At 49.0% G+C, this 70,997-nt stretch overlaps 1 protein-coding gene across 2 annotated transcripts; it reads right to left on the bottom strand.

Moving 5' to 3' along the window:
- Positions 1-1,284: 1,284 nt before the first annotated feature.
- PTP4A3 (protein tyrosine phosphatase 4A3) lies at positions 1,285-43,858 on the bottom strand. Of its 2 annotated transcripts, none has more exons than XM_038127657.1 (6): positions 43,715-43,858; positions 11,595-12,405; positions 10,224-10,316; positions 6,804-6,934; positions 6,387-6,461; positions 1,285-5,967 (listed from the first exon to the last, which is right to left on the bottom strand). In XM_038127657.1, the coding sequence occupies exons 2-6, from the start codon at positions 11,697-11,699 to the stop codon at positions 5,850-5,852; spliced, it is 522 nt and encodes a 173-aa protein (XP_037983585.1). In that variant the 5' UTR covers positions 11,700-12,405; positions 43,715-43,858; the 3' UTR covers positions 1,285-5,849. The 2 variants fall into 2 exon arrangements, with proteins under 2 accessions (XP_037983585.1, XP_037983586.1); XM_038127658.1 differs by lacking the exon at positions 43,715-43,858 and adding an exon at positions 18,181-18,467.
- Between the last annotated feature and the right edge of the window lie 27,139 nt (positions 43,859-70,997).

Raw genomic sequence — 70,997 nt, forward strand, 5'->3', positions numbered from 1 at the left:
ACACTTGCAGGCATGGGGCAGCCACGGCTTCTCTGAGCCAATCCCTGTGAGTGGCCAACTTAGCCTTTCCCAGAACTCCCCAATTTAATGAACTTTCATAGTACTCCTCTTAGGGAGGGCAGGAACTTGTGCATGGAGTGGCAGCAGCCTGACACGGAGAGCTGGGATCTGGCCTGCAAAGGGGTGCACGTTTTTGGGTGACATAGAGCAAGGAGGAATGCAGCAGGTAGGAGCCAGCATGTACAGGCAGGAGCGCGGGTGGGTGTTTCTCCAGCGCACACGTTGTGTTCAGCAGTCCCCCGGCCCTCCTGCTTGAGAAGAGAGGCAGCAATTAGGCTGATTGAAGGCCCAGTTGCTTCTTGCACAAGGAGGAGGCAGTGCCCCTTGCAGCTGCGGTTCAAAGCCTGCAGGAGATAAGGATCTGCCGTGCCAAGCACTTGGGAAGTGCTGGGGGAATCCAAGGACAGCTCTGGCCATGCCACCCAGCTTCACCTCTACCTCCTTCCCAGCTGACATCTGGCTTAAAAGCCTTCCTGAGCCTAGAGCAGCACAAGGGGAGTTTCCTCCCCACTCTTCCATGCACCCCCCATGTAATTACTTGGGAGCTCACACAACTTTGTGTCAGCTTTGCTTGCTTACCGGCCTGTTTATGCAAGCTCCAACTCCTCAGCCTCCACGGAGACTCTGGTCCTTGCCTTTCTTGGTCATGGGGAGCAGAGTTAAAACCCAACTGATTTAATCAGATCAGGTGAGGTGTGTGTAGTGTGTCCTCTGGGTGTATTCCAGGGTGTCCAATCAAGGTTAGGCCGTGCTCTACTGGATATAAAATCACAGAATGGTTTGGGTTTGGAAGGGGCCTTCCAGATCATAGAGTTCCAATTGCCCCACCATGGCCAGGGAAACTTTCCCCTAGATCAGGCTCTTCCAAGCCCCATCCAAGCTGGCCTTAAACACTTCCAGGGACGGGGCAGCCACAGCTTCTCTGGGCAACCTGTGCCAGGGCCTCACCACCCTCACAGGCAAGAATTTCTTCTTTGTACCTAATCTAAACCCACTTTCTGTCAGTTTGAAGCCGTTCCCTGTAGTCCTGTCACTCCAAGCCCTTGCAAATTCCCTCTCCAGTTCTCTTGTAGCACTGGAAGGTGCTCTAAGGCCTTCCTGAAGCCCCCTCTTCTCCAGCCAGAACAAACTCCCCCATACACTTCCACCCTTGGCCAGAGTTCAGCTCTGCCTTTGCCTCCCACATCCTGATAATTCCCATTAGCAGCACCAGGCACACAGGGATGTACAAAACAGTGAACGCTTTTTATTTCGCTGCTGGAGTGTAACCACTGTAATTTCATAAAACTCAAAAAACAAACAAAAAAAAAGTGATTACCGAAGGCATACATTTTTTTTTTCCTTTTTACACAAGACGTTAAGTAAACAGACAAGTTTTCTTTTTAAAAAGGTTATAAAGTGTCAAGATCCTATACCTCATCTGCATATTCAAAGTGATGCCATCTGATACAAAAAGCATTAGGTACAATAATTTAGCTATGGCTCAGACCAAAAAAAAAAAAACCAACAAAAAAACAAAACCAAAAAAACCCAACAAAAAAAAAAAAAAAAAAGTCATCTGGGCTTAATCTACACACTACTATGGTTGCCCAGGGGGTTAAAAAGGAAAATATGCAGTTCTTTGTTGCACAGAAAGGAACAGCAGGGAAGTGGAGAGTTCATTGGGAGATCATAGTCTGAAAGGAAGCAGCGGAACGCCCCCTCCCCGGGAATGTCTGCAAGAGCCCGGCCCAGGACTCCCCCTCTGCGCCAAGAAACCAGCCACATTTGTCTCCCACCAGACAGAATCCCATCCAAACCCACTCGCCAAGCTGCACCTACCCAGCGTGCTGGCAGCAAATAAGATACAAGACCTTGGAAACTGCATGGAAGTCACGAATCTCCCTGTGTGCTTTCCCACTGGGACTAATAAAAACCAAACAAACCCAATGAAAAAAATAAAAAAGGAAACGACTCGTTCTATTGTGGGTAGAGCCAGACTCTGCTTTCTCGGGAAATCTGTTCCACATAAACCTCTGAAGCTCCCAGCCCAAGCACCACAGTGTCAGCCTTACTGCAAGACTCATAACATGAATTTACACATGCGAAGTCTTTACATGTGTGTCACCAGAACTCTCTGAAATTAAGAGCTGGACATTTGTGATGGCCAAATTTCCTGCCTTCCCACCATCCCACCCCCTCCACATGCTCCATCTGACTAGAAACCTAACAACAGAAGGGATATTTGAGGGCATATGTGTGCTGTGTGCCACCACTGAGAGGACACAGCTACAAGTTCCTGCTCAGATTTATTCCCTCACACGAGGCTCAGGCATGACTGACTCCTGGGTAAAGGCTGCAGGCTCTTGGTTTGATGGCTGGGGCACCTCTGCTTTGCCATCCCTTGGGTCTCCAAGGTTCTTGCACCAATTTGGAGCCTTGTCCCTGCAAATTGTGGTGGCTTTCCATGGAGGGTGAGAGGGTGGATAGGGGTGAGAAATTATTAAAACCCAGTTTGAGCCTTTGCTTCTGGAGAAAAGGGCGAGATGAGGTGGCTGGTTTGTAGCCAAAGCCATGGGGGTGTCTGCTCCCTGTGACATCTGCCAGGACTCGATGGAAATCACCAGAGCAGTGACAGCATTGGCAAATACATCAGATTTTTAAGGCTCTCCTTTCAGCATCTTGGCATTTGAGGTGAAATGAAGATTAGTGTACAAGGAGAGAACCCAAGACCAGCCCAAACCATGAGCCCTTGGCTGCTTAGGCCTCGCTCTGCTGTGGTCTACTGAGCTTCAACCTTCCCCCTTACCTAACTGTCCCAAGACTTTTGAGCTCTTTGAGATTTCTAACCCAAATCCCCCTTGGAAGACCCCTCAATTTCCCCAGCCTGTTGCTTCTGTAACCTTCTCTAGGCTGAAACATTGAGGAGCTGGTACCTCAGAGGAAGGAGCCCAAGTCCATATAAAAAAAAAATCCCAAATATTTGGCAGTCCAACCCAGAGAAACTTTTGAATTCAGCCCTTCATGCGAAACAGCAGCTCCTGGGCTGCCAAGGTATCCTTTCCATGGAAGCAGCACATTTTAGGGTTAAGGGGGAGATATCCATGAAAACAAAAAAAACCCATAAAAAATAAGGAAAAATATCTAGGACAATGAAATCAGCATGATTTGGTTTGTCTTTTTTTTCAGTGACTCATAAACTGAGGAGGATCAAGATGCCACTCTGCCAGCCAGATCCCTCAGGATTTGGCCACACAGCCAGATCAAGGACAGAAGCTCCCTAATTTTAAGGTGATTGGGTTGATGCTACATAAAGCAAAGCCTGTCCCCCTCACGTTCTCCCCAAGCCAGCCCTCCAAGCTGAGGCCTAAGTGAAGGCTTGCTCGAGAGTGGCCAAAGGAGGCTGAATTCAAATCCCTCGACCCCCAGCCTGAGTCCAACTCAAAGGCATCGTGGCTGAATCCCAGGACCTCTTGCCCTGGGCAACGTTCCAGGTGATGCTGCCCTGAGCATGGGTGAGGAAAACTCATCTTGCCAGGACAGAAATGTCTCCAGGCCCATAAAGCAACAGTTCCCACAAGGAAGGGCATGGGATTGGGAGGTTTCCTGGCTAGCAGGGATTGGGGCTGTCACCACCACAATGCCAAGCCACCTCCTGTGTCCCTGGGGAAGGAGCAGCACCTATTTTAGCAGCAGGAGGACAGACCCAAGCAGGAAGGGGATGGTGACCCACCCAGCAGGGTGCTCTAATACAGGGTCAGGCCTTTTTATCAGCCCAATCCACACTATTACAAATCAACACAGACCCTTTAGCCTTCTCCACGAGTCATGGGAACCAACAGCCTGGGATAGAGCAGGAGAAACTCAAGGGACTGGGGGCTGACCCACAATGTTGGACAGGCTAAAGGTGTGTGGCGTGACAACTCCAGAACCACATGTGAAGGGTCCCTTGCTCACTCAGCACCACAGCTTATCCCAAAGGATGACCTTCCCTGCCTTGCATTGGGGTTGGCCCCTATCAGGACAGGTGAAGTGGTGCTGGAAACAGCTCCAAACACCTCAGCTGCTCACCCATGTGGTGGTACAAAGCAGGCCTCAGCCTTCTGCAGGTACTGAAGGTGTCTACCCAGCCTTCCTCACCACCTGTCCAAGAGATGAACGCCCAGAAGCGAATTTCTCTGGATATCTATGTTTTGGAAGGCACACAAACCTTTGGAGAGACCCAGCTCAGGGTCAACAGGACACTGAGGGCATCTCAAGCTGCTCAGCCTAAAACTCCAAGGGGTGGAAGATCAGCCCTCCTTGTCCCAACAACTGTGATCCTCTGCAGCTGAGGTGTGAGCAGCAGTGAGCCCAAAGGACACCTGGAGCATCCCCTGGGCCTCATGTATGTCCTGGTGGTAGTGGATGGCAGCCAGCTGTGACAGAGTGCTGGGGATCAGTCTTGGGGACCATGGGTCACCTCCTGGGCTCTACTGGGCAGTGACAGGACAAAGAATGGCCAGAGGATGTGCGGAAGACAAACAGGGTATTTTTTAAAGTTTTTTTTTTTTCTCCTTTAATTAGCAAATTTCTTGTTATCCTCATTAAAAGAAAAAAACACGCCCACACCCCCTACGTGCCCACTGCTCCAGCTGCTGCAAGCGTTCAAAGGCAGAAAGTTGAGAGATGTTTCATGTCCCAGCTCAGGGGCAGCTCTGAGCCCACCCCACCTGGGTGTGTGCCGGGGGTGCCAGGCGCCTCGGTACAGATATGGTAAAGGCAGGTGCAAAATTAGGTGATGTGCTCTTGCCAGGAACACCCAAAATCCCCTAGGAGAGCTGCAGCCCAGCCCCTTGGCCAGCAAATGCAGTGGTGGTGGAGGACATGGATGTGCCTTGAGAGGCACGCTGTGTCCCCAGGGCACTGCAGCCAGAATTGGGGTTTGTGCCACAGCTCAGGGGTGGGGACAGGACAGCAGAGAACCCACCACTCTGGGCACTGAATTTGGAAGCTATAAATAGGGAGCACCCCACACTTTGGGGGACCCAGTGCTAATCCAGCACCCCAGCAAAGCTGAGTGCCTCAAAGCCCTGCTGTGGTCCCCGAGGTTCCCAGCAGCTCTGCCTTCACTGGAGCAGGTCCCCAGCCAGCCCCATCTGCAGCATCCTGGCTGGCACTGAGGCAACAGGGAGGTGGTGAGCTGACAGAGGGGCCAAGAGAAAGGGAATGGTGCTGGGGGTCTTAGCTCAGCCCTTCTCCTGGTCACAAGGGTCACTGAGCTTAGAGCTCGTGCCACCTCTCCCTGCTATCACCACCTTCCCCCCCAAGGCCACTGTGCCATCCCCACCTCCATCCCTGCTGCTGCAGCCCTTATTTATGGGGAAGAGGTGGGGAAAGGTTTTTCTGGGGGTGCTCTGGCCCTTCTGCACCCCATCCCTTCTCAGCTGGCAGAGCCCCGCCTGCATCACCCCAAACCAAGCACCCTTTGCCCACCCCTCTCAGTGCAACGGGGCGGGGGGGAAGGGGGGAGGAGGATGGTGATGAAGAACGGTCACACGAGCTCATTGCCTGCTAACACCAGGAGTCTAAGGGCAGCGCTGCCTTCCCTCCTTGGGGCTGCAGCTGGAGAGAGCAGCCTTTTTTGGGGATCCAGCAAGATGAGTGTGCTGTGAGTGCTGGAACACAGTGGAGATGCTCCATGTCCCCAGCCCAGCCCTGGCAGAGGGGCAGCACATGGGGAGTGCAGGGCTGGGCCAGGAGGTGAGGGGGTGGGATGCGTGTGAGTGCCCGGGGGTCTGTGCACGGATTTTGGCAAGAGGTCATTGAGGTTACATGATGCAGCATTTGTTCTTGTGGTTATGAGGGTCCTTAAATCGGAGTCTCTGCTTTGGTCGGTATTTTTCCAAGTACGTCAGCTGCTTGCTGTTGATGGCTCCTCTGCGCTTCCTGGGGGGACAGAGAAATGTCAGAATGTCAGAGCTGTGGCACGAGATCCCCTCCACCCCAAACCATTCCTGTCAGGGTGTTGAGCCGCCCTGCCTGGAACAGGATGGGGTTTTGGAGGCTGAAGCCAGGTGCACCCTGCAGGGATGGAGACAGGCACTGACCCCAGCAGCTTCCCTTGCTCATCCACCCTTTGAGTCCCAGGACATGGAGAGCTGGGGAGGAAACATTCAGGCAGAGGTGGGGTGACTGCCAAAAGCCCCTCAGGGATGCTCCAGGCCAATGCCTTGTTTTCCCACTCGCAAAGGAGAGAAAAGCAACCCCAGTGTCACCAAAAAAACCAAACCCTGGGAGATGCCAGATGTCTCCATTCCCTCAGAGAAGGACTTTCTATCCTGATACCACAACACTGCTCCACTTACTGTCGGATGAACTGGATGGCATCTTCATACTTCATCCCACTCTCGATCAAGGCCAGCGCGACAAGGACGGGAGCGCTGAAAGGCAGAAGCAGTGGCTGTCACTCCCCAGTCACACAGCCCAGAGGCTGATATCCATCATTTAAAGTTCAAGGAGAAGCTCAGGTAGCAAATCCCCCCATCAACACCTACTCCCACTAAGGTTTCACAAAACCCTGCTCAAAGAGGGACTGGGAAAAGGAAGGAAGAGTACAGGAGTATTGGCATGGTTGTCCCTCCCCTGCCTTCGTGGGGAGGTGGCAGCTGGGACAAAACCCTGCTCAGAGGGGAGCTGGGGAAGGGAAAGAGGAGAGCTGGCATAGTTTTCCCTCTCCTGCATTCATGAGGGGGGGGCAGCTGAGGGGCTGGGCTCGGACTCACCGCCCCAGGCCGGCCACACAGTGCACGGCCACACAGCAACCGGGATCCTCGCAGAACTTGGTCTTCAACAAGTTGAGCCAATCTTCCACAATCTTGCTGGGAGGAGGTGCTCCATCATCAAATGGCCAATCCTGGAAGGTTGGGAAGAGAGAAACGTTGTCAAGTCTCTGGAGAAAACCTTTCAGGGGTTGTTTTTTACTCAGAGTGATGATGTTTGGGGCCTCAGCTCCAGGGAGGTAGAAGAGTGACAGAACTGAGCTCACAGCAGAGCTCTGTGGGGATACAGGTGGTTTTGTGGCATCATCTGGCATACAGGAATTCCCTGGCTGCTTTGGCTCAGATTTTGAAGCCACACAAATCTAGGTCTGGAGTCCTCTGGCCTCCTATGGACAGGTACAGCCTACAGGAGCACCTGTAGGATCTGCAACATGGTCCCCATGACCTCCTGCTTCTGCAGACCAGGATGGCCACCCCATGCTCCATCCCCATCCAAATGAGCTCACTGAGCTTTGGGGTGATGCAGTTCCCATCCTCCCCCCTGCCAGCTCCTAATTCTAAAATTTGGGAGCACACTGTAGGGTATTTGAGTAAAGGTGGATTGAAGATGGTTAGAATCTCAGCTTGATGTGGTGCTGAAATTCAGCTTCCTGCAACACATGGAGGGGAACACCAAAAGAATGGCCTGGGGACCCACTAACACAGCCCTAGAGAGAGAATCCAAGGGAGGGAGATCACTCCAAATGGGGCCATTTAAAAATGGGGCCACTTAAAAATAGGGCCATCTTGCAGGAAAGGCTACTAAGGGACAAAGAAAAATATCCCATCTTCTTCTGAGCTTCATCCTCAAGTTGCAGGGGGTCAAAATTGGAGCATGGTGAGGAAGTTGGTCAAATGGATTCTGTATTTGATACCCCTCAGCCCTGGGCGCAGTTATGAGAGGTAAGTGTCCCAAAATGGGGATTTCTTTCCCAAAATAGATTCGTCAGGAGGAGCATGGCCACTGGCTGTGCAGCACTGGAAGAGAGAGACAGGAAGGGCAGCATCCCTTGGAGAGGATGTGGCTTGGTGAGCCCCAAAGGGTGGGGGGCACTGGGCCCTAATCCTAGATTTTGAGGAGTGAGTCACTAAGCTGCTGTGCTGGAGTCACCCTTGGTGTGAGAAGGCAAAATAAGCTGCTTCACTTCAGTGTTTGAACAGGTGGTGAGATTTCTGTTGGGATTTGATAGCAAAGGAGCACGCTGGGCTTCAGAGTATTTGCGGTGTTTGAGCCAGCCCCCCTGGCTGGCCTGTGCCTGTCCTGCAAGGCCATCTCCTCCTGCAAGGCCATCTCCTCCTGCAAGGCCATGTCCTCCCTGCAGCCATGAGTGCAGGTCAGGGGCTCACACTAGGGATGACACAGCACATATAGAATCATTCCATGATGGAATGGTTTGGGATGGAAGGCACCTTCAAGTATCATCTAGTCCAACCCTCTGCCATGGCAGGGATACCTTCCACTATCCCAGGTTACTGCAACCTGGCCATGAACACTTCCAGAGATGGGGCAGCCTCAACTTCTCTGGGCTACCTGTGCCAGTGTCTCACCACCCTCATAATAAAAACCTTTTTCCATATGTCTCATCTAAATCTGCCCTCTGTCAGTTTAAAGACATTCCCCTTGGTCTACCACTACATGCCTGTGTAAATAGTCCAGCTCTCTTGCAGCTCCTTTAGGGACTGCAAGGGGGTACACAGTCTCCCCAGAGCCTTCACTTCTCCATATATGGACCTATATGTGGTCTATATGTAACAATCTTGTAAAAGCCCTCTACGATTGTCAAGTCCACCTGATAACCCTGATAACTGGCAAGGCCACCACTAAACCATGTCTTCAAGTGCCACATCTACAGCTCTTCTAAACCCCTCCAGGGATGGTGACTCCACCACTTCCCTGGGCAGGCTGTTTCAATGCTGGACAACATTTTCAGTGAAGAAATTTTTCCTAATATCCAATCTAATTCTCCCCTGGAGCAACTGAAGGTCATTCCCTCCTGTCCTGTTGCTTGTTACCTGTGGCTACAACCTCCTTTCAGGGAGTTGTAGAGAGGACAGGATCTTCCCCAAGACTCCTTTTCTCCATGCTTAACACCCTCAGCTGCTCCTCATCAGACTTGTGCACCAAGATATATTAATATGCCAGACATATATATGAGGATACAGATAAATATATGAGGATACAGATAAAAATATACTAAACTCTGTATATCAAATAAAAATATATACCATGATATCTCAAAAATATACAGAGATTTGATATATTATAGAGATGTTTCTGTATCTGCTGAGATACATCTATCTACGGAAAACCAGGTTATAGATATCTCTTGATTTGCCTTATATAGTTTCTATATGGTTATAGAAACATTGATATAGAAGCTATTTAATTTCTATACAGTGTCTTGTATAGTTTCTCTAACTCTCTACATAAAACATATCCTAGATATGTATCTCTCCACATAAGAGGGATATAAGAGATGTAAAGAGGTATGTATATCCTAGATATAGAAACTCAGACTGAAGGCTCCAGTTAGAAATGGGGTAAAATGCAGAATTTGGTGTGTAAGTGAGCCGATATGATCTCAAACATACAGATTCTATATATGTAGGATACAGTGATCTTTCCGAGATATATCAAGTAGAGACACAGATTGCATCTATATCTACAGACATCTGCATGATCTGTTTCTAGAGAGCCATGGGATTATCCACCCATATCCCTGAGGATCTAAGATAGGGCCTCGTCTCTCTGTAGAATATACATTATACAGACAGAGCTATAAAAAGATGTCCTACACACAGAGGACCACCCCAGGAGACACAAGGCATTTCCAAACCCTTCCCTAAATAATAAGCAGAGCCTCACTTCCCGCTGGAGCTGAACTCCCTGCCAGGGCTATCACATCTGACATCATCTCCAATTACCTATCAGCCAAGATACAGCCCAGGCAGCTGCATGCTCTGCCTTTCCCAGCTTGCTGCCTGCTCCCTTTCATCCCCCGCAGCTGCACCAGCCAGCTGCTGGAAGAGCAAAAAACCCTCACACCACCCCCCAGGATAAGATAACGCCGGGGGTAATGGGAACCACGCGCATCTTCCCCGTGGGATCAGGCGCTCTCATCCCTGGATGCTTCAGAGCCTGAGCAACAGGCAGGGAAGGGAAGGGAAGGCAGCTGCCGACTCAGCCGGGTGAGTCACAGTTTCGGCTGCGTGGGCAGCATGTCTCTTTTAAAAGCACCAGCCTCAGCTCAGCTCAGCTGGGCTTCCAGCTCTGCTCCTGCCTCAGTGTGATGCTGTGCTAGGGTGTTTAACAGCCCCAAGGGATGAGATTTTTAAGGGTGGGGTTAGGGCAGCCCCCCGGTGCCCATCCTGCTGCCCACCTACCATGACAGTGATGCCGTCCTTCTCCAGGGGGGTCTTGTCATAGGTTACTTCACACACTCGCACGACCGTGGTGGCACCGTATTTCTTCAGGTCCTGGGGAGGGAAGGAGAAGGAAGGGGGTCTGAACATACCCTGCCAGATGCACCCCAGTTAACCCTGACACATCCAAGCCCTGCTATGACCATGTGGAGCAGTATGGACCCTTAAACAGTGCTGTGCCCCTTCTCTGAACCCTTGACCCATGGTCCATCCAGCCTGGCAGGCACATGGAGACATGAAATCCCAGGACACCAAAGCCACGTGGCCTCATAGGATTTTTAACCAGCATCTCCATGACTTTTCAGAGTCACGAGTACCAATGGGGCCATTTATTTTTAAGCCCTGACAGCCTCATCAGCAGAGATTTTATACCTCAGGCAAAGAAACATCCCTGACATGGGTGCCAGTCCTCTGAAGGAGAAATTGTGCCTGCTGAGGTCACACTCCTGATGCAGAAATGCATGGAGGAAGCTGTGGGGGAGTCGTAGCATGCCCCACCAGCCGAGCTCAGCATCTCACAGATGGCTCAGGGGCTTCTTCTCCACCTCGCTGCCGTATCCCATCATCACTCCAACACGCTGCAGGCTCAGGCGTGGGACTTGGGATGCTTCCAGCATGGCTCATTGCCTGGCACAAGGATTGCCCCCGGATTATGTGCCCGGTGCGCCGGCCTCGCCAGGAACCATGAGATCATCCCCAGTGATCCACCTCCTTTGTTCCCCATGGGTGCTCACCAGACCGTGGTGAGCCCCACATGCTCAGCAGCCTGGCCGAAAGTCTAAGAGACTGGAGGAAAGGGGAATTTTTCTCCCTTCCTACTGGTGTGGTCCCCATCGCCCTCTGCAGCGAGTATGGGGTGGCTGTCCCCAAATCAGACACCTTCCCATCACCCTGAGGCAGTGGTACTCACACAGCTGCTACCAGTGCTGGCTCTTCAACACCAAGCTCTCCAGCACCACCCAACACACTCTAGGTACTGGAAATACACTGGGATATTTGGGATCAAAAGCCATTATTGAGGTGCTGGGAGGGACAGGCAGGTTGTGTGCACCCATGTGCATCGCTCCAAAACCCTGTGACATGATGTGCTAGTGAATCTGGCAGGGGATGCAACAGGAATGAGGAAACTCTGCTCCATCTCTACTGTGCCCAAACATCACACTTGGGGTCCTGAAAAACATCCCATCCCAAAAAGCTGGCAATGATTGGACCCACTGCCCACCAGATGCTATGATACCAAAGGGGATGTGCTGCCCTCTCATCGACATCATCTTTTAGCCCCAAAAGATGCAACTGGACCCTGGTCCCCACCTTCCAATCTCTTCTCCTTACCTCCAAAAAGGTGCTGAGCGTGGCATTGGTGGGGTTGTGGGTGATGAGGAACCTCATGTTTTTGTAGCAGACCTCCACAGGTGCAGGGCGGTTCATCCGGGCCATGGTGGGGACAGTGGGAAGGTGAGGTGGTGCTGACAGTGGCAGGGGAAAAATCCAAGAAAAGTGTGGTGTGGAGGGGCAAAAAAAAAAACAAAAACAAACAAAAACCCAACAACCCCTCTGTGCTTCAAAAATAAAAATAAAACAGGATCGAGAACTCAATATACAGACGTTGTGCAAATAATCCCAACTCCTGGGAGCGCACCGGCTTCCTTGACACACCACAAGCCTCCCAGGGGGAAAAAAAAAGCCAGATGGGGGAAAAAATAATATTAATGAAATAATAATAATAATAATAATTAAAAAAATCCCTTTGCTGTAGTGTTGGCGTCCTCTGCGTGTGTGCGACGGCGAGCGGCCACTGCCTCCGGTGCCGCGCGCTCCCGGGCGCTCTAGAAAGGCCTCTGCATATGGGGGGTGGTGGTGGCGGGAGGGTGGCCCCCGTCACGTTACCCCATCGGGGTATGTGGAGTACTTGGGGGTGGCACGGGGGGCCGGGAGCCTACGGGGCGGCGTCGGCGGCGTCCGGCAGCGGTGCCTCGCTGGGGCGATCCATGCACGGGAGCCTTGAATGGTTGAGTCGGAGGGTCGGGGTGCTGGGCAGGACGAGGAGAGGCGGCCGGGGGCTGCTTCACAGGGCGGGCTGCCGGGGGCTGTGGGGCTCACAGCTGCTCCTCAGCACCTCCATAAATCCCAGTGCAGAGCGAGGCTGCAGGGGAGAGAAAGGGAAATGCGGTGGTGAGAGTGTCCTCCTCCCCAAGGAAGCCCCTGCCTGGTGTGGGTGCCTCTGAAGGCACCATCACTTTCTGCATCCCCTGCGAGCATCCCTGATCATTCTCATCTTAACAGAAGACCACAAATTAGAAAGCGAGGTGGTATTTAAAGCTAAAGCTAAAATATTATCTGGAGAGCTGGAATGGCACTGGAAAGCCAGAGGGGATAACTCACACTTTACCTGTAGAATGGAAAGCACATGGCAAGGAAGGCCTGCTCCAACATACCACCCAACATCTGCACCTGCTGGTGGATTTAGGCACCCAATTCATGCCAGCTGACCCCCCTGACACCCATCCAGACCCTCCAGACCTCACCTTTGTGTCCCCAAAAAGCACGTTGAATATCTCCACCCCAAAGCACGCTGTGCCCGAAACCAGCTGCCACTGCCGCTAATCGGCCACATGCTCCTGGCGCTGGGCTCATGTCCACAAAATGCACCTCTAATGCTCTTAGGAGAATTAAGCTGCCTTCAAATGAGCTATCTTGGGGAGGGGGGGGGGTGAGGAGGGGGTTGCGTGTGTATGGTTTTGCCAGGGTTAGTGATGGATGTGTCTCCCTGCCTGCTCATCCACATTCCCACGCCGCCGGCACATTGCTCCCAGGAACGGAGCCTGGCCCCTCCACCTGTGGCATCTTTGCTTTCAAGGATGGCAGTGGGAAGAATTAAAAAAGAAAATCAACTCCCACTGTGGAAATACCCAAATCCATGAGATGATGGGCCCAGCGGGGAGGCAAGGGCTCTGCCAGCCCCACTCAGAGCTGAGGGAAACCCAGCCAGAGCCTCCCCAGGTTGTTCCCCACTGGACTCTTGTTTTGAAACTGGTCCTTCCCCCAGGTCAGCGGCTGCTTAGTGCCGGGTGGCCAGAGCCTCAAAATAGACCATAAGCACATAAGTAACCCGAGCCAGGCCAGCAGGCACCCCCTTGGCTCTCCTCACAGTAGTCAGAAACTTTCCCCTCTGGATTGTTTCACCCTTACGCAATGAGACAAGGTGGGAGTAGGGAGATGAGCTGAGCCCTGACCAGCTTAACAGCACCTGGGTGCTGACAATGGGTTTGTCCAGGCCTGAGCATCATTTACAACATGTTTAACACCTCCTGCTTCTCCAGTGGTACCCAGGAATGAAAAAGTTAAATAGCATCAGGAAAAAAGCCAGGTGAGGTGTCAGGGGAAGCAGAGCTTCTCTGCTGAATGTGCCGTTTGGCTGCTAAAATCACGGACTCTTCCCAACAACCATGTTCCATCACACCAGACTAATATTTTTTTGCCCATAAAGAAGGGGATAATGCTATCTCAGGGTCCTGCAAGGATGTTCTGCAAAGTTCAAACCCTGCCTGAGCTGCAGGGGATGAGTGGGACATTCAGGGGGGATGACTTTCCTGTCTCCATTGAGAAACCAGATTTTAGCAGCTGATGGAGCCTGGGAGCTTGGCTGAGGCATGAGAGTGAGGTGGGAGCTGCCTCTCACAGCATTTTAGCTGTGATTCAGAGCAGCTCAGCCCACAGATGATGCTGAACCCCCCAGGGTAGCTGATCCTCCCCACCCGGGCCACAGCAGCTGGAATTTTTTGCTCAAAGCTTGCAATGATCCTGCAAGATGGGCTGGGAAACCTGCTTTCCCCTCAGTGTTCATCATACTTTTTCAGTGATGACCACACCCATCACTTTTTCTGTGGGATCTGCTTCTTCCCAAGATGATCTTACCATGGCTGGGTAAGAACCAATTTGTTATTTCTGGAGGGTAATTTTGGGCTGGTTTTGGCTGTGTGGCTGCTACATGTCCAGCTGCCAATCTGCTGGCCAGCACAACCACAAAAAAGGGGTGGGAGGTGGGACAGATGGGCAGCCACAGTTGCCTGCTCAAAGGGAAGAGCTGATGCAAAGTAGGAATTGCTCCAAATCTATCACCTTGAAAGCCCAGTTCCTCTGAAAAAAAAGGACTTGAGGATATTTTGCTTTTATTTTTCATGCCTTTGCTCTTCAGGCTTCCAGTGTGTTTAATTGCATCTGTCCTAATGATTTGATCTGATCTTGATGATTGATCTGATAGGACACACCAGCAACAGAGGTGCACAAGGGAAAGCATCAAAAAATGATTTTTCTCCCTCCAAACAACCTCATACCTCATTTTAACCGGCTGCCAGGGACATTAATACAAACTGTGCCCATGTTTACCCATGTCCTGGATTAAATCCCACCTGCTGAGCAGCCCCGTGGGGCTGAGAGCTGCTGCCAGCACCAATGCCAGCGCTGCCCCCTGTCATCATCCAACCCACAGTTCATGCTCCATCGGTGCTCTGGATCCTGGACAATTTTTTATTGGCTTGGGCGTGCTCGCTGCCAGTAACAGAGGCTCAGTGGGAACCGCCTGCCTACGAGAACAGCGAGTGCTTCTTTCCCACAAGGTCTCTCCAGTGGAAGTGTTTCAAGTATTTTGGCAATTGCACATCCCAGCAATTCAGCCCCGAAGCCCATAAATCCCTAATGGGTATTCAATCACAAATCATCCCCGGCGTTTCAGGCTGCGATGCTGATCTCCATATTAAGCGTGGCAGAACAATGTGGAAAAGGGAATTTCAGCTAATATTAATAACCTGCCAAGTGGAATATAAATCCTTCTCATTTGAGCGCTCCAGGGGATCTGGAGGAAGCATGTGAGGACACAGTGAACAAGCCCTGGATGAGGATGCTCAGCAATGCAGTGCTGGCCTGTCAGGCTCAAACCCTTCTTGGGGCAGCCCGATGAAAGGCGGTTGTAGCCAGGTGGGGGTTGGTCTCTTCTTCCACATAACAAAGAACAGGACAAGATGAAACAGCCTCAAGTTGTGCCACGGGAGGTTTAGATTGAGTATAAGAAAAAATTCTTCACTAAAAGGGTGCTCAGACATTGGAGCAGGCTGCCCAGGGAAATGGTGGAACCAGTATCCCTGGAAGTGTTCAAGAGGCATGGATGTGGCACACGGTTTAGTGGCGGACCTGGCGGTGTTAACAACTGATCTCAGATATCTTTTCCAACTTTAATAATTCTATGATTTTCTTTTCACCATGACTGTGGAAATTACTGCTTCTTACACATGAATTTTGCAGCCAAGAGCCCACTGAGGATCCAGTATGAACACACACCAGAGTGGCAAGAGAGCTGGGAAGGATGCTGCTCTTGGGAATGGGGACCACTGAGCCATCATCTCCTTGTCTTACACTCCCACAGCTGAGGGGATCACAGGGCTCTCCGAAATATTCCTTTGCAGTGTGGCAAGGCCATTACAAATGTCATGTCCAGGGACTGAGCCTGCAACAAAAGAATGAGGCTGATCTTCCTCATGGCAACTTGATGGAAAATAAAGGTCAGATCTTCACCCAGTGACTGGAAGAGCTTGGTTGGAGCGGTGAGCAGCTGCCTGACCCGATGGCTGTGCTGCTGGTACCTGGCTAGCGGGACACAGATGGTGGAGTCAGGTTTTCCTAAACACAGCACATCCCCAAGAGAAGGAAAAGGAAGCTCTGCAGAGCCAAAGTGTCGCTCCACATGAGCTTTAGCAGCGGGACTCGGAACAAAGGCTCTTACTCACCCAAACAATGTGTATCTCACCCGTACATAAATATAGAGATCTCAGAGTGAGCACATCTCCTGTTCAAAGTTCACCTTCAGAGAAATCCAACAAAACACCCAGCTGTGTCACATTTTCTCGACCTCTCTCCTGCTTTCAGCTCACGTAGCAAGACACCAACCAGCCCTTTCCCCTTAAGGCTGATGAAGTCCTGCTCTCCCTGCTCCCAGCAAGCACTTCCATCACTCTGAAAACTGAATCCAAGTTTCTGAGTATTTCCAGTTATCACCATGCAGCAGTTTCTGCACACATCCATTGCCACTGACAAGAGTGACCGTGAGGAGCAGGTCTGTGAGGCTCAGCTGCACACGTAAGACCTGTACCAGCAGTACGACCACTGTCACCACTGCCACCAGCATGAGCAATGGTGTCAGGAGCATCACCACTGTCACCATTGCCACCACTGCCACCACCATCACTGCAACCAGAATCAGCAGTACCACTGTCACCATTGCCACCACAACCACCACAATGACCACTGCCATGAGCACCACCACTGCCACCAGTGTCACCACTGCTATCAGTAGGAGGAGCACCACTGCCATCACTACCACTGCCACCAGCATGAGCAGTACCACTGCCACCAACACCACCATTGCCAGCAGCACCACCACCATTCCAAGCATTGCCATCAGTGTCACCACTGCCACCACTATGAGCAACACTACCACTGCCACCAGTGGGTTCCACTAGCATGAGCAGCACTATCACTGCCACCACTGCCACAAGCACCACCACTTCCACCAGCACGAGCAGCATCACCGCTGCCACCATCGCCATCACTGCCAGGGAGAACAGGTCCCAGGACACAGAGAGCTACAGTGCTGTCCCCAGCCTGTGACTGCAGCTGGGACACAGCCAATGTGCTGAGATTTCCTCCAGTTGCATCCGCACGGAAGGAAACAGGAAAGGTCCGGGAGGAGAGCGACGGAAACAAAACACCCAGCAGGAGCCAGCATCCGTGGGGAGAGGTGTAAGCAGCCACTGGCACGTCCTGCTCCAGGGGCAGAGCTGGACAGAGCAGATGCAATGTCCTGGAAAAGCCATGCTGGGTACTGTGGTGGCTGTGGGGTACCTGCTGCCAGGAGTGAAGCAGTGCCTGGCACCACCTGCCAGGGAAGCATCGTGGGGTTTTTCCTCCAAGGGGTTATTTTTTAGGTTGTTTCTCTTGCTGCACGTAATGTTTTCAGAGCAAAACACAACAAGGAGGATTAAAAATGCACAGGTGTAGAGGGAGAATGATGGGGGGCTCTTGGCAGCCCATGAAAACACACCTGCTAGATAAACCAAGTCCTGCATCTTTCCCCACATCCTTTTTGGTGTGCAGTAAATACTGGCTAACACGAAATTTTGCCAAAGAGAGCTGTGCAGCTCTTGATTTTACTTAAGTTGGACTTAAGGAGTTTGGTAGCATTTAGAGAGCAGGGAAAGATGCCAGCATGATGTTGGCATGGACATTTGCAAGCAGGAGGTGCTCAGGACACCAGGAAAGAGGGAGGGATGGAGAAACTAAGGAAGCAAGCCAGCCAGCCAGATAAAAAGAAGAGCAAAGTCTTCCCAGCACTGTGCAAGCTGGGAATGCACCGGAGGCACTGGTAACATGATCAACCCTTTCTTATCTTGTATTTGCACCTTTTGTCTTTGAAGAGAAGCTGAGGCACAGTGTGAAAAGTGTCTACAAAGGTCCTTTGGGAGTTGTTTTTCCCTCTCACCCAGATTCACAGCCACAGACAGGGACTCTGTGCTCACACTGGAATTCCTGTGATGCCACCAGTGTCAGGGCTGCCTCTCCTGTCCAGAGCTCACAGGGCAATGCCCTGGAGGAAACATGATGCTTCAAGCACTCCTTCAACAGCCCTTTCACTGGAATTCCAACTTTTCCCTACTCATGCAGCCCCCAAGCAACTCGAATTTGAGATCTCCATGGACAGCTTTTTAACCTAATTCCTTCTTGTACCAGAAGAGATTCAACCGCCAGAGAATCATAAAAACCACAAAAAGGCACTAAACCTTCTGCACTGTGGGGAAAAGGAATCCCCCAACTGAACACAGTCCCCCATCCATCCCTCCCACCCTGTCCCCAGCAGTGGACGACTCACAGACAGCCACCGGTGGCCCTGCTCACAGAGAGATCCTGGTTTTATGATCCGGGATATCCCCTCCACTGCCTTCCCCCAGCAGCCACGAGGAGCTCGCAGCCGTGTGCCGACGTCAGAGGTTTTTCCTGGCTTGGATTTGAAGGGAAAGGAAGAAAAAAAAAAGAAAAAAGAAGGGGGAGGAAGAGAGGCCAACTCCACAGGGAAAAGTAATAACAGGCTCGGGGTTGGCTGCCTCCCAAATCTGCAGAGGGTGTGCCCTAGAGGGTTTTTTTTGGGGAGGGGTGAAAGGCTCGGTCGTTTGGGGATGGATGGTCCCCACGCTCCGGCGCCCGATGCACAGAGAAGTCAGGCACTCCAAATACTGGGGGCCAGCTCCCCCCATCCTTCAGGGATTTCTTTTGGCCAGAAGAATCTGGGGAAAAAAGCAAATCTGTGTGCAATTGGGCATTTCCAGGCTTCAAGCCTTGTCTAACAGTATCTTTGGAAAGAAAAGAATCCCAAAGCAGCATCCTCACCCCAAAACACACACGGGGGGCAAACTGACCCCAGTGGTCCCCCCCAACAAGTGCCACTGCCACGTGTCTCTCCCACCCTGAAACTCTGGTGCAGCTGAACACCTGCCCAGCTTTTTTCTTGTGGTTTCACAAGAAATCACCTGCCCAGCTTTTTTCTTGTGGTTTTCACAGTATTTTGAGAGAATTTAATACTTGCGGCAGGTGGCAAAGTTTGGGGGTGGGGGTGCAGAATGATGTGTTTTTTGGGGAAAACATGAGAAACAGCAGCACACTCCTGGGAAGGGCAGGGAGGAGCTGCCATGACCTCCCCTTTGAGGTACAGTTTGAACCCGAACCTCTGTCCCACGAGACCTGAACTTTGCTATTTGCAATGTCCCTCCTCAGTGGGGGGATTCTGATGGGAAGCTGTCCCTACATTACCTAGTCAGGCCACCAGGAGCCCTGACCCAAGGCCACCAGAGCCCTGTCTGCGTCACTGGCGCCTCTTGCACAATCCACAACCCAGACAGGCTGCGGTGGCTTTGATGGAAGTTTGCTGATGAAGGGGGCTCCAAGGGACTCAAATCTACCCAAAGGGTGGATTTTGACCAGCTGACGATGTTGAAATAGTGTTCTGTGACATTCTGGGGATGCAACACAGGACAGAACATGCTCTGCCTGTGATGTGTCCCATGGAAAGATCTCTGGTGGATCAAGCTATGGTCAGGATTGTCCAGAGAAGCCAAGCTCTGGAGAAAGGCAGCTCTTCCAAGTAAAATGGCACCAGATTTAGATGGTGTTTGTGGGTCTCTGAGGTTCCTCCACCATCCAGACCTTGTGCTGTTTGGGGTTGTCCAACCAAATCATCTTGCTGTTGCTCTGCACTATTTGGTTTACACATTTCACCCCATGAGGACAGGGTCACACAAATCACAACAGGCTGCTGGGAGGTGGCAGCACCACCAGTCCTCTCCTGTGTGAGGGACACCAAAGCACTTCTGAAGGCAGCCACCAAGCCCATGGGGACAGTGCTGCAGGGAAACCCTCTGGGTTGTCTCCTCCTCATCCTCTCCAGCCATGGCTATTGTCACTTTAACAGCAGAAACTGCCCCTTGAAATAGCCCTTGCAGGGATGTCCCTTTTCCAGCAGGATGGGACAGAGATGCTGCATGTAGGTGAGAAATGTCCCCTCAGGACTATCAACAATACAGAGAGGTCCTGGGGGAAACAGAATTGAGTGTCAGCCAGGATAATTAAAAGCCATGGAGCAAGTGAAGGGAGATGGGAAAACAGGCTGCTCCTGGGTAGGATGTGGCAAGGTCTGGCAGTGTTATCAAAACCCCCCAGCACATCATGCTCATGGCTCCTCCCATTAAGCCCAGGTCCTGCAGAGATGGTTTTCCCTAAAACCCTCTTCCAGAAAACTCCTTAGCTCCAGCAAACAGCCACAGCAGAGCTTTGTGGTTGCCACAGGACAAGTGCTCTGCAAAAGCAACATGTTGACAAAGCTCTAGGGACAAAGGTGTGTACGTCCAAGCTGCCAGTTTTGGATGCATGGCTACAGCATGGCCTGTTCCTGTACCCTCTCCTGTTCCCCTGCACCCTCTCCTACCCTCCTGGACCCAGACATCCTCAGTAACAGGGACAAAATCCTATGGTCCTGCCACCCCTGTGCAAACCCCCAAAGCTGTGCCAAGAATTGTCCCCCACCCATGGGAGCTCACAGAGCAAATGAAGGTGGTTTTCTTTCAAATAAAAGATCAAAGGGCATGAAATGCTGAAAGTCACAGCTGTTCTTGCTGGAGGGACAGCAATGTCTCCACTCGCTCTGCAGAGCCTGCCTGGTGTGTAAAGCACTGCCTCATGTCTTCAGCCCAATTTGCACCCTGTCCACATGGAAGATGGGGGACTAAACTGGAAGGAGGAAGAAGGAAGATCAAGCATCACTTTGGAGAAAGGAAATTAAGGCAGTACAGAGCTCAGATTGCTCAGGGTCTACAAACCAGAATAACAGAATTGTAGACAGAACTGTAAAATCTTTCAGGTTGGAAAGGATCTCCAAGCTCATCAAGTCCATCTTTCAACCAAGTACCATCCTGCCCACCAAACCACATTCCTGACTATCATGGCTACCCATTTTTGAACACTTTGGGGATGTTTTCCACCAGTTCCCTGAGCAGTCCATTTCAATGCTGAGTCACTCCTTCACTGAAGAAATTCTTCCTGATATCCAACCTGAACGTCCCCTGGTGCAACTCAAGGCCTTCTCCCAACTACAGAACTTCTGAAACCCAAAGCCCCTTGGAAATGCACCTTGCAGCTGAGCTCAGATGGGCATAAAAAGCTGAGGATGTGGCCGTGGCTCTTTCTCAAGCTCAGGAATTGGTGGTCAGGCAAAAGCCTCATTGCAGGCTTTCAATGTATTAAAGAGAGGATGAAAAAAAAAGATTGAAAAAGACTTTTACATGGGCCTGTAGTGATAGTACAAAAAGCAACAGCTTTAAATTGAAAGAGGGCAGGTTCATATTGAACATAAGGAGGAAGTTTGTTATGATGGGAGTGGTGACACACTAAAACAGGTTGCCTCCAGAAGCTGTGGCTGCACCACCCCTGGAAATGTTCAAGGCCCGGCTGGATGAAGCCTTGAGCAACCTGGTTGCAATGGAAAGTGTCCCTGTCCATGGCAGCATGGTTGAAACTAGATAATCTTTAAAGGTTCTTTCCATACCAAACCAATGCATAATGCTCTGAGTGCCTGATGGCCAGGGTGGTTGGGTGTCACCATGACCCTTCCTCTGGGTTCTCCACATCAGCTCCCACCAAGCTTCCCACTTGCAACTTCATCAAGTGGGGCTCAAACTGGATTCAAGTTTAACCAAGGTATTAAAAAAACTTTGCTGGAACAGGACACTCAGAATTAGGAAAATGGGATGAAAAATCCTTTGGGCTGAAGTCCTACAATGCTGCAGCTTGGGACTTGGTGGATTTGGACTGCAAAAATGGGCTCCCCAATTACCATCAAGCCTGTCCCTTTCTGGGCTGCACACCAGAAGCAGGGAGCAGCTGCTGCAGCCCCAGATGAGCAGATTTTAAATTACATCCTCACTTGTCACACAGAGATGCTTTGGCATGCCAAGGCTGCTCCCAGCCACCGTTGGAGGTGAAACCAGCTAAAAAAAGATGGCAAACCATACAGATTCTGGCACTTCTTGAACTTAAATGAACTGTCTTTCAGTACAGAAGATGAACAGTCATCCAATCCTGTTCCTGTCATACACAGGAAGGATTTCCAGCAGTGGCTTTGTAAAAGCCAGCAAACGCCCTGGTATTTCAGGAAGGAAAATTGCAATGATTTGCATGAGGAAAAAGCTCATGTCAGAGCCATGGTGGGATGATGATACTTGGTGCTCTTCCCATCCTGTCAGGGAAAGCAAGGAGAAGGTCATGCAGCACAGCCAGCTGGCTTCGATGGACTGCGCCCAGGTGATTTTGGAGATCACCAAAGGAGAAGGACCACATCCTCAGGGGAATGGCAGAATGAGGAAGAAATCCATCCTGTCTGGAGAGGAAACACCACCTGAACACCATAACAAGAGGGAATGGTGTGCCCAGGAAAAGCAAATCCAACAGCGGGATGTTGCAACCTCAAAGCACCTTTCCAGACTGATACCACTCTTGGACAACATGGAGGTGAAGTGGTCATCACCAAGTGTTTTTGGGGCTGGAGGAACCTGCAGTCAGCATCACTTCTCCCCAAAATGCCAGAAAGTTGGAAGGAGAGGGTCTGACTGTTCAGGAAGTACACAGAAAAGCTTACTCACGAGCATGCTTTGCCTTTGACTCTCTTTCATCTAGATTTTTGCATAAATCTGGTGCTGCCCTTAGGGAAATGCAAATTCCCTGGAGAAAGAGGAGTGTTTGAAGGTGCTGGCTGCTCTGATGCGCCAGGCAAGGAAGCGACGCTTTTATCACCTGAAAATTAAATAAAGGCTGAGATCTGAAGCCTCCCCACCCTGCTAAGCAGGAAAACTTCCTCAGCTCCTATGGCCGGATCCAGCAGGGATGGGACAGGCAGGATGCAGCGTTTCATCCGTGCTCTGCACATCCTCCCCAGCCCCAGGGGTGAGCTTTAATGGCCTGGAGACACGCAAGCTGCTCCGGCTCTGCTTGGTTTCCCGGCTCCGCTTGGCTCCCTGGCTCCTGGATGGTTTCTGAGGCATTTTGACACCCTGGCGTGGGTGGCATTTCCAAGCCACCCTTGCTGCGCTGGAGCAGGCTCTAATCAAGCTGAAAGCAAATGAGCTTCCCTGGGTAAAGGAAGCTGCAAGCCCAAATTCATCATTTATGATAAAGCTGACTGATGATAGTAAATGTTTCTGGGGATGCACATGCACATGCTCTGCCTCTCAGCAGGGAAAAACAGAAAGGAGGTGAATGAAAAAGCAACACCGGTAACAAGCTGTCTGGGTTAAATACTGGCTTTGAAATCCATCCAGAATGGTCCCTGTCCCTCTGCTCCCAGGGGCACATAATAGGATTTCAGCCTGGGGAGGAGGCAGACAGACATTCCCTATTCTGTTGGCCATGGGTGTATCCTGAGAGGGTTTTTCTCCACCTCTTTTTCATGCTGCTTCCTAAAGAGCCAGGCTGCTGCAAATAGAAAACAAAACTTCGAGGAATATCTATGGAGGCTTTGAAGAACATCTAGTGCTGACTTAAGGCTCAGTTAATTCCCTCATTGTAAGCTCCTTTGGTACAGAGAAAAAGCAAAATTAGGGCATTCCTATTAATATACCTGGCTCCATGCTGAAATCCATACTATTTCACTATCCTAGAAGAAAAACCCTACAGACACAGATGTGTACACAGTACTTCAGCAGCCAGCACAAAGGATGTTTTGCTACTTCACAAATAATTTAAATTTGGCATTGCACATGACAGCCAACAGCAAAACCAGCCTGGAGTGGGCTGGACCACAGTGGGACAGAGGGAGTAGAGACAAGGGACACTGAAGATGTCCCCTTCAGCCACAGGACATGGGGCTCATCTGCTCCAGTGAAAAATCAGCAGGTACTGGTTTGGCTCAGTTCTACCAGCACGAGGCTGTCTTGGCAAAGGCACCATGGAGTCGATCTTGCCTTGGGGGAGTTAAAAAATAAATAAAAAAGTTTATTTTCAGCTTGATCCATTCCCAACCCATCTCTGTACAAACAAGCAGCTGTACTGGCAGGGCACTGTGGGCAGCACTGGGACAGGCAGCCAAGGGTTGCTAAATGAGCACTGTAATTCAATGCTGAAGCATGGGGTGAAACTCTGCCGTGTGTTCCCACAGGGGAATTTCTCTGGCATTTTCTTTCATCAGCTGGTCAATAAAACATCCCCATCCTGTTTCCAGATCTCCAGTAAGTGTCATTCGTCACACAGACGGAGCACATCCTCTCTGCTGTCATTAGCACGTCCTGAGCTGGCATTTACTAGAAATGCAGCAGAGGGACTTCCCTCAAGCTCCACCAGACAGTGGCACCTGAAAGATTGTGGGGACCTCAGCAAGAGACTTCCCCACAAGGTTTGGAAATTCCAACCAACCTGTCCCATGTGGCTGGATTCACAGCCTCTCATGTCTGAGCCTTGCAAGCTGGCAGGACTGTGGTTATCTGCATCTGGCTGGGTGCACCCACGGAGCCATCACCTAACTCGGGCACAGAGGAACTCCTGCCCAAATCTGCTCCCAGGACACTGGCACAGTGTAAGAATAGGAGTCTTTGGTAAACACTAAGGATCAACTCTGAGCTCACCCAATTCTCCAGCAAAACTGCAAGCAGGAGCATCACTGCGGCATCGCTGTCTCCAAAGCTGGTAACAACACCACCAACTCCTCACCAGGAGCAGATCACAGCCACCCTTCCAGCTTGCAGCCACAGCACCCAGGATGAGGAAGATTCACAGCACGCAGGACCAGAAGTGCATTCCTCTGATGCCAGGGCATTGCTAAAACCCCGGTCCTTAGACCTGTCCACTTCAATAAAACAAACAACAGCTCCATGAAATCTCCCCTAACTTAAGCTGATACCAATTTTAGCCCAGCTGCCTGCACGATGCCTCTGCTGCATTTTTATGCCTAGCTTCAGGCAATATTCTGATTTTTGTAATGCCTGAAGACAGTTGTGGGGAATACACAGCCATTTTTAAAGCAATGGCAAAAATAAATCAGTGTTTTAAAGGGAAAAAGGGGGGTGGGGGAAATAGCCTTGTTCTGAAAAAAAAAACAACAACAAACTACTAAGATTTGCTGACAAAAACCACCAACATGTGAGATACTCCTATTCTGATCCCCATCTCTGAGCCATGAAATCACAAAGCTGGACCATGGGATGCCTCACTTGTCCACAGCTCACTGCCACTCTGTGCTTGTTATCTTGGGGGAATGGAATAAGGTTACATGGCTGTCCTGTGCAAAAGCCTTTTACACATTTGTTGTCATCCAGATGGGTTTAAAATCTGATTTGTTTTTTTTCAACTTTCATTTTTGGAAGTGATTTATCATGCCTCTACATTTTAGCAGAGAGCACTAAATGGACGGAGGATGCTCAAGAGCAACTCTGGGATATACAGAAGGTATTTCCATGTCACATTAACCCAGCCTTGTACAAGATGAGAATTTGAGACAAACTTTGTCTCCAAATCACGCCTTTCTCAATGAGTTCATTTTCAGGAAGCTGTCCCATCCACTAACCTCAAAAAAATGTCTCTGGCTTGCATCCATTAAACCAGATAAATGAGAGTTTGTAAGTTCATAACTTGAACTGAAGTCAGAAAGTTTCGTCTTTCGTTTTCTAGAGCTGATTCACGGCCAGCCTGACCCGAAATGTGGGCTTGCTTCAAGTTTTTTGTCATTTCAGGGTTCATTTGCAGTTTAAAGTGATGCTGTCCTCCTGCCTTAAGTCTCCTGTGCTCTCATCCCAGCTCACTGCTGGCACAGCTTCTCTCTGCACTCCCCAAAGCCTGTGTGGACACACTCTTCAAACTTGATCAAGTGAAATGCCCCAGGATTTGCTTCTTTGACAGAAATTCAGAGGAATATCAGGCAAGGATTTTGATCCTGGGGCTGTCTGAGCAATCATCCCTGATGCTGAGCAGAGGAGAGAACAGCACATTGGCCTTCTTTTTATCTCCAGAAAGACATTTGAGCTTTTCCAAACTGAGCTTTTCCCCTCTCTGCTACACCAGTATAAGAATTGTGAGCTTCCTTATTTCACTGAACCCAGCTGTATTTCTGGTCTGCAGAGTCAACAAGAGGAGCAGCCAGCTTTTTGGCTCCCTTGGAAACTCTGCAGTCCAAGAAAATCAGACGAAACATTTGAATGTGCTCAAGCTTGTTCGTCAACAGTCTGATTTCTGAGGGACCTGACCCTGCGTCCAGGCCGGCCGACGCTGCACCGACAGCAATATTTTTGGGTCCTGTGTGGAATACTCCTGCAACAGCCCTGCTGCCAAGTCTTGCAAAAGTTCCCAGGCTGAGGAGCTGGACTTGAGGAGCATCCACTGCAGGGTTCATGTGAGTTGCTGAGACATCTCAGCTCACCGGGGAAGGGTCAGAAGTGGGGAAGGACGTGCATTGTGTTGACTACAACTCAACAAAAGCAACAAAATGCTTACAGAGGACTGTCTGACATCTCACACTGACTGTCACAGGAAGGCTGAGGTTGGAAGAGACCACCTCCAACCTCCCCAAGGGGTGAAGCATTGCTATGGGCATCTTGCCCCTGATGCCTTGGCACCCTCATGGACATCCTGCAGATCAGATGGTCACTGCAGTCACACATTACCACCATGCCTGGATTGATGGATGAGATTCCTGGTCCCGGCTACTCAAACTGTGTTCCTCTGAGGAGATGAAGCATCTAAAGCACATTTTTAGAGTTAAAGGATATAATTTCCTCCCTTTGCCCTGCCCAAGGTCACTGAAGGACGTGGACCTGCATGGAGACACAGATCTCCCCTCCCAAATGCCCTCTCTCAGCTCTAAACAGCAGCAAACTCTTTCTCTAGGGTCCTTCAAAGACAGGAAATGCACCCTCAACCCCAAAATGTTGGATCCTCCAAAGAGACTCATCCACAAGACCCATCTGAGGTGCAGTGCCTGGTCATGGCCCAGGATGAGGCATCTGGCTGAGCCTGCAAGGTGGAAAGTTCAAGTGGCTGTTGTTTATTTGGCTTTGCAGAGAGCAGTCACCCAGGCTGAACGTGGGCCAAGCACCTTCCCATGGCAGGAAACGCTGCTGGAGTCTTTAAATAACCACCAGTGGTCAGGGCTTTGGTTTACAGCTGCTCTGGATGGAAAACCATCCCTCACTCTGCGTCTGCTCCAGCGCTCTCCTGGGTGTAAATGTCAACACTTCTCTCATTACCTCCTAGGTCCTCATGTCCATATCCACGAGCCCCATATGGAAGCTTGATAGAAGCAGGAAAAGTTCTCCAAACACAGGCATAAAAACACATGTGGGCTTCTCATCCTTTGTGAAAGATGAATTTTATGTCCCACAGTCAAAGCTTCCCTTTGCTTTTGTTTAAATTCGCAGCTCCCTGGGGTTCTACTCACCCTCCCCATCCTGCTTTAAGGTCCACACACATCTCCTCACACTCCAACACTGAACTGCACCACCACAAGTGCTCCTCACCTTCCTACAGCTGGATTGGTGTGTTACCAGTTCATATGATTAAAATCAAGAATAAAATCCTTCCTCCAGGGCAAACAGAAAATGCCAAGATCTCTCCACAAAGGCTTTTCCCAAGTATTTCCCTGGGGTACTTGAAATCAGAAATCTTGCCAAGAACCTGGGTAGAATGGGTCACCCAGCAAATCCTGCTTTACTGATGGAAAGTTCCCAAAAGCTGTTTCACTAGGAAGCCTGGCTACTTGGGGATTTTGGCTTGCCAAGACTCCGGGGAACATAAACGATTTTTTTTTTTTTTTACCTATAGCTGTTGCTAACATACTAACCTAAAATGATGGCTGGTGAGAGGAAGCTCTGTAAATAAGCAAAATAACATTTTACATTTGGAAAACAAGACCTTGTCCTGACCTCCTCTCTTGGGCAGATTCACTGGCGCACAGCAAACCAGTATTTTATTTTAAACTGTGCTTGTAAAAAGTTAAAAAAAGCTGCTTCCTTGACACTTAAGTCAGGTAAGGACACAGCAGGCCAATCTGCCATATAAATAAGCCTGCTCTTGTATACACATGTGTTTTAAAATAAGCTTATGAAATGTAAACACATGAACTTTAACAAAAAATAATTCAGCCTCACTGAAACCATTTAAGTGGGACTGAGCCAGGCTTCAGAGATCTGCACAGGGCACGCAAACTTTGACCCCAAAACCCCTTAGAGACAAATAAAACACTTTCATAAACATGCAAAAAGGAACAAAATTCAGTATTTTTTCTGAAGGATCACCCCTAGAGCTGCATTTCTGTCTTGGTTATAGGAAGAAGAGATTGGGGGGGAGAGTTTCTCCCAACCCATGTGAGCACGTTCCACCTTCTGCTCACCTTCTTTGAACCACTGAGATGGGCAATTTTTCTATTTGTCTCTGGCCTGTACACCCCAGGAGAGGAGCCAACCACCAAGAAACCTGGGCTTTAAAAATAAAACACAGCCTTGGCTTCAGAGGGGCAGGTGCAAGGGGAAAAACTACTTTTAACCCTCATTCTGCAAGAGGGGAATGCTGAGACCCCTCTGAGTGGTGCTTGTCTGAGTTTATAAGATTTATTTGGAGTTGATGGCAGACATCTGACTGGTGGTTAATCCTGGTGCTGGGCACTGGGGCTGGGGAAGTGGACATCAAAGCATTCCTGCATCTGCTGGGGAAATGGGAGAGGCAGCAGACAGAGCTCTGCCTCCTCCCTGCACAGCTGCTGGGGCTACAGGCAGCACAGACCTGAGCTTGGGGCTCTCCAGGACCCAGAAAAGCTGTCTAGATGTTTGAGCAACCCCTTGAGGATGGATCTTCCCACTTGACTTGCTGGGTTTCCATCCTGTTGCAAACACAAAGATGAGGAGATGCTCCAGCCCTCTGATCATTTTTGTGGTCTCCTTTGGACCCTCTATGACAGACCCATGTCTTTCTTGTGCTGAGGACCCCAGACCTGGGCACAGTTCTCCAGGTGGGGTTTTACAAGGGCACATTCTGTGATTCTATGAAGATGAGCTCCCAGCAAGCTCACCAGTGGCTGGTGTCCCTAGATCCATCCATCCTGGGATCCATACATCCTTGCATCCACTGACAGCGGATGGCTCAAACCTCTCGTGAGCTGGTTCGGCAGCAACCCAAGAGTTAGCATCTGGCCTGGGGATGAAGAGCACATTAAGGATTTAGCAGGACCTGACAGCTCATAAAGGGTGGCTACGGTAACTTTGTCAAAGGCTGGCATTCAGGACTTCTCCATCCAAGGAGCCAAACAGCCTCAGGCAAGCTGTCTCGGGGGAGTTCTGGGTACACTGCATAAATCTCCAACCTTATTAAACCTCCAAAGACCACAGAATCTGGGCTCCTGACCTTCCCCAGAGCAGAAAACGACAAAATGTTTCCTGTTATTTATAGCAGCTGGAGAGCCTGATGGGAAAACCCCACTTGTGAAACGTGGGCTGCTTGCCATAGCTGCTCTCAGGGAACGGTCAAGCTGCTCTGAACTCCAGCCTGGATGGACCATTTCATCCCTGGGGCCACTTCAGCCTGGGCAAGACCAAGTCCAGAGGCTGCACAAGAGGAACAGGCAAATGGATCTTGCTTCCGTTAGCTCTTCCAGGTCATGTTTGCATGGCCCAACTTGAATTAGACAAGGCTGAGCATCCCAGAGATGACTTCAGAGAGGTGGCTTCATCTGTGGGCTACAGGCACATGGCCACCTTTGAGGAGCACAGTTAACCTATATGAGGCTCCATCTGGATGTAGCTGGTCTCACCTAGGAGGCAACTGTCAGCTTTTTAGGGAAACTGAGGAGGTAGGTCCCTTTGCCCACCTCCACTAGGTGCCACCCCCCCTCCTCAAAGCACGGCAGGACAGGCACAGGCATGTTTATCTGCTGGCAGTTGGATTTCCACCACTCTGGCACGCATGGAAGGTGCTTTCCAGCACGTTCAGTCACGCAGGTGCAGGAAACCTCGCAGCCCAAGGCGAGCTCTTCCTGCACCGGGATAGGCTTTGCTGCTGGGATCCTCCCAGCACTGGCCCTGCTGGAGAGGAGCATTTGCTGTCATGCTGTCGAGGAGAATTCCCAAAGCTTCTGTCTTGGGCCAGCGCCAGCGCGGGTGTTCTGTTCGCTCCCAGGCCGAGGGAAGCAAGCTGTTCCTCACGCAGGGCTGTGAGAGGCTGTGAAGGAACTCGCCAGCCACGAGAGCAGCAGCCAGCTTTGGAACTGCCATGATGGTGGCTGAAAGGCTGTGGTGGCACCCAGGGACATGCACTGACCACTGCTCTGCCACAGTCAAAAATAAGCCACTGGGCTAAGGGTAGGGTGACAGTGTCATCATTGTCAACACAGCAATGAACAGCTGCTGGGATTTAGGAGCACCATGGGAACAGCACAGGTTACATTCCAGAACTTCATCTTCATCATGAAGCTTCTGCTGCTGTCCAGGTAATGATGCCTTGTGTAGGATTCAGCTTGAGAGCAGAAACCTGAATTTAGGGATCCAGGTGCCTCATCAGAGTCATCACAAAAATCACAGAATGGTTTGGGTTGGAAAGGAACTTCAAAAGTTGTCCATCCCAACAGTATTTACTCCTGCAATGAGCAAGGAGACCTTCCAGTAGATCAAGAGACCATTTCAGTCACCTGGTCCCAGGATTCTTGAAAGGCTCCTCCTGTCCTCCTCTGCTACAGCTCTGCTGTTGGTGAATCTGTGTGGTCCCATGGCCAGTGTGGAAAACGGAGACCCTGACACATCCTCAACAACAAAACCCCAAACCGGAGCTATGGCCAAAGCCTAGGTGCATCTCCAAAGAGCCCAGACAGATCTTCTCCCAGGGAGATCTCAGCCCTTGCGATGGACAAGTTCCTTCTAAACATCCCCAGGCAGTTTGCCTGCAAGTCCAATTAATAACTATATTTTGTCAACAAAGTTGGGTCAGCAGCAATTCATAGACTTCACGCTGGTTAACCTTTTCCCATCAAACAAGCCCAGGGATATTTTGACTCTCGGCCCTCAAGAAGTTTATTTGTGTAGGATCCATGCACTTACCAGCTTCCGGGAATGAAAAGACACACAAGGAGCGTAACTGCTTTCTAATAGTTGGGGAAAGATTTGATGACTGTGGCCAGGGCTCCCTGGCACTGGCACTAGAAAAGCAGAGCACTTGCCAAAGCCACCTGAGAGAGTGCAAGAGGCTTGTAATTAGCCTAGGAGAGAAATCAGAATGAGTGTGACAGCCCAATCATCGCCCCCAGATGCAACAGTATCTTCTGCGGAGAACCTAGAGGTGTTTTACTTGCTGGAGGCAAAATGCCTGGTCTGGGATTGTGGAATATTGAAAGAAGACTCAACAGAGAAGAAACATCAGAGAAAGCCATCCCTGCTTTCAGCCTTGTCCATATGCCATCACCCAGGAGGAGATGACTCAACACCAAACCAGTTAAAGATTCCCCACTGCTTTTCACTGCCCAGGACCACATCTCATCATCTGGTACTCACTGGATTCTGAAGCAAAAGCAGAAGAGAGGGATCAAGGAAAAGGGCTACCTTAGCCTTGGCCTGGTGAGGATTTTACTCCTCTCAGAAGAAGGATGAAGGGAAAAGATTTCTCACCTTCCTTCTGAGATGCGTGGGATGCATCTCTCAGCCCAGGATCACAGGCTGCTGCAGCTCACAGGTTGTTTCAGCTCCAGACAGCCCTGAACGCTTCACCGTGATTCAAAAGGATTGGCCAAAAGGGATTCAACTTGAGACTCCCTCGCTGCCTGGGCTCTCCTGGCAAATGATTAACAGATGCTGCACTGGCTGGCGAGCTCTTCACCCAGACAGAGCAGCATCTGGCAGGCCCATTACTGCCTTGTGTGGCGGGTGTGCCCTGGAGAGCCTGGAGATTTATTGCCCAGATATAAAGTGACTGAGCTCTGTCCCAGGAGCACTGTGAGGGAAAAGCAGAATTTCTTCATAAAAGAGCCTGCTTATCACAATTTCAATTATTTGTACATGAAGGGGAGGCCAGGAGGGCAAAGGCACCCCAGGGTGGTATGGGGAGCTCACACAGTGCTGGCTCCAGTGGGTGCTGCCAGCTGGAGGAGGGTGTCTGGTTCAGTGAAGGAATGGCAATCCCAGAAAGGGGTAGGGAAAGCTGCGCCTTTTAACAGCAGTTGGGATATTTTCTTCAGCACATTCCTCTCCCTCCAGTAATCTTGTGGGAGCCTGGAAAGACGGGTTGTGAAATGCAATTTCTCCCTGCTGGCAGCTCTGTGGGGATGCCAGGAGCCAGAACCAGCCCTGCATGGAGGCAGGACCAGTGTCCATCATGCTGCAAACATGAGACACCGATAATTGAACTGGGAGGTGAGGAGAAAGCCTTTCTCACCATATACCTCCTCCCTGGCCTGGATTGCCCCTGCATCAGGATGGACTCAAGAGTGTCTCAGACTGGGTCAAAGGATATGGGATGTGCTCATTGTGACACAATATTTACCTCCGGAGATCTGGGGGAGGTCACGCATTTGCATCACTTTGGGCTGTATTTGCTTATGGACAGAGAGTAAAATCCTTCAGGTTTCAGAGTAAATCCCAGTTTGGAGCAGTAACTGGGAGAAGAGCAGAGTGTGGGATGTACTGGCTCCTGGGTTGCTACTCCAGGCCACATGGGTCCTTCTGTGGTGCCTGAAATCTCAGTCCATCCCATGGATGGGCAGAACATTGGGCTGTATCTGGCAGCAGTTTGAGAGAATGCTGGTCACAGCCATGTGCTGGGCTGAGCTGTGCATGCTGCGGTGTGTCTGTGCGACGTGCCTTCACCCACCTCTGCTTTCAATTAAAGCCACTAATGATTTTAGCAAGAAAAGACTGAACCAAGTACATCCCTGGTAGGCTCGCTAACGCTGGCCAGATGTGCTGCTCCTGGCAGGTGCCACAGTGGTTGCAAGTGTGCAGGTGGCTTTTCAGGGGGAAAGTAAAAAGAAAAAAAAAGTAAAAAGAAAAAAAAAAAGTTATGGGTCATTGCCATCAAACCAAATCTTCCAGACTCAGAAAAACTGAATGGAGCCGGTCCTGGATGCTTTGCGGTCTGGGCTTGGGTGAGGCCCCAGGGCTGTAATGGTTTTATTTAGGGCATGCAATAACCTTTGGCTCCTATTGTATTTGGGTCTGCCAGAAAGGCAGTTGGTCTGGCTGGATTAAAGCTGGTGGTAATTACATGCCAATGCCTCCTCTGTAGCAAGGAAGGGCGAAACCTAAAAAGAAAACCACGTGTGCATCCCCCTATTCACCACTTCATGTGGGGACACCCCTTAACCTCCCACGAGCAGAAATCCAGCTCATAATCAGCATTAATGCTTTGGAAAGTTATTGACAGCACAGTCCAAAAAGGAGGAGAGATGTGGGAATGCTCCTGGTGTCAAAATGCATTTTGTAAGCGACCAGATTCATCCCCTGAAGGACACCCTCTGCCTCGCCCAGCCACCAACCCACCCAGCAGCCTTCCAGCCTTCCCTGCTTCCCCCAGTGAACGTGCCAAATACAAACCAGATGCTCCAAAGTGCCTGCTTGAAGACATTCCCTTTCATCTAGTAATTGCTGCTTCCGAGGGAAAAGATCTTAAGTGGTCCTCAAACCCTCTTGAGTGACCCAGACACCTATTTTTGTCCCTTTTGGGCTTCTGAGCATCTTTGGCTTTGGCATCTGAACTGCCCTGCTTCTCCTCATCCCCTCTTCCCAGCAGCTGATGGCCAGTCCCAGCCTCCTTGGCAGCATCTGCATTCTTAGGACTGGTTTATTGCCACCCACTTGTCATCAGCCACGTGCAACCCAATCCCACTGCATGGGGTGCCATGATGCCACTGAGATGGGCACCACTGCTCCCCAAGCATCAGATGGGCATGGTGCAGGAAAGTCAGGCTGTGGGGTGAAAAAATGAGGTGCAGAAGGCAAAACTAAGATACTATTTGCAGTAATGGCAGTGAAAACAGCTCCATCTAGAACTGCAGCAGGAGGAAATCCACACCCCCTCCAAATCTGACTTACACAAGCCTGAACTTAAATGAGATACATCTGCATTAGAGGATTTTCTCTTGTCCTCTTCAGTCACTGCATTTCTAGCTTTGACAAATAAACAATCAGTCCTCAAACCTCAGGCTCTTTATTGCTTGTGGTTCCTTCCCCTTTGTTTCTAAGAAATTAATAACAGGAGGAGAAGGTTGCAAAACACACGCTGACCTCTCCTTTAAATACAGTGAGAAATCAAATAAATAGGGAGAGAGGAACAGGGAAAATCCACTGCAGGCAGAAAATGCCCAGCTGTACCCACTGAGTGCTGGAGGCTGTGGGTGCTGATTTAGGCAGCGAGAAAACGCAATGCACAAAGCAAACCAGCGATGAGCGCAGGGTGTGATGCACTCCTGTGCTGGAGCTGCAGCTGTGAAGGAGCCCCTGGGCTGCTCAGAAAAGATTCAGGAGGGGAAGTTAATGCCCAACATGATGTGCTAAACAACCATGGCCTGGAGGAGAGGAACTGGGGGTCAAAAATCACTTAATGTGGAAAGATGCGATGGGGTCTGCTGGTTTCCTCCTGGTATCTGCTGCTGATGCTCAGTGCCCCATCAGCATCGCTCTCCCTGACAGTGGAGATGAGCATTAGTGGGAATTGTGCTACACCAGCCCAGCAGCTTCACTGGAAACTAGGAGATGAGAATAATCCTGCTAATAACCGCAGAGGCCAGCTCCTCCTCGATGATGCCAATTTACGCGTGGTTTAACGAGGGCACAGAATGATGGAAGGACACTGCAGGGGAATATGAAATCCTGCCTCAAATGGACACACGCTGGTGCAGTTTAGATTAGAGAGAAAGAAAAAAAGAAAAAAAAAGGTTCTTAACAGAAGGGAAACTTGGAGGAAATAAGGAGCTGGTGAGTGATGGCACCTGGAGCATCCCTGCTTCCATCAAAGGTACAAGTTCTACCTGCCAAGGTGAAGGTAGAGTCTAAATTGGGATGGATAAGCCATAATCTCAGCATCACCAGAAATAAGCACAGAGATCCCAAAGAAAGCACATAAAAGGCAAAGAAAACCCATGGCAAAGATGCAGCAGTAAAAAGTATGGTGACAAATTATCATCCTGGGGGGAATGCAAACACCTTGCAGCTCTTCCCATACCATCCTGCATAGTCCTACAGCTCCAAAAGGGGCCAGTGGTAAGAAGCCACATGAGTATTTTGACCTGATGAACTTTCACATTTTAAATCCTGCATAGTCCTACAGCTCCAAAAGGGGCCAGTGGTAAGAAGCCACATGAGTATTTTGACCTGATGAACTTTCACATTTTAAATCCACTTCAGCCTCTGAGCAAAGTGCCTGGCACAGCTGTGCATGGGAAATGTCTGCTCCACAACACCACGGCTGAGATTAGCAAGGCCAGGAACATGAGCCCTGGTACTACCAGAAAGGAGAGGGAAAGGTGCTACTGAAGGCAGCATTAGGAAAAAAAAAAGCTCATCTTCTGCCAAAATGGCCTTTACATTGCAAAAGAGAAGTGTGCTAATGAAATTAGATAATGGTTTCAAATCAGAGAGCCTTTGTCAGTGGAGAGGATGGTTGGGGTTGTCCTTCTGCAGGCTGGGACCATCCCCAGTGAGGATGACAAGAGGCAGAATGGTGGATTTTCCTTTTCAATGGGTGAGCTGCAAATCAAGTTGCTAGGGCTGTCTCCACTGCAGGAATGAGTGCAGTACACTCCTCCCAGCCATGCTCCACCAGGAGCTCTGGGGTTATTTAGGTTGGCAGACCCATGGCACTTGGCAAAGCCTGCCAGAGATAAATACCAGAGCAGGGAAAGGAGCCATCCAAGCTAAAAGCCAGTGCGGGTACAAGAAGAACAAGGCCAAATGGGTACGAGTCATCCACAAATAAATTTAAGCTGGAAATGAGAGCAGTTTATATCTGTGTGAGCATCAAGGCTCTGGCAACAGCTTTCCCAGAGGACTTGCCAGGGTCAAACAGCTCATTAGTTTTAAGAAGGAAGCTGGCAGGGGGTTTGTTTCATGGCTGCTTGTTACGGCGGGGGTGGGGGAGACCAATTTTTGGCATCAGCCAAGAATTGGTGGTGGCCCTGGGGCTGCCTTCAGCAGGACATGGGTCTGCAGCCACAGCCCACATCCCACCTGAGCTGGTGGGATACAGAGGGATGCAAGCGCATCCGCTTGCTCTCAGAGAGAGGGGGAAGCTGCATGGGGAGGAAAATAAAAATGCACAGCTCCGTTTTTCCAGCTGACAGGAGCTTAAACGCCGGCTGGGAATTGGGCTCAGGGCCCTGTGTGAAATTCAGCTTGGCTTGTCTTGAGACAGCAGCTCTACTCCCTGAGCACCCTACGAGCATTTCGGTAATAGCAGGGGGAATCAGACCTACTTGTCAAGCGTGTTGCTATTTGTGCAAACGCTCTGTACCAGAGGGAAGCTTGAAGAACAAGTCCCCTTTTTATAGCGCGTTGGATGCTGGCAGTGAGCCTGCAAATTAGAAGGAATTCAGAGAGGAGCAACAACAACAACAACAAAAAAGCCTAAGGGGCTGGAGGGATTAGTTTGGGAGGATAAAAAAAAAAAAAAAGGAGCTAAGTGTGTGGTCCAGTGGATGCGACCTTGCATAGGGACAGCACTGGCTTGTACCCAGTGCTGTCCCATCTACAGCAAATCTCCCTGTGCCATGTGCAGGTTTCCCTACCGGTCCTTAAGAGGCAAGATGTGTTTTCTGCCACCTCAGGAGACAGCTCTGTCATGCCCACACAGAAAAAAAAAATTTAAAAACTACATATATGATAGAAAGTTCACCAAGAAGCTGCCAGAGTAAAGGTCAGCCCATGAACAAAACCAGTTTGAGCTGGGAGCAACTTAGCCATGGCAATGAAGGGTGTGTGAAAAAGGTTTTTTTTAGGGTGGTTATACCCCAAATTAGCTCAGTCCACCCCCAAACCTGCTGAACTGCTCAGAAAAGTGTAACATCCCCAACTGGATGTAGTCTTGCTATCAGCATCCTTATTTTCTGGGGCACTGAGAGGGGCAGGAGTGATCTGGATCATGGGTTTAATCATCAGCCTTCAGCCTGGCTGCACTTGCACTGGTGCCAGGGCCCTGGAGAGGGGACTTGGGCAAGAGCCCAGAGCTGTCTCTGCAGGGAAAACCTTGGCTGTCCCCAGCTTGGGGGTACTCAGTCTCATGGGGACATTCCCGTGACCAAAAAGTTGCACCAGTCTGGATGCAGAAACACATCACCCTGAGGAGCACCAGCACAGAGACATCCAGAGCCTTTCAGGGATGAGATCAACTTTCCAGTTTGTTGACCAAACCTCCCCTTTTTAGTGTCTGTCACACAAGCACGGATGAAGCTGTAATTTGCCATGATGGGATGTAGGAGAGGAGGGGACACAGAGGAGGAGACAAGCCTTCCCTTAAATGCCCCCTAACGCCACCTTAAAAAATAATGAACCGGGGGCAGTGGAGGTTACTGGTTTGGTATGAGAATTTTCATGAGCATGAGAAAAAGAAAGACCACATTACTCCAAAGTGTTTTGTTTTTTTTTTTTTAAGCAAGCTTCAGGGGCTCTGGGAGAGCAAAGTTTGCTGCAAAGTTTGTTTTCTGTTGTGCCCACGTTACCAAGCAGAGCCAGCCATGGAATGTGCGGCCAGGGGCACCCAGCTGTGCTGCACCCCTGGGTAAGGCTGGTGGCCAGGTAGGATGGCATGGTGAGGGTCACTGAGCCTTGGGCATTGCCTCCAGCCCAGGACATTGCTCAGCCACCCACCTTCCCAGTTTAGCACAACTTTGCTTCCAGCAGCACCCCATTTCCAACAGTTGTGTTGCACATGCAGCTAAGAAACATCATATAGACATCAAAAAAGTCTTTTTTAGATGTTGGGATAATCAGGGCAATTGCCCTGGCGCCTTTCCCCGGCATGCCAGGGTGCAGCGCAGTAGCCGGCAGCTCCCAAACCCTTCTCCGGAAAAGTTCAAACCCTCAAATACTTGGAATTGCTCTTTGAGGGAATTTATTTTAAAGCCGCTTTAACGGCAGCTGGGAATTACCAGGGAGGCACTTTGCTCTGCTATTTCCCAGCTGCTGACCCCGTTCGCATGAAGGGGGCCCCGGGCAGCCGCCCAGCTGGGACGTTTGGGGACATGTGCCGAGCCAGCACTGCCTGGAGTTGCACCCAAAATTCCCCTTGTCCCAGCTCGCAGCAAAAGCACAGAGAGGGGCTGTTGTGCATGGCAGAAGCAAGAAAAATGAACTCCCACATCCAGCAGTGAGGGTGTGAGCTGTGATGTGGTAGGGTTATCTTTTAAGACCCTAATCCCATGAAGGCTGAAAACTGCACCCAACCATGTTGCTTCCTCCCCAGAGCAAAAGGAGAACTGGGAGGCTGAGAGCCTCCCAAAAAACTAAATCAACATCCCAACGTGTTGGTGGCATGTTGTTTTTTAAGCAGCATTTTAGTCTTAAAAAGAAAAGGGTTACTGAGCAAAATCAGTGACAGCAAGTCGGCAGCTAAATGTCATCAGGACAGCGAGCGACAGGTCCTGATGGAAGGTTGGAAAATGCCACCACCAGAGCTGTGGATGTTCCTCCTGCAAACCTTCCACGTCCCCATTTCCCTGAGAGGGTTACAGAGCCCTTCTCCTCTCCACACCTACATAGGACACCAAGGCTATCCCACCTGACTCAAGCCCTGGGGATGAGCTGAGAGTCACAGAGTAGGTGCAGGTGGCTGGGTTGGGGCTGGCGGCAGACAGAAGCAACTGCAAGCCCAACAGATGCCAGATGTGAACCCACCTGCAGCCACCAAGTCACTGAAGTGAAGGGCCCCCAAAGCCACAGGCAAGGGTTGGCCTGATAGGCATCAGCCCCCTGCAGCACTCGTGGCTTTCTTCTCCCTGCTGTCACGCTTGAAAAACACTTGTGAAAAAACACAGCAGAATGAAGAGGGTTTGAGTGGCAAGCTGGAGAAGGAGCTGAGGGAAGAAAACAACTTGGCAAGAAAGGAGGAGCTGAAGGACACAAGTGTTCCCATTTTGGTTCCCAACTCCCTAGGGTGCCGCCTGGAGCGTTTATTGACCAACTCGCCTGCCCTCGATGAGCTGGCCTTGCAAACTGTGGCAGGAGGGAGGCTATTCCTGGTCAAGGCATGTACAACAGCAACACTTTCTTAACTCTATAATCAACCAGTGACACACAAAACACACAGTCAAGGACTTTCCTGGAGAGGGCTCCGGCTCTGCAGCTACTGCACCTGCAGCATCACCACAAAAAGCCATCAGGTGCTCTCATGAAATGCTTCAGTGGTCCCCAAAAAAGAGGACAAAAAGAGCTAAGTCCAGCCAGGCAAACACAATATGCTTTAAAAAATCAAGGTGCACCCTTGACTCCAGCAGCGCAGCAGAGAGGACTGAGTTGCCTCTCTCAGTATTAGAAGGAAAGTAATCATTGTCACAATAAAAGAATTGAGATGCAGTCAGGTCAGGTTCATTAAGGGTGAAAGGCAATGGTTTGACTCCAAACCCAGCTGTTCTCCCCAGCATTGATACGATCTTCCCAGCACAAGTCTGCGCAGGAACTCGTCATCCCCCTGTTCCTTGCAACACGATAGCACAGCACATCGCCCCCAGCTCCCAAGTTAAACATCTTATTAACTGCAGTGACGTAAAAGAGGAAATCTCCGAGAACTATCACAGAGATGAGAGGGAACACATTTACCATCAATAGGCAATGATACTGCTGCAAAGAGATCTGCACATAAAGCAGCACCCAGCCCCTCCCTCCTCTAATCACTCCATGTCATGGGAAACTAAACCTGACATCCAAACAGCCCCGATACAAGACACTCGCTGTAAAAATATTTTTAAGATTGAAAAACAACAAAAAAACTTGCCTTCCAGGAAACCATTTGGATACAAACCCTGCGCAGCTGCAGCCACCCTCAGTGTCGTATTCATCCCTCCTGCTTCGGCTTAGAAAACAGGCAGGGTGGGGAAAGGGAAAGGAAATAAAAAAAAAAAGGGGGAAAAGAAGAAGTGATATTGCAGCTGATGAGCTGCGAGAGGCTGTTGGCAAAGTGGTCCAGCAATCATCTGAAATTCAGACGTCACGTGTGGGTTCTGTCTGCAGCTCCCGCGCAGCCCAGGCTCAGCACTTCGCCCAAGTGCACACGCAGCAATTCCCCGTGCTGAGCTCTCCTGCCCCACTCCCACACACTTCCCAGCCCGTGCCCCATCCCAACCATACCCAGCAGGTTTTGGCACTGCAAGGTGACCCAGCTGCTCTGGCCACAAAGGTGGATTTCTGCCATGCAAGCGCAGGGCACGCTGAAAAGCATCACTAAGCTGCAAAGCCACCCTCCCTTGCAGCTTCTCCACCTAAATCCCAGCCCTGCAGGCAGTGCTGTCTTCTCTACCAGGATGTGTCAATGGCCATCACCCCACTGCATCATCTGGGGCTGGTGGGGGGTCCCACTGGCCTGGAGGAGTGCCCAGAACATGCTGTACCTGCTCCCGAGGCCAGCCTGTCCCTGGGCAACCCTGGGCATGTCCAAAACCAGCCCTTGAGCTCCCTGAGCTGCTGTGCTTGCATCAGAGAGCAGTGGGTGAGCCCAGACACCTCTGGGGTGAGGTGGCAGCCAGCTTCTTTCTTTCCTCTTCTTCCCTTTAATTTTCATCTGGGACATTGCTTTAGAGCCAAGGGATGCTTCAGGCTCCATCCTGTACTGCCCCACAGTGCAGCAGCTCCTGGGAACTGACCAGAACCAAGCAATCACCAAAGGTCCTTTTTGCAAAAGGCCAAGATGTGGATGCAGAGATCCAGCCCCACCGTCCCATCCCCAAAAATCTTCAGAACAACTAAAATTAATTTTTTTTTTTTTTTTTTTTATTTGCACCCATTCTTCAAATCAGCAAGAGGAATCAAGAGACTGAATGTTCCACACCGCCTCGACTTCATCGCTGGAGATGCATCGCACGGCACTAAAGTCAGGCAGATACAGTGGGACTAAAAAAAGAGCATGGTTGCTTTTTTTTTTTTCTGTTAAAGCCGGATTGCCTTTCACGGTGACTATATTTATAGGTAGAGCTGTTGAAATTTTAAGGGCTCCTTGCCACAGGAATCTGGTCGTGTCTCGTGTTCGCAAAGTGGCGTAACTTGGCAAAAATGAACATTTAATAGGCCAATGGGTGCTGCTTCCCTTCCTTAATTTTGGGTTAAATCAGAAAGGGAAAAGGACAAGATGTAAAATTAGCCACGCACGCTGCTGCCATGTGCCACAGTCTGTATTTTCCAGATTAGGAGCGTAACGAACACGGGACTTCACACCCTCCCCTAGACCGGCACTTTCCTTTTCTGTCAATGACCAAAAAAAACCCAGCTTTCGCGGGTGTTTATTTTTGCTTTCGGTTTGGCTATCCGTGGCACACACAAAGCCTCCTCTGCACTTCGTTTTATGGTTGAAAAACTCCGTCAGGGTTCAGCTGCAGAGTGGTAAAACTCGCTCTCCCCGTCCAAAGCTGCCCGGGAACACCACCCGCCAACACGCCGCAGCACACGATGCCCAGAAACCACGCAGTCTCAGCCCAAAAGTTGGCAGTTTTCTTACACAACAGCATGCTACGCTGCTAAACCCCTTTTTTATTTTAATTTATGCTATAAAAGCGTGTTACACCCTGTCCAAAGACGCTACCACCCCACTGAGCACGTCTGGATGCTTAACTTTGATTCCCTATGACAATGTGTGTCTATTTAAGACAAAACCCAAACCATAATTAAAGTTATCGATAGGAGACGATGTTTACTGTTTGCTATTTTAACATCAAGTGCTGTTGGATTTCAAGCCACTGATTTCCATGGCTTGCAGGGGATGATGAAGCTGGAAACACGCCCTTATGTTGGGGTTTTTGATGTCTCTCTGGGCACTTCTGCTGTCAAATCAAAGAAATTCACTTAACAGGCCAATCCCAGTGGATGCTTCTCACCGAGGATTGCCTTGACTGGAAGCTGAGTGATTTCTGAGCCATCAAAGCACACATAAAAATAAAATAGCTGTAACAAAAGCTTTTTGCTCCTGCAAGCAGCCATCTCTCTAAGCAGACCCAACAGGGCGATGGCTCATGGCACACACCTTTGACACAAGTTAACCAAAGTTAAAGTTTTAATGTTCCCAAAAGGAAGAAATTTCAGGTTGGAGCACTTACCAAAGACTAAAAGTCGCCTCACTTGCCCAACTGGCAAATTTGGTGGCATCTGAGATCCTCAGAAAGTGGCTATGTCAGGGACCATGCTGCATCAGCCCCTGCCAGCTGGGCAGTTCACTCTGAAGCCAAGTGACAACACACTGTTAAGTCCCTGGATGTACATAAATATTGGTGCAGAATATTGGTGAGCCCACAAGACCCTCAGCTTTAAAGCCTCCTGCAGCATTTTTAACATAAGCTATTAGCAACGATGTGATAAAAAAAACCAAAGAGTGATCCTTGTACCAGTGGAATTTAAATCCAGCTCACAAACTGGTAGGGAGATTCATGGTATTTCGTATACAAACAAGCCACTAGCCCCATTTATCCACTTTACTCTTTTTTCACTGCTGCCAATAAATACACAACTTCATGAAGGCTCAGTTTTCTTGCTGATCCTCCTTTGGCCAGAAGGATACACATAAACCCAACCCAGCAGCTCCAGACACTCAGTTGCCCCGCTTACATTTCAGTTCCTTTGAGCAGAAAGATGAAGCTGTAACCAAATGAACTGGAGAAATTGGCAGCAGCACAAAGTTGACAGATTCCAGCTAATTGCTTGGATTAGTAATTCCAGTGGCATGCAAAAATCCACTTTACCTACGGCAGAGAAAGGCATGGCGTGGGTTGTCCTCCTGCTGTGTGACCTGTCTGCCCAGGGAATGAGAACCACTGGCATTTCCAAGCCCCCACGCCACTGCAAGGCCAGGAATGGCCTGTCAGTCTAACGAGACACGCTCAAATATGGAATCACTGAATCATCCAGGCTGGTAAAGACCTCCAAGATCACCAAGTGCAACCATCAAAGCACCACCACCACCACCACCATGTCCACCACCGTACCGTGTCACCAAGTGCCATAGCCACACGCTTACTGAACACCTCCGGGGATGGTGATTCCACCGCTTCCCTGGGCAGCCTGCCCTAAACACGGCCCAGGAGAGGCCATCCCCACCGCAGCTACCGATGCAGGGCAGCCCCATTCGTTCGAACATCCTCAGGGATGGCGAGACCGGACAGCCTGGAACACGGCGCTTCCCCCCTCGGGCCCCTTGTGACACCGATCGCTGCGTCCGGCCCCGGACGGGGGTGGAGAGGCCCCGTGGAGCCCTGACGGTGCCCACGCTGCATCCCACCCACGGAGCGCGGCGCGACGGGCTCTGCCGGGATGCCCCGCGTCCGCACATGGGGTGGGGGACTGCGGCACCGCGCGTGGGCTCCCAGCGGGGCTACGGCGGGGAGGAAGCAGCGTGCGTGACCCCCGCACACCGGGGCTGCAGCTCCCCTCCCTTAATTCTGGGTTCAATCTGAAGGTGCCGTAGCCTCGCTGGGGGCCGGGGGGGGGGGGGGGGGCACACACGCTGCTGCCCCCCCACCAGAGCCCCAGGATGGCTGCAGCAGAGCCATCATCCCGCTCCGGGGGGACATCGCACGGCGCAGCCTCCTCCGCACGCCGCGGTGGCCCCGCAGCCGGCGGCGCACGGACCCCTCCCGGCCGCATTGTTGAGCGGGCGGACCCACGTGCGGCCACCGCCGCCGCTTACACCTCGGCCGCCCGCCTCCGCGCCCGCGCACTGACCTGCCCGCCGGCTCCGCTCGGCTCCTCTGGGCTGCGCTCGCCCCGCGCCCGGCTCCGCTCGCCGCCCGGCCGGCCCCGCTCGCCGCCCCCCGCCCGCACATGCAGCCACCGCCGCCGCCGCCGCCGCCCCGAGCGCACCCGCGCACCCGGCCCCGCCCCCGCGCGCGCCGCCGCCGCGTCACGTGGCGCCCGCAGGAGCCAATGGGAAGGAAACAGACGGCGAAGGGGGGCGTGGTCTAGTGTGGGTGTGGGCGGGGTTGGAGAAGGGGCGGGGCTTGTGTGAGTGGGCGGGGTCAAGGGGTGAGGGGAGCGTGAGGGAAGGGAAAAGGAAAAGGAGAAGGAAATGGAGCCAGAGGCGCTGGAGCAGATCTGCTGAGGAAACAGGCTGAGGGAGCTGGGGTTGTTCAGCCTCGAGAAGAGAAGGCTCCAGAGAGAATTTAGAGCCTTGCCTAAAGGGTCTCCAGGAGAGCTGGAGAGGGACTTTGTACAAAGGGCTGGAGTGACAGGAGAAGCGAGAATTGCTTTAATCTGCAGAAGGCGGGTTTAGATGTGATATTAGGAGAAAACTCTTCCCTGTGAGAGCGGTGAGGCACAGGTTGCCCTAAGAAGGTCTGGATGTCCCATCCCTGGAAATGTTCAAAACCAGGCTGAATGGAGCTTGGAGCAACCTGGGATAGTGGAAGTTGTCCCTGCCCATGGCAGGGGTTGGAACTGGATGACCTTTGAGGTTGCTTCCAACCCAAAATATTCTGTGATTCTATGATTCTGTGATTCTAAGAAGAAGAAAATGAAGATGATGAGGAGGAAGAGAAGGAGGAAGAAGAGGAAGAAGGAAAAAAATGGTGATGACAAGGAGAAAGAGGAGGAGGAAAAGAATAAATATGAAGGGAGAGGAGGAAGAAAGAAGCTAAATATGAAAAAAAGTGATGAGAAATAGGATGAGGAGAAAGAAGAGGAATAAGGAAGAGGGAGAAGAAAGAGGAAGGAGAAGAAGAAGAAAATAATAAGAAGGAGAAAGCAAAGATGACAAAGAGGAAGCTGAGGAAGACAAAAAAGAGCTTGGGGGCAGAGTCAAGGGGACACAGCACAGGCCTGGGCTCCGTGCAGCAGTGTCCCCTGTCCTCTGGGGTGAGATGCCCTTATCCCCTGACCGATGAAGGGTGGAGGCTGCCCATTCCTGAGGCTATACAGGGTATATTTAACACCTCCCATTAGTGGTTCTGAGTACGTGTGAGGCACAGGGGTCACCCAGTGTGTCATGGACTGAAGCTGGCACAATTCAGGAGCTGCTGTCACTTTACAGCCAAGGCCATCACCTCAGGTTGTCAACTTTTGTGTCTACAACCCGTGTCCAGATCTGTGGTGTAAAGAACCACCATAAATTCAAAGGAACGGGAGCAGAGCACCTGATGCCATCACAGGTTTTCATTTATTTCTAACTCGCTGTGGACTCTCTTAACAGAAGTCACCGCAGAGGCAGCCAAGGGCTTCAAAAAATGAAAAGAATACCGGGGGTCTTGGGGTCACAGGCACAGAGGGATGAGGTGATTCCTCAGGAGACACAAACACATAGAGATGAATATCAGGAGATCCTCAGATGTTACTGCATTTTTAGGATATTTTTAACTCTTCCCTGAAAGGCACTAAACTGGTGTCCTTTAAACCAGAATAGTCTGAGGGTGCTTTATGTTTCTGAGAACGTGGTTCAAAGGATGCAGTCCTCCTCTCTGGTTAAGGGATGGCCTGGAAGCATAGGTCATAGAATATCCTCAGTAGGAAGTGACCCACAGGGATCATCAAGTTCAACTCCTGGCCCTGCAGAGAACAACCCCAGAAATCACACCTGAGAGTGTTGTCCAAATGCTTCTTGAGTTCTGTCAGGCTTGGTGCTCTGACCACTTCCCTGGGGATCCCATTCCAATGCTCAGCCATGCTCTGGGTGAAGAACCTTTCCCTAATAACTAGCCTAAACCTCCCCTGACACAGCTTCAGGCTGTTACACGACACAACCTTGACATCCCAACCTGTTAGGACCTACAGCAAGTCCTCCAACAGGACTTGAGAAGGGCTGATTTGGCATAAGACTGTCTCAAAAGAGTAAAGGAAATGAGTGAAATTTGCCAAAATCTCTTAACGCTTATGAATCTTATGCAACTACAGTGTTATATGTGTAAATGTATAAAATGGATCCTTGGATAAAAACTTTGGAATCTGTTGATTGATTTCAAAGGATATTCAACACATTTGGTGTCTGCAAGTTTGAAACACGCTGCTGGATGAAAAGGATTTTCATTCTCTCCTTCCCCTTCCCCTCTCAACACTGAGCATAAGTTTAACCTTGGTTAGGCATCAGCAAATTCACACCTTGCAAAGAAGTCTGCTGAGAACAGAAAAAACCTGTGACTTCCCTTGCTATTGACATTTAGGTTCTGCTGTCTGACTCCCTGCTACTTTTTTGAAGCGAGAAAATTATCTGGTTTTCACATTGACTTTTTTTTTAATGAAAACTCAGAGCGTGACTTTTGGTGGTGCTAAAATCAGTCTGGGAAAGCTCTGGAGGGCAGAGGTCCCTCTGCTAACACTGGTCATGGTGGGACTCACAGAGAAATCTGCCTGTGACTGCTTTCTTTTAAACTCAAAAAAACCTGAGAACTGAAACAAACAAACAAAAAACCAAAGAAAAATGCTGCAGTTGCCGCATTTGGTTGGGTATTTTTGGTCAAATCTTTTCTTGTTAGAACAGCATTTCCCTTCCACGGGGATTTCCAGGCACAATGGGGAACTGCGCTTGGCTCTGAGGGAATACGTTTGTTTTTATGCATCCTTTATTGTTTGTAAAAACGACAGACCCGCCTTTCTCTCAGACACAGCAAATGTCAGGAATCTGGTTCTTATTTAGCGGAGAACCTGAGAGTGGTGGTTGGCACAGCCGTTCTTTTGCTTCCCATCTGAAATGTCACATGGCAAATTGTAGCGCTCGAGCACAACCTCAGCTTGACAGCTCTGGCAGAAGAAAAAGGGCCAACAGCATGGGGCTCCACCACATTCCCTCAGAAGTGCTGTCAAACCCAGCTTGATCCCTCTTGCATGGGTGAGGCTGTAGGGTTGCTGTGCCTGGGAGTGTTGCTTCTTGGCCAGGGGTGTAAATTCATACCAGTTTGGCTGATGCTCTTGGGCACCACAGAATCAGAGAATATCCTGACTAGGGGAGCTTTTGTCCATTGTGAGCTGGAAGGGAAATGGAGGCGTTAAAAATTGATGGGTGATGCAACTGGGGAGCACCTTCAGGTCTCCTGGCAAGCCTGAATCCATGTCCAGTCAAGCCTTGCTTCTTTGTATTTTAGAAAAACAAGCAAAGAGAAATGTTTCCACAATCAGGTCACAGCCTTAAGAGGATCAAGTAGGCTTCATGTGAACTGTAATTTCTGAATTTGAATGGATTTTCAGCACAAATATCAACAATCTCCTGTGCACGTGAGCATCCTTGAGCATGTTTTTAGCCTAATGCACTGGAAAGCAATGTGGAAGGATTGTAACCTCTGCACAGATGCTAATCCCAGTGGGCTGTGTTTGCCTTAGTGTTAGTGGAAAGCCTGGCTACGTTTTAATGTGTGCTTGTCAAAGTGCTTGTATTACAGCTGGGACACTTTCCTGGATCTAGCCCATACAGCTTCCATGTTTGCAGAAAGGATAGACATGCAATCCATGCACCTGCTTTGTCTAAATTTCTGTAATCTTTTTTTTCCCTGCCCCTCTGTCATTTCCATTTCAGCCAAACTCAACTTTCTTCAAGCCAGGACACCATTAACAGTGAACTGATGGAAAAAAACAACTCTGTTTTTTGCCACCTGCAGACAGCACTTCTCACAGCCACTGTGTTAGAGGGGGAAGCAGCAGAAAAGTGATAACTCTGGGTTGGAAAGGTTGCAGGAGGAACTACTCCTCCAGGGTAGGAAGTGAAACATGAATTCTTGAGATGTCAGTATTGATGTTCCAGCACTCATACCTCCTTTCCATCCATTAAATGTTCAAATTGAGCACGTCCTCCTCTGAATTTCTTAGCCACTGGAGCTTGTGTCTTGACCCTCTAGACCAGGTACTTCTGGTCCTTCGGTGAGGCAATTATCACATCATGTTCCTCTGTGGCTGCAACATCTCAGTGAGGTTTCTTGACTCAGACATCACATTCATGGGCATGACGAGCCGCCTGGATTTCTCCAGCCAGCAACTGCTGTGTGTTGATTACTGGTTACTTTTTCTTTCTGGGAGAGATAAAAAAGTTGAAAAATGTGAAAAAACCACCCCAAAACAACACACCAAAAAACCCAACCCCAAAGCCTTTGCAATAGTTCTGGTTCAGATATTTTTTAAATTTAGTTTTCCTCCAGTAGAGGCTAAAAATGGAGCACTTAGCTCTTTGAGAAGAGTCATTTAATAGCTAGACCAGCACTTGGAATTCACTTGAAGGCACTGACTAATTCAGCACATGAGCGAAACTGAAGTTCACTCATACGTGGTAACGCCTTTCTTTTTCCCACACTCATCAAAACCTTGTTTGCCTACTTCACAGATTCCCAGGTATTAATAGCCAGTGAAGGCTTCAGAACAGAAAGAGCTCGGTCCAGAGACTCCAAGGTTGCACTTGCAGCTGAAAGAGATGGGGTAGGCTATGAAGGGAACTCCACCACCACTGTAGATATCCTGGTTTCATTCAGCTGCCTTCCTACACAGCTGAAGCTCAGTCCTGCTTTCCCAGGCACAGGGCATAGTCCAGGGCTCTCCTCTGGGCCGAGAAAATCTTTAAATCCTTGCAGGCACCACAATCTGGAATGGCATTTTAACCACATCAGGGAAGTCGGGATGGGTCTCCCAGGGCAGGGCTTCTTCACATGCGGTCCCTGCGCTACTGGTGGTCCCCAGCATGCCTGAAGGTGGTCTGCAGGATGATTTCAATTAAGAAAATGAAACCATACACGTTGCATTCCCATGCACGCGAGCCAGCAATCAGAAAGGAGGATGAAGTAACAGTAGAAGATAAAGACTTTGAATTTTAGGTCCTGCTGATGACTCCTTCATTGATGTTGTTCTCAAATTCTCAAATTTTGTGCTTTTTTTTTTTTTTTTTTTTTTTTTGTGAAAGGAGCTGAATTGGTCATTTGGTTTAGGGAGGCTGGTGTGGGGCGGCTGGTTGCCCCACTTCATCTGGCACTGGAAACTAGGGCTGGTCCATGCTGCAAGAGCCCTGCTGCTGCCAGAAGGTATCTGCAGCCAACCCCACATACCTATTCAAAGCACCTTCCTTATCCTCATTACAGGACATTCTTGCATAATCTCCCTTATATGATAAGGAACAGTGCCTACTTTCTGTCTCACGCCCAGGCCTCCAGACTTAGCCAGGCCTAAGGAAAGGACTATTCTGTGTAACCAGCTCCACCTGGGAGTGTAGACACATCCTAAGGACATGATACTATCTGGATGGGGGAGAGGGTGCTGCCCTAGGCATCCAGCACTGGGGCTCACAGGCTGGTGTGGAGACAGCAGTTTGAAAAGGGTGAGAAACACTGCACTCAAAAATTTCTCTGTGCTTCAGAGGAATTTCCTCTTTGGTCCTGTTAGAGAAAAAAACCAAAAAACCCCAAAGTGCTTAATTTCTTTTGTTTGGGGTGACTTTGCTGTTTACTCTGGGGAGGATTTTCAAATGGTGCTGCTGAAAATTGACTGAGGGAAGGGGGCTTGCCCACCTTCACCTCAGTAATGGAGTGTCTAGATTACCAACTGAACCTCAAATAAATTGACCGGGCACCATTCAAACAGGTAGAGTCCCGAGGCTGTACATGGGGTAGACCTCTGGCCCCAGCTATTTGTTCTCCTGCGAGATCCATAGGATCCCACTTGGCTGGTCCTGCATTCACCCCTCTGTAGATGATCTCAGTATTGATGAACGCATCTTTGATGGGGGTTAGCTCAGACTACTTCGATGAAACCTAAAACTTTGGCAAAAAAACCAAGCAACTTGGAGCAGGATCTGGCCTTTCCCAGGACATTTGGTTGCATTCAGTGATGAATGTGAAATAAACTCATGGTTCCTGGGATGGTCTAGGCAGGGGATGAACGAATCAATTTGCACTTGGGAGCATGGTGGGGAGTAATAGGACTGGTTTTTCCTTGCAGAAGTGCTGCAGGTGATCCAACACAGACCTGCACTGTTCAGGAGAAAATAGCAACTTGTCTATAAGTTTAAATTGGAAAGAATTCTACTCTCAGTCCTCATGGGCCATTGTTTAATACTGGTGGTGGCAGCAGAGTGAGCAAAGCCTTCTGACGATTTCCTCTCCATTTCATGGAAGGTGGAGGCCGGCAAAAGTTAAGTGACTTTCCCGAGGTCATGTCGGAAATCAGTAGGGCAATAGCCGGGTCATCAGAGCATCCTTTCTCCAGAATTTAACAAGAAGTGGGCCAGAGGTGTGGAGAACAAATGGGACTTGCCCAGTGTTGTGGGACCATCCCATCTCCTGAGACCCTGACAGTAAGATTATCACTCACTTCCCGTATTTTCACTGCAAAAGGTGAATGGGAAGGGGTGTGTGGGGGAAGCAAGCCGATTGCCATTAATTCAGTTGAGCTTGACTGGACATGCACAAGCAATCTGGAAAAGGAAATAGCTCTAGTTCTGTCTGGTTCAGCAGAAACTCCGCCCACTGAAGCTTTCCGGCAGGAAATCAAGTTACAAACATTAAATGATCTGAGCAAATTCTCATACACTGATCCTACCCTAGGGACAGGACACTTTTGCGAGCTGCTTATTGAGGCTGTAGTTTGAGATACCTTAACCCTTTCTGCAGTGGCACTTGGAGGGCATCACACTTTCTTGTGCTGGCCAGGGAGGAGAGATCATAACCAAGAAAAAAAATGGATTTACAACTGTTTGGGGTAATTCTTCATCAATAAAGAAGCCCTGAAAGCCGTCTTTATGTGGAGAAAGAATGGGGAAGGCTGGAGAGTCATTCTTCTACTTGCTTTTCCTACTGAAAAATTGAGATCTGTTGACAATATGTTTCCTGGAACACCCTAAAGATGACCAAAAAACGTGTGGTTTCTGGCACCAGCCTGACTGTGCAAGTGAAACCTCTCAATGGAGAAAGGAACCGAATTGTACTTGGACTGTTTCAGAGCCTTTGTTTTTCATTAGGAGAAATGCCTGAGAAACAATGAGTTGTCATCATAAAAATCCACCTACTGCTTCAGCTAAGGGTTAAAATAAGATGCAATCTGCATTTAAATGATATGATTTAAGGAAATAAACATTGATGCTTGGTAATAGCCCCAAGATTTAAAATGAAAAAGCACAGAGAGGAGGGGAGCTTTTCTTTTCACAGAATGGAAAGCAAAAAGAAGCACAGTTCATATTTTTCTCTTTATCCAATTACTGGTAATGTAGATGAATGTCTGACACTGAGGAAGGAGGGGAGGTGGAAACTGCCTGCAGAGACAGCAAGGCTGTTTTTCACATGCTGGCTGGTTTGGGGGGCTTGCAGCCCCTCAGCACATTGCTGGAGAGTGGAAGGGGTGGGGATGGCCCCTGCAAACAGTGCTTCCCTCTCGAGCCAGCCGTGTCTCAGGTTTCCTTTCTTTTTGCTCGAAGAAGCAGAGCATCTCCTGTTGAAGGTCACAGCTTTGATCCCCACGGCTCACTCTTGTGTTTATGGATGGCCATTATTAGTAACACAGGATAGTGCGTGCACTGCTCTGTGCCTGCCCTTGTCTGACTGCAAGGGAGCAGGGGCAGGATAACAAAAGAAAGTATAAATAGAGCCTTTTTAAAAGCCTGTTAAATGGGAAGAGACTTTTAGGGAGGAGAGAGAAAGAATCAGGCGTGTTACCATAGGAACTGCCAATAGTTTATTTAAGAAGGGCAAAGAAACAAACACCACAAAAAGCCAAACCCAAGAGGACCTGGGGACTACTGAAGGAATATGTCAGGATACAGACAGGAAGGGCCAGGTAAGAGCTGTGAGCTTCTACAAAACTGTGCTGAAAAAAATTGTCTCACTTTACCTCTTGCAAAGTGGTCTGGAAAATGTTACTATGAAATGTGTGTTTCCAGTTAGGGAAACTGCATTTCCAGGTTTTTTGAGGGAGATGGAGGCTGGAGAAAGTCATGAGAACAAATGTCGTGTTGGTGAAATCATCGGGAGCAAAGGGCCATGTTACCTCTGACTAATCTGAACCCACTTAGTGCAAACTCATGCCTCATGCTTTTGGTCACCCTGATGTTAGAGGAATAGCAGAGGATATTCTGATGTGTTGATGATGAGCAATATTTTTGATGAAGATGATGATGGTGATGATGACATGGTTGCCCCATCCCTGGAAGTATTCAAAGCCAAATTGGATGAGACCCTGAGCAATCTGGTCTAGTGGAAGGTGTCCCTGTCCATGGCAGGGGTTGGAATGAGATCGTCCCTTCCAACCCTAACCATTCTATAACTGTATGATTCCCTGTTATTTATTGTTCCTTTTCCCCCCACAGGAAAGCTCTCACTGGGTCAGAAGCAAATACTGAAGTGTGAGAATGCTTCCAACTGTGATGGACAATGATGCTGTCTGTCTTCCTTTATCCCAGCTTCTGTCTTCAGTTCTCAAATGCTTACTCTGGGTTTATGTATTTCGTAGGTAAAACAGCTGATTGTAACAATTCACCTTAATTTTTCCCATGCCCAGAGGATGCATTCTGCCTGAAGACCACGTTGTGCTAAATGCTGCACATTCATAGGACAGAAGGATGCTTTCTGGTCCGAAGAGAACTCAACACCAGGAGAGAAACAGCAGATAGAAGAGCAGGTGTGATGATACTTGGAAAAAATGCAACGGGACTGTCCCACTCTTGGTTTCAGAACCTCAAAGACCAGAAGCAACTCAAAAGTCCCTGCAGTTGAGGTCTCTCTTGCTGTTTTGTTTTTAATCTTTTAGTTTCTAAATCAGTGTAAGGATTTTCTAGTTCCTGACTTGTAATTTTGAAAACTTCAGGTCGGGTACTACTGGAAGAGTTCAAATGATGGAGAAGCCACGAAGAGATAGCAAGTGTCTCTGGGAGGAGAGTTAAAAATTGCAAAAGTTGTTATTTCTTTTAAGAACTGCACCAACAACTTTATCAGAGAGGGAGAAACAGTTGCAAAAGCCTTCTGCCTCTCTGCAGTGGAGGAAGGACACTGGAACTTCTATCCTTTTTGGCTTCATGATACCATGTAAAGCAAATTGTGTATTTGCACAACAGAGCAGGAGACTTTCTGTTGGGTTTCTATCAAGAGGCCCCTTCCTCTCACTGAAAAGGAGACAGATTATTTTTAAAGCTATGGAGTATGACCTGAAAGCCCTCTTTCTCCTTAGTGTAATCATAGAAGCATAGAATGATTTGAATTGGAAGGGTCCCTAAAGATTCAAACCCCTCTGCCATGGGCAGGGACACCTTCCACTAGACCAGGTTACTCAAAGCCCCATCCAACCTGGTCCTGAACATTTCCAAATCTGGTGGTTTGTTTTAAATTTATTTCTCCAACACTTCTCTGTTCACTGAGTGCATTGCAGCAGCAGCACCACAGCAGCACTACCACATTACTGATCCGCTGGGTGATGTCTGGGGCACATCTTGAAGGGCTGATGCTTCTGTGAGCCCATTAACACAGACATGTTTGGCAGGAGATGGAAATGAATGAATGAATTCATCCAAAAAGTGCCTTAGGTTACCTAACCCAGGCCAGTTTTTTTGCAAAGCCAAACCTATGGGTGTCATATTTATTTTTAGGTTTTGAGCTAAATTCCCCTCATTTTCTCCCTCAAAGCAAGAGGCGAATGAGAACCCGACTGCTCCACTTTCTACATTTCTCTGACCCTATGGAGAGTTATCCCATATGCCCACCCATGCATGAGAAATTCAGGGTGAGCATTTTCGGAAGGTTTCACACAGCCTTTGATGTCTCCCAGCCTGGGAAATTTGTCCTCCTCCTGCTTCCCAGCTTGGAAGGTCTCACTGTGGTATCTGCAAGAGATAACGCTCCCTTTCGCAGTCTGCACTCCGGGTCAGTCTGACTGCTTGCTGTGGGACTGCAAAAGGGATATTTCCCTCCAGATATTGCAGAAGGGCCCTCATGGAGAGGCTGGCCAGCCTGCAGAACTGGGCAGTCCACACCACTCCTCCCTTCTCACAGAGATTGAGTTATGCCAGGCTTTGACCTAAGTGAAACTGCTGACGGTCACAGGGATTTGACTAATCTCCTTAGGTTGCTGTGAAATTTGTGATTCCTTTTAGGGAATAGAACTTTTTTTATGATTTTCTTTTTTTCCCCTCGGGTTAACTTGCAATGTAAAAATAAACTGGGAGCCCATGGTGGGAGATTAATTTCCTCCCGAACTCAGGAAGGGCAGTCAGTCAATTCAAGATCCTCCTGGCCCATCCCAGGAGGATGCTGCTCCTGGATTCATTCCTGGAGACAGCTGCTGTCCGCCCTTGCTGTAAGACTTCCTTCCCCCGTGCTCTCCTCCTGGCCCTGCCGTAGCCCTGTGGGTTCTGAGTGCGGCCCCTGGGCACAGCTCAAGACATTTCCTTCCCTCCTGGCTCTGCTCTGCTTCAGAGCCCTCAACTAGCAATACTTCTGGGGCTGGGGAGCTGAAATGATAAAATCCTAATTTCTAACCATATTTGACCTCTTTCCTAGTGAAGGGAGAGCCCACATCTCCACAGGTATCCAACATCCAGGGGCTTGTGAGTAATTTTGTCTCCATTTTCATGGCTCAGAGAGCTTCTTTGCAGCCTCCTCCCAGGGTAGTTGTGTCCCTTCAGTGCAGAAACCCCCATTCCTGTGGTTTTTCCAGCATGCTCCTGCTCTTTCCAGAACTTGGGAGGGTTTGCTTCATGCCCATGACACATCTCCTCCTTGATCAGCATTAGCCTGCCCTTCCTGGTGCTCTGATCCTTCCTGACCCAAATTACATTTAAGGTCCATTTCATTGTAAATTCCTCAAGCACCCTTAGAAGAGTGGCAGTTTGGCATCGTGCTCTTGAACCCAAACCTCTGCAGAAACTCTAGACCCTTGTGGAGGTTTGTACGTGGGTGACAAAGAAACTTCCACAAACTGCTCAATGCATATGGTTGCTGCACAATGCTTGTATTAGTTAAATAATTAAGGACTGGTTGCTCACAGAAATGCCAGAGCTTGGCTTATTTTTTTTTGCTGTGCTCCAGGGGTTCCTGTTTCTGGACATTCCCATGAATTAAATTGAGTGAGCTGGCAGGGAAGAAACAGTCTCTGAATGTTGGCATGAAAAGCCCACCACAAATTCAGCTGTCATTGTCCTTCTGCTTTGAAAGTTTTAAGCCCTTAAATTAGGGAGAAATGACAATACCCAGAGTGGGATTCCTTTGCTCTTATTTTGGCATGTAGAGTTGAGATGTCTGGCTTTGGATGAACTAGTCACCGTTGGCTCCCTTCATTGCCAATGCAGAAAAATAGGAAGAAGCAGAGTGTGATTCAATCTACAATAGTGTCTGAAAGAGGTCAGATGAATCACAGACTGTAAAGGAAGCTGAATCTGTGTGGCCAGACAAGATTCTACATTTTAGAGGTCTAAATTTAAGGGGAATGAATTCTACTCCTGTAGACTCCTGTGACTCAGGTGGTAGATCGTGCTGCAATGACAAACTGACCATGCTGAGTAATGCAGCTCTGATTTCATGACTTACCTTCACCTCTGTCTCTCTGCCTTGCCTGTGTAAAGGTGTAGCACTGTGCTGTTGATTTGTTTCTTGGCTCTCACATTGGCAGGACTGTGCCAGGTAGCATCTAGCTGGGCACAGAGCATGTGCTTGTCTTCTGAGGCCGCAACCATGTGGCCTTACCTCATGCCTTCAGGTTGCTACATATTCTGTCCTCTAAGACAAGGCATCTCTGAATTAATAAAAGTGCTGAAGCATAAAGTCACAGGCAAGGTCTGAAGAGCTCAAGACTGCCACCCTGAGAGGTCAAGAACAGGCTGAGGGCTCATGGTGTCTAGAGAAGCTGGGGAGAGGGCATGGGATAAGGGCAAGGAGGTGAATGTGGTAGGGGTGAACATGTGAACATGAATAATTAAAGGCACAAGATAACAAGAGAAAATATTGGACTCACGAAAAGTGGGGTTGAAAGGTGGGCTTGGGACCACCATGTAATCTACCCTAACACAGGGGGTCACATCTGGGCTCCTAAAATCAAATAATGAAAGAGGTGATTTTGCTGGAGACTTTGCTGCCTGTTTCCTGATCCTTGGATCTGTGTCCCGTGGTTCACATGGTTTATTGTGCAACCAGCAGCGTTGCCTCCCTGTGAGCTGCAGCAATGTGGATTTTATTCTCACAGTGCTTTACTAGAAGTTCTTTTAACGTTTTCCCTAGAATTCCCTGGCTAGGTTGTCCCTAGAAATCACCAGCTGGGAAGCAGGATTAACAAGCAGTTGTGTCCTCCTTCTCTGAGCCTCAAGGGCATGTCATTGACGCCACTCTGCTCCAGGGCCCTGCTTCCCCGGTGGGAATCTGTTTCTTGTTCCCTGTGATATGTGGCAATCCTCTGCATTTGTAATAGATGTGCCAGGCTGTGACAAGGAAAAGTGCCTTGGGCAGGGCAGATTGGAGAGAGCTGGCAGGGACCAGAGTCACAGGGTGTCTCTTGGGTGCATTTCTGCCTCTCTTGCTGCTTCTGACGGGAGAGGAGGACACGGATCAGGGCTGTGCTTCTCTGTCTGAGCCAAGGACATGGAGAAGCTGTTCTTGTGCCTCTGGGGATGTGTTCAGAGCAGGACACGATGCAGACAAGAGGACAGCAGAACCTGTCTAGGTGCTGCTACCAGGTAGCACTGTTCAGGAGGGAAAGGTGGTTTCGCAACAGGTATTAAGGGGCTCAAATTCAGATGTAACCTGTTCCGTGATGGGCCTCTGGCAGGATGGAGAGGACACTTTCCCCTATCCCAGGTTGCTCCAAGCCCCATCCCACCTGGCCTTGGAACACTTCCAGAGATGGGGCGTCCACAACTTCTCTGGGCAACCTTTGCCAGGGCCTCACCACCCATACTGTAAAGAATTCTTTCCTAGTGTCTAATCTAAACCTATTCTGATTAGAATTAAAGCCACTTAAATGGCCTCTCTAGTCACTGAGTCCTCTCCTGGCTTGTGCCAGTGCTGTCTGCAGGTCCTTGAGACTCACTTGGAACTTCTTTGCTCGTGATCTGGGCCAGTCCTGCCTAGAAGTTATAGAATCAAGTAAGTTCAGTTGTTTGCCTCAAGTGCTCAGAGACAGGGCCAGCTGGGCCAGGAGGATGTTCCACTATCTCCTGTTGTGAATTTCTTAAAAATCCCAGAAGCTTTTCTTCTTCCACAAAGCCTAAGAGACCCTGAATACTTTAATTCATGCTAGCTATTAGTACAGTGATAATTAAATAACGATGAATGCTCCAGAGGGAAGTGCTCAGTAGATACATGACCTTGCTGCTAGAAATTGTCCCTTCCTTTCTGCTCATAATGCTGGTGTAGCTCCAATTAACCTTTGAACTGCTGAGTAGACCCACATAATCCCAAATGCCAATCTGGTGGAGGCTTATGGGAAAGAGCAATGCCTTAAATTACAAGCTGCTTGGTATGGGAAAAACTCCTTCCCATTTCCTCATTCTTTGTAGCTTTGAGTTACCGATTGTTTGGTGTAAACACATGTTGGGTGGTGCATTAGGCTGTGGTGAAGCAGGAATTTTATCCTGAAATATGTATGGTGATAGGATCATTATTCATCCCTGCATGCCATACCTGCTCCCGTGGGCACAACTTGTTTTGTCAGTGGATGTTGAAGGTGTGGAGTAGTGAAGAAGTTTGGATCCTGGAGGAATGGGTCAGCCTCCCATGAAGTGGTTTGTGGTACTCCACACCTGAAATGGACTCTGTTTTCAGGGTGCTGAGATGATGAGTGCATCAAGAAGTCAAACCCTTTTACCACAGAAGGACAGAGGTTTAGAGGTCTGGGCTCTGTGTCATAGTGCTCTGCTGTGGCTGGGTGATATGTCTTTAAAAGGCACCAAGATCCTGGTCCAAATGTTCATGTCTTACAGCAGTAAAAGTTGAGTTATTCCTGGGAGTGCTTTGCTGCCTAAGGGAGAGAAGGATCTGAACCACAGATAACCACCTCCACCTGAAAGTGCCAGCCCGTGCAGAGGAGTTCAGCTGGCAGGAGAACCCTGATGGAGGCAGTGAGTTGAATGCAGGGATTTGGAGCCATTCATCCTGAGCTCCCATGTGTTTGTGTCTCCCCTCGGTTCCCACGCCTCTGCACTTCCTTGTTTAGCCCAGGCCCGGAAGCAAAACTGCTGAAATGCAAGGAGGCAAGTTATTCTCATGGTGTTTCCAGTCCAAACAGAACCAGGAGGGAAAGAGGAAATCTCATGAGAAAGCTTAACAGATTTTCAGCCCAGTCCCACTCCGAGTCATGAAGCTTCTGGTGTTTCATCTGAGCCTCTGGGCCCACAGCTCTCACCACATTTCCATGTGCCTGGAGGTCCCGCAGCACCAGAGCAGGATGACAGCAAAGCTGATGTCCAGGGCCCTCCTGCAATCCCATGGATCTCAGCTTTCCTCTGATCCAGCCCGTATTCAGTGAGGAGTGGTGTGTTTGCTGCTTGTTCCCACCATGACAAGGATGGTGAGGCTGTGGGTGACTTCTGCAGGTGGGAGATTTTTCTGCTGGAGCTCTTCCTTTCCTCACACTCAGGCAAGACACCAAGATAGAACCAGACACTTCAATAGGGAAAGCAAGCCCAGTGCTCTGCAATAGCACCAGACCCCTAGGTATCTTCTCTCCTCAGATATCTCCACATTTCCCCATGTGAGATGTGTGGTCCATCAAGGGAAGAGGTGGGATGGAAGGGCTGTCCTGGAGCATCTCTTTTGAATGCAGAGTCCTTGAAATTGGCACCAGTGCAATCTCCCGACAGTGTGGGAGAGGATATCAAGGAGTAAGTTGGATGTTGCATCCAGGCACTGGATCATCCTCATGCACTTCCCACATCATGCTAGGATGTCTGAAGAGGAAGAAGCACCTGTTCATCCTTGGATGGTGCCTCCTGAAGCCAGGATGGTCAGCTCTGGGCATTGCTGTTTTACCCAGTGCCACACTAATCCCTGTCCTTGCTCACATCCTTTGGATGCCTGATCTTGTTTACCTTCATTTCCTCCCCAGCAGTGGTCTGTGCTGGCTAATTCTTGTCTGTGCTAAATCAAAAAGTATTTCCTGTGTATTTGGCTGTAAATTTGTCACCCCTTGCTGAATGATGGTGGCAATCAGGAGCTTGCTGCATCCCCAGCTTTTGTTTTGCAGTGCAGCCAATGCAGCAGCAATTAATCCCCCAGCAAACACAGCAGAGGTGAATTCAGCACTGCTGGGGACAGAGATAATCTTGGGATAATTTATAATTGTAAAGCCATGCTCAGAGCAAGAGAGACCTCTGGGACTTGCTTTGCTTTTCGTTTCAGAGGGAAGGCTGGCTGGCTGACAGAGAGCTGGCGTTAGCTGGTGTATTTGTCCTGTTTGCATTGGACCACTTCCATCTTCTGGCAAGGAGGGACTGGCTTTGTGATGAATTTTATCTCACACGGGAGAGATGAGCAGTCTGAAGATGGTCTCAGCTGAGCAGTGAGAGAAAGGCAAGCTCTGATCCTTCCCTGTTGTAACTGTGAGCAACTTGCCCCAAAATGGTAGAGAATCCCTATCCCAAATAGCAGGGATTCATGCTTGCTACCTTGAGGATCCCTAAAGAGCCCCAGGAGTGATGTTCTGCCATTTCTTTGGTTGTATAAGGACTCCAGGGAGCAGCTTTTAGTGGAAGTGCTTCAGTCAAGTGTGTTTTAAAGTCCCCTGAGGCCACCTTAGCACAGGTCTCAGTCGCATCATCAGGTATGAAAAAGCTCCTACACAAAAACCCTGTGGGATGCTGCTGGGGGAGAAAATTCTTCATTGAATGTGGATTTTCTCATTGCTTCTCAGCCCAGCCTTCATGGGAATGTTTTCCTTCCCAGGAGGACAGGGGTATGGGCTTGGCTGGGAAGCACTGAAGAAATCCTGAGTTCTCATTTCTCCAATGAGGTGAACACAAGTTGTTTCAATGTGTGAATCCATTTCACAGGTGTTCCTTGGAACAGATAAAAATCACCAGCATTTTTTTAACCCACGGATGGAGACATTTAGTCTCCACAATGTTATGAACCAGAGCCAAAGCTCTGCAGACCTGTGGGGAAGCTGGTGATATGTTGTGTACTTGAGGTGTTATTTTAGGGTCTAATGGACTGATATTAGGAATGGCACCCAAACATTCACTGAAGGCACTGAGAATGTTTAGCAGATAAGTTTTGGAGGGGCTTTTCTCCCCTTAGTGACCTGTAACAGGGCTGTTTCATGCTGAGGATCTGGGATGATGAGGCAGAGCAAGACTGGGTGTTCAGTACCTGTACAGTAAAGTGGGAGAGTCAACAGGGTAGGAAATGCACATTCTTACAAAAAACAAGTGAAGGACAGGTAATTAAATGACCATTTTACAAACACATAACAGATAATGAAGGAAATTAATAGCAGCCATTAGGGACTGGTCAAGAAAAAAGTTTTGGATCGATCAAATTCCTTTTGCAGGAGTTGTTCTGGAGAGATGCAGTAGCTGCCTTAGCTCCAGCAGGGCTTTCATCAGTAATCTTCTACAACAGCTGAAGCACAACTCAGATGCTTTTTAACAGGACTTCTGAGAGGGATGGTGATGGTGAACACGGGTCTGCAGGCTGGATGGATGAATCCAGAGGAGGATTGTTCAATCCGCTGTACATGAAGAGTCAGGAAGAACTGAGAAAAGCACTGGAGCATGAGATTGGGAAGGAGGGGGACCCTCAGTTTGTGGAATAATGGCCTTTCCAAAGTAGGGTGAGATTCAGTCAGGAGACATGGGGTGGAATAAGGCAGGAGGAGCAGTCAGCTGCACAAAGACAGGATGAGGAGCAACCGGTTTGGGCAATGGGTTAGAGGCACTGTGAGTCAGGAAATCCACCCTCTGGAGAGAGCAAAGAGAGTATTGGGAGGTGTAAACAAGCACATCACCTAGTATTAAGCTCAGAGTTTACTACTTAGAAGTGGGGCAATGTATTTCTGGATCTAAGTCGAGAATAGAGTGATGGAAAGATCTCAGAAATTGGTTTAAAGAACTGAGGTTTTTAGCTGAAAAGGAGAAGCACAATCTCCCTGGGTCATTGTGATAGTTTTCATGATGTGGAAAGGCTGCTATAAACCAAAAGGAAATGTCAATACTTCTGTTGAATTTCTATTAAAAATGTATGCTGAATTCTCCTGAGTTTAAATATAGCTCAGCTAACAGAAGAGGACATTCTTCTGGGAACTGGGATCGCATACACTTAATTAATGATAATGAACACTGCGCAAAGATTTTGACTGCAAGGTATTTCAGCAACACTTAATCCAGTCTGGACATCTGTAATTTGATAAAGTGATTGCCAAACAGGGGTGGAGGGAAGGACTAATTATATAGACTACAATAACTTATCTTCCTGACTATGTTCAATATGATATTCACTGTCAGATGAAACCTCTTGGAAACACTGTTCTTTTCTTTTATTAAATTTGTCTCTTTAGTGGCTTTTAAACAAGAACTATATTATTCATTTTGAAATAGCATGTCCATTAAATGATCTTGTATTTTTCTTTAGGTCTTAAATTTAGTCTGTTATGAATTTATTTGCAGTTCTGACTGGCTTGAGCAATATGAGGCAATGTTTTGGTAGGCAGGTTGTTTTTCTGCCTGTCTGTACCCCTGCAGGTGTTGATAGATAAATCAGGGTGTGGAGTGTCTGTCCTCATCAAACAAGTGAAATGGTGAGGACAGGGCTGTGCTGAGTACTTTTGGGAATGGTGGCTTCTCTGTAGATACCTATCATAGAATCCCAGCATAGTTTGGGTCAGAAGGTTCCTTAAAAATCATCTCATTCCAACCCCCTCCCATGGGCAGGGACACCTTCCACTAGACCAGGGTGCTCCAAGCCCTGTCCATTCTGGCCTTGAACACTTCCAGAGATGGCGCAGCCACAGCTTCTCTGGGCAAACCTGTTTCAGTGTCTCAGCCCCCTCACAGGAAAGAATTTCTTCCTAATATCTAATCTAAACCTACCCACCTTCAGGTTAAAGCCATTATGAGTGCAAGGTCTTCACCGAGGATGCAGTCAAAGCCACCAGGAGTGTCAGATCATGTGAGATAAAGAAACATCCTTGACTGCTGTAAGGCTGTTGTCCCTAATGAAATGAAAAGGAATGTGAAACATGTACTGAATTGTGGACCTGCTGCCCAAATCCTGCTCAGCTGGTGTCAGCAGAGGAGACCCTCATGGTACCCAGTCTCAAGAGCTCATTGCCATTCTAGGATGTATTTGTAGGGGTGTCCAACACCTTCTGATCAAGGAGGAGCATCTTCAAGCTGTTGCCCAAACCTTTGATAGCCTCACTGGACAAGTGGCACGTCACAGCTGCGAGTGGTGGCAGAGGCAGCAGATGCATAAAATCATAGAATGGGAAGGGACCATCCAAGATCATGAAGTTCAAGCTCTTCCTCTAGATTCCCTCTATGCGTGGACAGCTCAGCTGCCAGCCCTTCAGGGAGAAGCCAGGAGAACTCCACAAGGTGGCATTCCTTGGGTGGGTAAACAGGGTGCAGCAGATGAATGCTGTTCAGAAATCATAAAAAAAAAATTTAATACAACTGAGTGTCAGCTTTCTGCACAGTGAGCTGTTGGATCCCATTTCGGAGTCTGTTCTCAGTTGCCACAGCCAGAAGCACAGTGAGGTGTGCTTAACCCTAGATGTGTGCAGAAAAATTACCTATCTCTCAGGTGCTTTTCTCCCCCTTTGCTGGAGGACTTAACTTGCTGAGCTGCTCTGAGATAAAACAGCAAAGGGAGAAGACTCCAGGCCCTCCTGCATCCCACATGGCCAGGCACAACAGCACTGCTGTGCTCTGGCTTTTGTTTGCCAGTGGCAGTGGAGAGGAGTTGACAGAGCCTTGGCCACATCTGCCTCCTCCTCCGCCCATTCTTCATCTCCAGGAGCTGGGACTTCCTGTGGTTTGGCAGGAGTTCTGTAAACACGTTCCCCAAAGTGCCTCCCCCCGCCTGCCACTGCCTCACACTCTTGCAAGAGAGGAAACACCGCAGCCGGGAATGTGGAAGGGGATTTCCATGGCTTTAATGAGGTCGGCCTCCTTCTCCAGTCCATGGGATTCCGCCTGTCGGCCCCTGTCAGCCCTCAGGGAGATCCTGCCCCACTTGGTGTAGGGCTGGGACAGTGCCCAAATGGCACCAGGGGTGGTTCCCAGCATGGGGCTGCTCAGCTGGCTCCCTCCCAGCTTTCCAGCCTGGTGGCCACCTTCCCAGGGTTTTGGTTCCCCTCCTTTAGCAAGGGAACAGGAGGGCGAAGCAGTCCTTGGAGGAGAGGGCGTGTGAAGGAGACCTTGAGCCAGGGGAACGGGGGGTGCAGAGCACCCTGGCTGCTTACAACATGGGGCTGTTCCCTGTACCTCTGTGCCATCTCTGGCTCCGGTCTCCTCTGGGGACCCATTGCCTGGCCATGGACGTGTGTGTGGCACAGAACATCTAAATTCCACTCAGCTGTACTCTCTTCTTGCTAAATTAGGGGTGCATCCCAGTGGGGACCCTTCTCCAAACCCTTCAGCCCTCCCAAGGCTGCCCAGACATGGGCAGTGCTGGCTGGCATGGGTCAGGGACAGTACAGCGTTAAACATCTGCATCTTGGACCTTCTCCTGAGTCCAAAGACCCACCCCTGTCCTGCAAGGCTGTGGGGGCTTGGATACTGCTCCTATCCCACCTCTTCCAGGCTGAGGTATCAGGTCCAGGCTGTGGGCATTTCTCCTGACCCTCTGGGGGGCTCCCTGGTGTGATATCCTGAGATCCCCCCAGCTTGAATGACCGGCCCTGGGGTGAGGGGGGGAATGAGCTGTTACTTTCCCATGAGGGGACCAGGAGAGGGGGACAGGCAGTAAATGCAGTGCATGGGTGACATCTAATGTCATATTGGGGTAACACATGCTGGGTTTTCCAAATTATTGTATTAATTGTAGGGGTTTTGGAGTGAACAGGATGATCGGGCCCATCTGGCTCTAAAGGGGCACCTTTTTTCCCAGGGGTTTGTAAGTTTGAATCCTCCCATCTTCAAAGCATTTTGGGAACTTTAAAAGGGACTTCAAAGGCTTTGTACTTAAAATGTTAATCTATAAATGACTCTGTACTTGGAAAGCTGAGGTTGTACTTTGAAAAAAAGCATTTTAGAGTCTTGTAAGGGAAAGTTCAAGATTGAAGATCGTTTACTTGATTAGTTCCACTTTTCAGACAGTAAGATTCGACTTTTTGCCTTGCTTTGTGAGGGTATGTACATGAATGCATATATACATATATAAATATTTAACTTGAGAAACTGTTGCCAGAGAGGAAAGAAATGTGAAAGAAGATTCCTTCACACTGTCTCTTCCTGTGGGAATAGCTCCTTGTTTTTACTGCTACCACCTTGGAACATGTCCAGACCTAGGACTATTCCCATCTCCCTGCTTTTTTAGGTCTTCACAGACAGACAGCAGTCAGCAAATCTATTTCCCTTCAATTGTCTAAATGGGGAATGCAATTAAATTTGAGCTCAGGTTCCCAGCCTGCACTTGGCCTGAGTATGGCTATTCCTCTTTCAAACCAGAAGAAAGCCCTTTCTCAGTCTGCAGGCTCCGGTGGTGCCGTGGCCATGGGGGATGCCCATCCCTGGAGCATCCTTTGGGAAAGTCCCTGCAGAGAGTTGATCTCTGCAGATTGCGAACAACAGCATATTCTGGACCCTGCTGTAATTTCATAGAATCATAGAATAGTTTGGGCTGCAAGGGACGTTAAAGATAATGTAGTTTTAATCCCCCTGCCATGGAATCACAATTTCTAGTTGATATTGACCCAACAGCCTCTCCTGATGTGAAAACTGAGGATGACAGAGAAGCTGTTGCTCTCTGAGGCAGTGAAATGTTTATTTGGACACATCATAGCTTGGATCCTCATTTTGTAAAACCTCCATGTTCATGAAAGGCCTGTCTGCACAGAAGTTCCTGTTCCATAGATGAATTTGGTGGTGTCCCTATCTCTGATTCTTCCACAAACCATTCCAAATTTTTGGCCAGATTTTTGACCAGAAGGTGCAGGGAACACCTTGACTCTTGCTCCTCAGGCTAAATTCTTCCTTCTCTTTCCCTGCTTTGAAAATCAGTTGCTTTCCCCCATCCTTCCTGTACCAGCCTGGCCCCATTCCCAATTTTCTGCTCCCAGGGCACGGCTCCAGGTGCTGCACCAGAGCCACCACAGTGCTGGCATGACCATGTTGGATTTGCAGGACAAATCAAAGGGTGGATAGGGATGTACAGCTCAACCCAGGCACTTTATCAGCCTGGAATAGCAGGAATAACTTTTCTTTCCCTTTTCCCCAGAATGCCATGTTGTGAGGGAGGCCAGAGCCTTCACTTTCCCGGAGGCCTTTGGAGAGCTAAATTAATTTGTGAATGTTTATATTTTCAGAACCTGCTGCAGTGCCTTGAGGAGTCACTTACAGCCCCATCAGCAGCTCATTGATGCTGTGGGTCATCGAGTCCAGGAAAACAAGCATCACTAGGACCAAAGCAAACCCCACTGCTCCTCTCCTGCATAATGATAGTAATTAGTGCTGGCTGACACTTTGCTAGCATTAGTTAATTACTCCTCAGAGCTTCCTCCAGGAGGAGAGTTGCTATTTTTAGCATGTTTTACACCAAGAGAAACTGAGGCAGAAGTCTGAATGTTGTTGAAGGAAGGAGGGAGAAGAGGACAGAGGCCAGCACTGTGACTGCAGCCCTGAACTTGCCCAAAGCTGCTCCCTTTGCCCCTCAGTCCGCTGAGACACGTTCGACTTGCACAATCCAATCACATAATTCCTAATGCCAGAAGGTTTGTTTGCATTGGAAACAGCATTTTTTTTATTTCAAAATGGGCCATTTGCCTTAATCCACCAAACGAAACTTCTTTTTTTCTTTCTTTTTTTTTTTCCCTCCAAACTGGCCATTTTTGGAAAATGAAAATCAAGGGTATGTTTGGCTTTTGCATTGCTGCTGTCTTATTCTGTCTTTTCAATGCAAAACTGAATAAACTGAGAGAAGGACACCACTAAAAATGTCCAAATGCCCATACACAAAAAGGGGTCTGTAAATGTTTCATGTGCAGAAGGTCATTGGGATGCAAACCCCTGTTCTTCCATAGCCCACAGACTGAAATCAGCTATAAAGTTGCCTAATCCTTCTCTGATTGTTTTTACAGCTCCAATATTTTGAAAGACAAGCATGTTCTTTTTTTTTTTTTCACAAGCAAATAATTTATTGCTTCTTATCTGTGTTTATTAATTCAGTTTTTACTGCCCCATAAAGTCCCTTAGGTGCTGGAGAGGAAAGATGTCTGGTAGATTTGTCTAGGTAAGTGCAGAAAATAGGAATATTCCTGCTTTGTAAAGATGCCAAACACAATGCTGTTGTGTAATTTGACTGTTAGTTTTGCAACAGATGAGGTTTTTTTCTGATGCATCCAACTTCTAGGACCTTCTAACCCATTATATTCTCAGGCTTCATGATCAAAAATAAGTTCTAGCTGAGGAATACAAGCTGGAAATACAGCAGAATGCCAAGGGTGAGATACCAAGGTTGTTGTTGTTGCTGTTTTTGTTGTTATTATGCATAAATGTCAAATTCTCTTGTGGTTTTCAAGCAGGGCATGTGGGTTTTAAGGCCTGACTCAGGATTTTTCAGTGTCTGGGGCTGACTGGAATGCCAGTCACCACAGTGGGAGCAGTCAGCACAACCAAGCACAGGTTTTAGCTTCCATCAGTTAATTTCTTCCTTGGCCCATAGGTTGATAAATATGACACTACTGATCCTTAATAAAACATGTAAATCCTAGGGTTCATATAAATCGGAAAATTTTCCACTGGCATGGGTTTGTTTATGAACAGGCAGCCTTAAATAGGGCTGCTACTAATTTCAGAAAGTATGAAATATTTTCTATAAAATTAGTTTTTCAGGTAATTAACAGGCATTTTGCTGAAATTCCTTATGTTCTTCACCCCCATCAGGCAAATATACTTGGGATTCAGTGTACATGTCTGTGTTTCAGCTCACTCCCTTCTGTGGTCTTCATGTCTTGAGTGCACAAATGTCTGCCAAAATCCTGGAATCAAACATCTGCCTCCCTGAGGAAATCCAAGGCCAAGCAGGGAGACAGTTGTTTCATTTTCCTTGTAAAAGGCCCATCTCTTTTCAGACTTGAACATCTTCATGGTACAGCCCCAAATCATGACTTTAGTCCTGAATCCTCTCAGTTGACATCATGGGGGGGGTGGAAGGTCCTGTTTGTGCTGATAAAACCCAGGGAAAACAAGGAAGATGCAGAGCTATCCCATTGGTTAGCAGGGACACCCCTGTCTCCTCAGGAGATCTGGCTTCTCCAGCCTTGAGAACATCCTGTCTCTTTTGCTCCTTCTCCTCCCTCTCCCATTCAAGCTTCTTGCTGGAGTTGAGGTCCTTTTCCCAGTTTGTCCCAAGTGCTTTGGTATTCTCCTGTTCATGGCTCAGCTGGGAAGAGGTCACAGCTCATGGCTGTGATGTGATGAATCCTGTCTGCCGTCATCCTCACTCAACACCACCCCTGTACCTCTCAGGAGTGCCAGCAGCCCTCCCTGGACATGCCTCCCTCTGTGCCTTCCCAGATTTCCAAGACCTTTTCTCCTTGCTGGTGGATTCTCCTTGCTGATGCCACTTTTTAGGAGCACAGTCCTGATGGGGACAGCCACCGCTCATCTGCTGAGCGGGTGGGCTCAGACCAGGAGGGCTGGAAGGAGCTGCTGCTGCTGGGATGCTCTGCAGTGTATGAACATGTGGGAAGACCTGTTCTCTGAATCTTTTCCTACTCCCAGGGCTGAGCTGCAGGGCTGATGGGGGGAAGATATCACTTTTCTGCCTTAAATATTTTCTTTTCTTGCGCATGACCAGAGGTTGCAGGCTTCCAAGGCTGTCTGTGCAGACAAGTGTATTTACATGGGCAGTTAGTGATAGAACAAGGAGGAATGGTTTTAAACTGAAAGAGGAGAGTTTTACATTGGATGTTAGGAAGAAATTCTTTCCTGTGAGGGTCATGAGGTCCTGGCACAGGTTGCCCAGAGAAGCTGTGGCTGAGCCATCCCTGGAAGAGTTCAAGGCCAAGTTGGACAGGACTTGGAGCAACCTGGGATAGTGGAAGGTGTCTCTGTCCAAGGGAGCAGGCTGGCAAGAGATGGTGTTTGAAGGTCCCTTCCAACCCAAACCATTCTTTGATTCTATGACTTTCAATAAGTAGTTTAGCCATTTGAGTGCTGCTCTTCAGGCCTTCTGCACTGGGATGTCTTTGCCCCTGCCCTCTCCACTAGAAAGCTCCCCAGACTAGGCTGATCTTCCCAAGGACAAATTATGGTACAATAAAATTCATTTCTCTCACAAAATCTCCCCCAGAAATTGTTTAATCTTGCAGAAGATACTTGCAGCTCCATAAGGGAGATGACCTGGGACTAAACACCTCACTGAGAAGATGGTTTGGTCTGTCAGCCAAGGGATGGCAGCTGCAGTGCAAAAAGGTCTCATTAAAGGACCTGTGCTGGAGAGAGGAATGAATTGGCATAATGCAGTTATCAGCTGATCAGGCTTCTTTAAACTCCTTTCCTTCCAGCCCATAGGCAGAGAGAGGCTAAACCACTTTTTTTTTGGAAATGTTATTTTGCAAAGTTATTCTGCAATTCAGTATTTCTTTTTCTCCTCCACTGTCCCAGAGACAGCAACCTGGTCTAGTGGAAGGTGTCCCTGCCCATGGCAGAAGAGTTGGAATGAGATGACCTTTAAGGTCCCTTCCAACACAAGCCTCTCTGATTCTGTAAATAATAACTTAAGTAATGGCTTTTCTTACTGCAAAAGAAGCCTGCTTCTATCTCTGTGCAGACAGAATGGCTTTTATTGCTTTTATTTATTTTTACACATATATTTGGGTGTAGAGATAATCCTCAGACACAATCTGTTCAATTCTTCCTTGAATATTTTTATCAATAGGTTTCTCACAAGCTGCTGAATGTAAATCAGAATTCCCCGGAGCATGTTTTTTTGTTATCTCCAAGAAATGAGAAACAATCCCCTGATATGGAAGTCCAGGTATCTTGTTAGAGATAGGGACAACTCTCAAATAAATAATTTCCTTATTTATTTTAGGTGAAAAATAAGAGCAACAGAAGAAAAAAAAAAGATAAAAACCCCCAAAAAAGATAAAAACTCTGTAGGACAGACAGGGTTTGGGCTATAAAATGAGGTTGCCAGTACTTAATTTTAAGTCTCCTTTATGAATTGCCCTGGTAAATCTGCAAGGTGTTTTTTGTCTCCCCAACCCTATTTCAGAGGCGTAGAGGAGGTTTGCAGGTTCTTGCTGGAGCACTGTGCATCAGGCAAACTGAGCACAGCCTCAGTTTGATGAAATCTCAATGTAGAAAACCTCCTCCTCAGCCTCATTGTAGATGAGCCCACAGCCCGGGGCTGCTCCCGTAGCAGGTTCAGGGATTCAGCAATTCCAGCTGATGTGTTTTGGAAGGGGGACAGACTTTGGCAGGCAGGCCCTGGCCCTGTGCCCGGGACTGGGGCTGGGTGGACGTCAGCAGCTTTGGTTCAGGGAGGAAGGTCGTGTGAAACTGCTCTGCCCACCCTCGCTGCCGTCTGCAGCCGAACCCAAGGACCTGGAGCCAAGGGCAGAGCCTCACCCGTGCTGTGCCTGGGATTTACATCCTCCCCTGGGAGCCTGCTCTGTGCAGGGAGAGCTGCTGATGCCTGGGGTGTGGGAGCTGTCGCCCCACAGAGCACGGGCAGAGCTGTTTTAGGGGACATCCTTTGCTTGAGCACCTCTCTGGGGCACAGGGCCTCTCGGGTGGTCCTGCACAGCCTCTGCCTTCCCCAGGAAGATATTTTCCCCTCCAGTTTCACAGCACTGTGTGGGTGCCTGTTGGAACCCTGGATGCTGAGAATTTTGGACTTTCTGTGCTGTCAGGCACTGACCCCCAAGAGAACACTGCATTTGACCTGAGGCCATGGAGAAGGCTTCAAAATTGAATGACAGAACTGGGATTGTGGGTGTGGAGTTTGAATAGAAGTGTGTAATATCACATGGTGGAAAACTTAGAGTTTAAGGTTTTAGAATATAGTAATATATGTAAAGCAAGATGGAGGTTTTAGGGAGGGGGTTGGTCCTTCTTCACCTTCTTCTTCACCTTCTTCTTCATGGGTTTGGGTGATATTGTGTAATTGGATTTGGGCCACAGGTGATTGGGTATTGGGTTAAAAGTAAAAATAATGTAGGTGTCATTTCTTAATTGGACAGTTTATCCTTAAAAGGCCTTGAAGAGAGAGATACATTCCCATTTTTTACCTTGTTAAAGTACTGTAGAATTCACAGCTTGTGAAACATGGATGGGAACTGGTGAACATCTGAGTCTGAACAAGAAATACCAGCTCATGATTTAATCCTGACCTTGGCAGGAAAGAAGCAAAGAATCCATTAGGTGCCTGCTGGTTTGATTTCCATTTTCACCTGTTTTCCAGTAGGTTTCACTGCAGGCACAGCTCCTTTTGCTCCTTTGCCAGGTGTTGGTGCTCATGGCTCAGAGTATTTAAGGGATGGAGAAAGGCACAGCAGCTGTAGGCTGGATTTGATGAGTAGCATACAGGGGATGCTTGCTAAAGCTTCTCTGTGCTTGTGAAGCTTAAGAAGAAATATAGGAAGTGTGTAGCCATCTATCATCCTTTGGTGAATTCTGGTTACCCTGCAGTGCATAGCTTTGTCTTTTTCTGAGATGAATGTGGAAAACTGAAAAAAATACCATCTCTTTTCCCCATGATAATTTGTTTTCTTTTTTATTAACTCACTACCCCCTATTTATTGCCAAGTAAGAGGGAGAGTACTTTCCTTTTCCTCTTTTAATTAGCCAAATCAACTTTATTTGCTAAATAAACCTTTGCAATGAAATCACAAACTACCTTTGATATAGATTTCCACACCCAAAAAGCTGATCTATGATCCAATAAAAAACATACAAATGTTTAGTCAGTGTGAT

This window comes from Motacilla alba, chromosome 2 (genome assembly GCF_015832195.1).
Source record: "Motacilla alba alba isolate MOTALB_02 chromosome 2, Motacilla_alba_V1.0_pri, whole genome shotgun sequence".
Lineage (NCBI taxonomy): Eukaryota > Metazoa > Chordata > Aves > Passeriformes > Motacillidae > Motacilla > Motacilla alba.

Bases quoted from the DNA above. Each gene is read 5' to 3' on its own strand.
- PTP4A3 (XM_038127657.1), bottom strand. From the start codon at position 11,699: ATGGCCCGGATGAACCGCCCTGCACCTGTGGAGGTCTGCTACAAAAAC. The intron at 10,317-11,594 runs GTAAGGAGAAGA...TTCCCTCCCCAG, and splicing joins CGCTCAGCACCTTTTTGGAG to GACCTGAAGAAATACGGTGC. The intron at 5,968-6,386 runs GTAAGTGGAGCA...CTGTCCCCCCAG, and splicing joins GCCATCCAGTTCATCCGACA to GAAGCGCAGAGGAGCCATCA.